This window comes from Scyliorhinus torazame, chromosome 13 (assembly GCF_047496885.1).
Source record: "Scyliorhinus torazame isolate Kashiwa2021f chromosome 13, sScyTor2.1, whole genome shotgun sequence".
Taxonomy (NCBI): domain Eukaryota; kingdom Metazoa; phylum Chordata; class Chondrichthyes; order Carcharhiniformes; family Scyliorhinidae; genus Scyliorhinus; species Scyliorhinus torazame.
This window is the reverse complement of record NC_092719.1, coordinates 11,966,914-12,039,002: the sequence shown is the minus strand read 5'-3', so window position 1 is coordinate 12,039,002 and position 72,089 is coordinate 11,966,914.

Here is a 72,089-nt window from a genome sequence, read left to right as displayed (position 1 = left end):
CACAATCTGCCCTGGCTCGGCTGGTTGCAATCTTCCCGCCTGTGAGACTGAAGATCTCAGGCGGGATTTTCTGGCTCCCCACGAGGTGACGATGTCTCGCCATTGGCCAATGCCAGGATCTTCCGGTCCTGCTGATCACTACAGCGTTTTGGCGTGGCTCACCCGGTCCACCATTGTGGAACTCACCACGGGGGGGGGGGGGGGGGGTGGGGTGGGGGGGATGGAGAGAGAGGGGGGGGGGAGGGATTCACCTTCAGTAGGACCGAAAGATCCCGCCAGCAGGAAGAGCTGAAGAATCCGACCTCATAAGAGCAACACCGGAGAGCGGTGAAAAAAATCTCGGCTAACATTCCCACTGAGGTAGTGATGCAACATCAGACGTGTTGACTTTCAGCTAAGACAGTAAACAGAGGCCCCAGTAGCTCTTCGAGGCTGTTCTAAAAGATATTGTCGCAATATTCAAAGAAGAACAAGGGTGTTGTCGCCACTGCCCTGGTTGAAACTCGGCCAACATCACTGAAATAAGGAACAGTTTAGCCGGTGGTTAGGTCACTGCTGTCTGTGTGGGATCTATCTGCGTGCCAACCAGCTGTTAACTTTCGGACCCCCGAAAGTTTTCAAAGGTTCTCTACAAAATGCAAGTGTCACTTTCTTTTCCCAACTTAATCCTTTACCAAGTACCATTTGGTTATTTGATAGGAGAAAGTGTCACTTAACCTCCGCCAAAGTGACTTGGCCAAGACGGAGGTCCTGAGATCAATTGTAATGAATGCCGCTTGGACGACAAAGTTTATTTTGTTCTGCTGCTTCATATCTGGTGACCGCATAAAACAAATTAATACATAAAATGAAAACCCGCAGGGGCAACTGTTGAAGCACAGGAGGCAACATTGAACATTGCAACCATTCCTTGCGCGGGATTCTCTGACCCTCCGCCGGCTGCCGAATTCTCCGGCTCCGGGGTTTTGGCGAGGGCGGGAAACTCGCCGCGCCAGTCGGCGGCCGCTAGCCGCGCCCCCCCCCCCCCGACGATTCTCCGGCCCACGATGGGCCGAGTGGCCGCCCGTTTTCGGCGAGTCCCGCCGGCGTAAATCACAACAGGTCCTTACCGGCGTGACCTGGCTCCACGGGCTGCCTGCAGAGTCCTCGGAGGGGGGGGGGGGGGGGGGGGAGGGGGGGCGCGGGTTGATCTGGCCCTGGGGGGTGCCCCCACAGTGTCATGGCCCGCGATCGGGGCCCACCGATCCGCGGGCAGGCCTGTGCCTTGGGGGCACTCTTTCCCTCCGCACCAGCCGCTGTCAACCTCCGCCATGGCATTGTGGAGAATAACCCCCCTGCGCATGCGCTGGGATGATGTCAGCACATGCTGGCGTTATCCCAGCACATGCACCAACTAGCGCCGGCCGGCGGAGGCCTTTCGGCGCCGATTGGCGCAGCGCCAAACACTCCAGTCTAGCCCCTGAAGGTGCGGAGGAATCGGCACCTTCGGAGCGGCCCAACGCCGGAGTGGTTCACGCCACTCCTCGGCGCCGGAGTGGCCCCTCCCGCCGGTTCGCGGAGAATCCCGCCCCTTATCTGTATCTGCATTAACACTGTAGATTTTACACAGATGTCGGAATACTCTGGCCCCACGACAGTGGGTTTCCGACGGCAGCGGCAGCCCACCATTGGCCACTGGCAGGGTCATGTGGCCTCGCCGAAATCCATGGTCGTTTGTGTTGCTTGCCTGTTGTGTTGCCAAGGAACCCACCGCGGTGCTGGAAGATCCCGTCAGCGGGAAAGGCCGGACAATTCTGCCCAATATTCCGAAACATTCACGTCATTGTTCCGACAATATTTAAAAGGTTTGGAATTTCGGGATATTTCATTGTTTTCTCAACTCGACCTGTGAAAGAATTAATCAGAAAACACCTGCACCCACCTCCAAAACCTCCCTTGTGCATATGAGGCTCAGGAAACACAGCTCATTAAAATAAAATCTGATCACATCACTCATGTACTCTCACATAGTTCAGCCATTTTACTGTTCAGCTATATTAAAGTAGGACATTTTTGGCACATCATCACTCAACAGCAGCAAGTACACTCTGCCTGTCCTCTCCTCTCTGAACGCTTTTAGTTTTATTTAGCATTGCATTGTTGTGTCCAGGACATGTAGAGTGGAAGAATTCATTGTGGTACTTAAGGGCAGCCCATCCAAAGCAGGGCAGGAGTGGAGCATGAAAATATATAGGGCTGGATTATCCATTTGGGAGACATACGGCTGGATTCTCCATTGACGCCAACGGGGGATCCGTGCAGTTCCACGGCAGGACAATTGGGCCACACCCGCACCGATTCCGCTACTGGTGAGGGGCTAGCACCACTCAATGTTAGGACAGGTTCAATGTGCTGAATGGCTCACTTCTGCTCCTAGTGTCTGTTCTCACGGTCAGATTTTGTGCGGATAAATCATTCACGACAGTGCAATTACTGCAAACTGGACTTGGGCTATCTGACCATTCTGCTGGCACAATCTGGGGAAGATACTCCTATGCTAAGCTTAAGACATCCCTTAGAGATGCACGTTGGCACAATGGTTAGCACTGCCTCAAGGCTCCAGGACCTGAGTTCGATACCGGCCTTGGATGATTGTCTGTTGTGGTGTTCTTTGTGATTCTGTTTTCAGGAAGAATGTTGTACTGTTCACAAAGACCACAGAAGCTAAGTTCATTAACGAAGCTAACTTTTATTATACACTACTTATTAAAGCTCGACCACTTACTCCTATAGTAAACAATAATCTAGTAATCCTAACACTAGTCTCTGCACTCTATCTAAAACTGCACTCTACACTCTCTCACTGCTCCACTCCAGTCTTCTCCAGCCCTCTCCCACAAGCCTGTGAGTCAGTGCTTTATATAATTCTACATCTAGCACCATCCAGAGGTTAATTATGATATGACATTAACTCTTTGTGTTCTGAACACTTTACATAATGTCACATCTGTGTGGAGTTTGTGGATTCTCCCCGTGTCCAAAGATGTGCAGATTATTATTATTATTATCTAGGCAGTGGTGATTGGCAAGATATGCAAGAAATTCAGCATGGTGACAACTTTGCCACTTCTGGGAAGAAATTGGGGGTGCATTGACAGTGGGAGCCTGCTCAAAGCATTTGCGTTCGAAATCTGCATTCACAATCTGCGTTCGCAATCTGCGTTCGCAATCTGCGCCCCTGGGCGATGCTCGAACATATATTCGTACGGCCGCTAATAACAGGGCACATTTCTGGATTCTGGCAGACGTTATTGCTGGAATTGCCTTGACTTCCTTAAGTAGTCCCAGCAACGGCATATGTTCCGTCACGATAGTCAAATGACGTCAGTTAACATACCGGTGGAACTTTTTCATCGTGAACACTACCGCCAACCCTTCCTTTTCAAGCTGAGCAGAATTACAGTCTACCATGGTCAGTGTCCTGGGCACTGTTCTAATCGGCCTCTCTCTACCATCGTCCATGCGACGTGACAACACATCACCCATGCCTTATGGTGCAGCATCGCACGTAACCAACAATGGTTTGGCGGGGTCGTAATGCCTCAACAGGCTGGATGGCGTCAACTGAAATTTTCCCCCAGCAAAATCTTCCTCCTGACGTTTTGTCCATGTTCTCTCCTGGGAGCGAGTATTGTTGCCAGGCCAGGAATAATTTACAAGTCCTAAAAACGGAACGCCATTCAGTTTTCGAAGTGAGAATTCGTCAAATTGTTTGCACCTTCCCGTGTACCAGGAGCAGTCCCTTCTGCTCCAGGCGGTATTCCAAGTCGGCAACCTCCTTGACATTGCAAATACACTTCTCCCTCTTGCAGCGGACGCCCATTTCAGAAAGTCTGCTCAGGTGCTCTCGCTACGTGGCTCCGGTGACCAAGATGTTGTGCAAATAAACTGTTACACGCGGCAGCCCTCGCAGGATGTTCTCCATGACACTTTGAAAAATGGCACAAGCCAACGATACTCCAAATGGCAACTTTGCATACACGTAAAGGCCCCTGTGTCTATCAATGGTCAGATAACATCTGGACTCTAGGTTCAGCTCCAGCTGGAGGTATGTGTGGCTCATGTCGAACTTAGTAAAAGAATGACCCCCAACCAATATCGCCTACAAATCTTCAATTCGTGGTTTTGGGTGTGGGATCCTCCCATCAGGCGGCTAAGTGCCGACGCCGGCGTAAAAATGGGAGTGTTTTACTCCGGCGTCGGCGCCCGTTCCGAGACTCCAGCTGCCGATCCCTCCGTAGGCCCGGCTCCAACTAGCACATGCGCAGTGGCCTTCTTCCCCGTGCCGGCCCCGACACCAAATGGCGCAGGACTACAGGGGCCGGCGCGGAGGAAAGGAGGCCGGGGGACAGAGAGGCCGGCCCGCCGATTGGTGGGCCCCGATCGCGGGCCAGGCCACTACGGAGGCCCCCCCCCCCCCCCGGGTCGGACCCCCCTCCCCGCCCACATGCCGCCCCCAGACACTTCAAGGCCGAGGTCCCGGCGGCTCAGAGGATGTTAGAACTGCGCCAGCATGACTCGGCTTTTTGTTGACTGCCGCTCGGCCCATATGGGCCGGAGAGTCGGCGCATACCCCGACCGGCACCGCACCAACCACGCCGGCCCCGATCTGCGGAGAATCCCGTTCCGCCGGCGATTCACCGACCCAGTGGGGGGGTGGAAAACTCCACCCCGGGTACGTGTCCAAAGGGGAGGACTTTTAGTTGCCGCACAGTGAAACTGTTTTGTCTGGCTTAAGTATGGAGACTACTGGTGCTGCCCAATTGGCGAACCGTATCGGTTGGATGATTCCAAGGCTTTCTAATCGGCCGAGTTCCAAATTGACTTTCGCCAACAATGCATAGGGGACTGAGTGGGCCCAGAAGTATTTAGGCTGTGCTTCAGGGCCTACTTGCATTTTGGCCAGGGCTCCCTCGATCTTACCCAAGCCTGCTTGAAATATCTCAGGGTATTTTCACAACGCCTTGTATAGACTTCCGGTCCCCATTCAAAAGAACTGTTGCCAGTCCAGAAGGAGGGTCATCGCGAGGGTTCCCCTGTATAGATCGCAAGTTTTGCTTCTGTGTCCCACAGACTCAGCCATTGCACCCTGGTCCTAACTTTCTTGAATGTTCATCTCCCGATGATTGAAACTGTGGCTCCCGTGTCGAACTCCATCTCTAGGGGGCGTCCATTCACTTGAACGGTGATCCGAATGGGCGTAACTCTTGGCGCTGTGATTCTGTTCATTTGCAGTCTTCATCCTCGGGTTGATCCACGTGGAAAGTCCAGGCTCTGGGCTGGAGTCTGCCTTGGGGTAGTGGGTGAGTTGGCTGACTGCCCTGGGGTTTGCATTCCCTGCAGTTGCTCTGCCCACAAGTGCCACGCCGTCTGGGGGTCACACAATACCAATTTGGGGGAGGAAGCCTGCCTGTTTTTTGTGGCCCTAGACCCACTGAGCTGGTCTCGGCGGTGGTCTGGTCAGGGTTGAGTCCGGGGGGGGGGGGGGGCAGGGGGCAGGTTGGGGAGGGGGGGTCGCCAAATGCCAGATGATGCACAACCCACACTGTTTACCTCTATCCTTAATGTCCCCGAGAGTTCCCAGATTCCCTTCTCCGTACTTTCCCGTGAAAGTGCTTTGTTAAGGTCCAATATCAGCTCAGCCAGTGACTTCTGCTGGGCGGCCAAGCTGTTCTCTCCGCATACCAGTCGGTCCCGCAGCACCTAGTGAAGGGGCAGGATATGGTCGCAGAATTCAGCCACTTTTCGTAAGCCTGTAAAGAACTCATTAATAGGACCCTGGGGTCCTCTCAGCTGTGTTGAAACAGTGCCGCTGTACTATGACTGATGGCTTGGAGATGTCATGGTTCATACCAGCTCCTTGGAGTCCATCAGCCTTTTCACAACACCGAAAGTGGGGCCCCCAGGTGGTCAGGAGGATCACCATCTGTCGTTTATCTATGATTATTGAGTAAGCTTTAAAGAAATAGCGTATACGCTCTGTGCATTGAGTCCAGTCCAGATTGACCTTCCGACATTCATGTCTGAATCATTTATGTAAACCACAAACGGCAAGAGCCCCAACACTGATCCCCGCGGACCCCACTGGACACAGGCTTCCAGTCAGAGAAACACCCCTCGACCATCACCCTCTGCTTCCTGTCACCCAGCCAATTTTGGATCCAGTTTGCGGTGCGGCCTCTGAACCGTAAGCTTAGGTTTCAAACCCCACTCCAGGACTTGATGCAAAATGATGCCACGTTCATAACATGGACAAACAGTTTGAGTATCAACCTGTAAATCTTTCCAACATATACCAATGGCAGGAGGTGAGAGTGGGAGAGATTTCTAGCCAGCCTTGTGATGGAAAGACTGTTGGAGCCTCTACCATCATTATTCATAGATCCAGACTACTGCGTGCACGTAAAACTGCACGTGGCCACAGCAACTTAGACTTCTTGAGGCGATTGGCTGGATGCCTGGTGTGGATCAAATTTGTGCTGACAGCATGGACCCCTGTTCTGGCTGAAATCTACTCAGGAACTGCCTTCATCATAGAATCATAGAATTTACAGTGCAGAACGAGGCCATTCGGCCCGTCGAGTCTGCACCTGCCCTTGGAAAGAGCACCCTACTTGAGCCTATGCCTCTATTCTGTCCCCGTAACCCCGCCTAACCTTATGGACACAAGGGGGCAATTTAGCGTGGCCAATCCACCCAAACTGCACATCTTCGGAATGTGGAAGGAAACCGGGAGCACCCGGAGGAAATCCACGCAGACACGGGGAGGAAGCGCAAGCTCCACACATACAGTCACCTGAGGCTGGATTTGAACCCGGGTCCCTGGTGCTGTGAGGCTGCAGTGCTAACCACTGTGCCACCTTCATGGAGGTTGTGGCGCTGTGTGGCCAGAGAGCTGAAGAGGAACTAACTGGTCCATGCAGACAGCAAGCACCACCGGGCTAGTCAATCACGGGGGTCACATCACTATTGAACACTCCAAGGTGAAACACCGACACTGATAACTCTGCGTCACAGTAAGAATCAACATCTTCAAGAAAGGAAGGCAGACAACAGGAAGGGTGAAGAAATCATAAGTAAGCCACACAGTAGGTAAAGGAATCCCAGCTTGCTAAACTGCCTGCCCAGCTTCCTGAAAGAGAGAGAGAGAGAGAAAAAAATGAGCAGACTGCTGAAAACTGGGTCACCTTCATTCCAAATAATAAAATGGAAGTGAAAATAACTGCCTCATCACTCTCTGCTGGTACTTGTTCCTGACATAAAACGTATTGCAGGTATTAAACCAAACAGCGCTCCTCCCGTGGAAATGAAACCATTTCTTCAGATTGTCTCTCAATCACCATCGCTGTGTCAAACCATGAATGTAACACTATCATTTTAAAACTCAATGACAAATCAACTGCACTTAGTCAGTTTTTAGTGAAAGAAGCAAAAGGTAAAAACACTTCAAAATCATGTTGGGAATCAAACTCATTTTCTACTTCTATATTTTTGGTGAGGCTGATCATTAAGAACTGCACGCGGCCATTCAGCTCGACGTGCCCACCGCACCCCTCGTCGCTGGGAAACGATTGGGCCGGCATTGAACCGGATTATCCCGCTTGTGTGAACAGCCGGTAAATCCCGCCCCTTAGTTCCACATCTGTTTCGAGGGCCTAACAAACTAAACCATGCAAGACCATTCCAGAGACGGTGGATGTTTAGTCTGCCATTGCGTATATTCAACAGGTTTATTTGGAATCGCCAGTTTTTGGAGCGTTGCTCCTACATCAGGTGAGGGGCTTACCTGAGGAAGGAGCAGCGCTCCGAAAGCTAGTGACATCGAAACAAACCTGTTGGACTTTAAGCTGGTGTGCTAAGACTTCTTACTGCGCTCACCCCAGTCCAACGCCGGCATCTCCTCATCGTGTATATTCAAGCTTGAGACCGAGAGATTTTTGGACCCGAAGGGAATTAAGGGATGTTTGATTGCTGGTGGGGGGTGGAGGGGGCGGGGTGGGGGGGGGGGTGGGGGTGGTCTTGAGGTCAAAGATTAGCCATGATCATATTGAATGGCGGAGCAGGTTCAATGGGGTCATATGGTCTACTCATCGTGCGTTTATTCTATAACCAAGATGTTGAGAATAAAGTCGCACTCTTTCCCAATGTTTCTGGTATCGGGCGTCACTGGGCAAATCACCTCAGGGGCACCAGCCCAATCCTTTTGAAGAACTCTTCTTCGCATCTAAAATGAAAGAGAACCGACAGTGGTCCCGGGACTCTGGACTGAAAGAACAAAATGATGATCGGACTCCGCTGGTAGCACACTCTTGCCTCTGAGTCAGGAGGCTGCGGATTCAAACCTCACCACAGTGTGCGAAGGAAACCTCAAAGGCCAGAAGTTCCGCTGCAACGTGAGGCCTTCAATCATAATCCTGCTTGCCCGATCAGGCGGGTGTTAAAGGTCCCGCGGCACCATGGTGTCATGATATTCAGATAAACATATCATGGTGCAAACACACGCACACACACTGATGGACAGGTAGACGGGCCAATCAACACACATGCAACATCACAGCCAATCACCAGTGAGAGCACACGCACTTTCAAAAGGGGAACACCACAGTTCCCGCTCATTCCAGCAGGAGATAGCTCAGAGCACAGAGCTCACAGTGTGCCACTCAGACATACATCATGTACTGAGTGCCTCTCTAAGATAGTGTTAGGGCAGGGTCCACAGGTTAACGGGTAAAGTACGAACCACAGCCATAAGTTAAAAGATGTTGTTATCAAGAGTAATAAAACAGAGTTGTACCATCTACAACCGTGTTGGTTCGTTTGTATAGCAGAACACCCAACACGACACATGGGAACAAGCACAGGGAGTTTGGGTGCAGGTACTGAATGGACAACCGAGCAACGGCCACCAAGAAGCAGATTCATAAAGCCATCTATGTGCTGCTGGTTGTGGGATCTTGCTGTGCCACACAAGTGTCCTGAGTGTTACAGTGCAAGTCTTTCTTTCCAGTGAGTCTTTCTTACTGTGATGATTGGTAAACACCACAATGCCCAGTACATTGAGAATGTTGTTTACGGGTGTTCTAGACAAATTGTGTTGAATTGCTATGTGAGCGACCCATATCGTTTGCTTAAATGCATCAACCAACCAAAACTAATCGTACAGGGGGAGCGGAACACAGATCCTTGCAGCTTCTTCATGCCTCCTTTATTAGCATCTCCATAAAGGCAAACACACACTCCAACAACGATCTCACAGAATAAAGTCCCTCACCGAAATAGCTTCCAGTAGATGAAATTCTTCAGTGAAGTGCTGCAGTGCATTCAGAGGGTAATATGAATTATGAAGTACTCTGAGATTTCGAAAATATTTTCCCAATTCCATTCTATAATGCGCCTCTACATTAAAGATTCATTGGCTGTATTTTTTTGGAATATTTTATGTAACAGGTGACATGCACATTTTGAAAACTGTAAAAGATACTTGGTTTTGAAGAGGGTTAAAGGGCCTCGTTCATTAATACACAACAGAATTTCAACATTCTCCCAGAATGCTGCGTGGTGTTTTAGTAAGTCACTTAACAATTAAACATTGCAAATAGGCATTCCCTAAGTGGTAGTCATTAGTCGAGAGATTCAACTACACCCAGAAATATATGTGTAACGGGGAAGGGTGCGTAGGGAACATGCTTACAAGCATTGTCCTGGGCATCATGTAAGATTATCTGCAAAATATTGATGGAGTTGAATATTTTTCTATTGATAAAGATACCAAGCTGGATATCGGGGGCGGACGGGGGGACGAAGGAAATGTGGGAGCACCCAAAGGCACCTTGTCATATTTGGAAGCCTAATGCTCTCTTGCCCTGCTTCGCCTTGGCCATTTGGGAATGGGATATCAGAGCTCCTCCTGACATAGAGAGCCTTGGTCACCTGACGAACACACTGGTGGGCAGCAGACTGGGGGAGGCCTCAGAGAGATCTCGAAAGAGATTTACAAGGATGTGGCCAGGGATGAGGGAATTCAGTTGCGTCCAGAGGCCAGAGATGATGGGACGCTAAGAGAAGATTTGAGGAAGCTGTTCAGAGCGTTGAAAGGTTTGATTAGGGTAAACAAAGCGAATATATTCCCGGTGGCAGATGGGTTAGGTGACAGAGGACACAGATTTAAGATGATTGGCAAAAGAACCAGAAAAACATGAGGAAAGATAATTATTTTTATTGATACAGTGAGCTGTTGTGATCTGGAATGTACTGCCTGAGAAGATGGTGGAAGCAGATTCAATAGCAACATTCGAAAGAGATTTGAATAAATACTTGAAAGGAAAACATTCATGGGCATGAGAAAATATCAAGGGAGCTGGACAAGTGGATACCTCTTTCAATCTGTGTCACGGGTGTCACCTACTGGAGGGATCCTGAACCATAAAAGCCGAGGGACATGGTGGCCTTGACGGTGACATAGTTTGATGACAGTCTCGTTGAGTGAACAGGGAGAGCGAAGACATGGCTCCTCCGAGGAGTTCAAAGAAAGTCAGTGCTCCCTGGAGTGGGTGTGGCGTTCTGTGCAATGCTCGCCACATTCCCCTCCCTCTCCTGTCTTACTCTGCCATCCTTGCTGCCCCCTCACCAGCCCCAAGATGCAGTTGGAACAGACTGCGTGGGTTTCCTCCCACAGTCCAAAGATGTGCGGGTTAGGTGGATTGGCCGTGCTAAATTGCCCCTTAGTGTCCAAAAAGGTTGGGTGGGGTTACTGGGTTACGGGGATAGGGTGGAGGAGTGGACTTGGGTGGGGTGCTCTTGCCAAGCACCAGTGCAGACGCAATGGGCCGAATGGCCTCCTTCTGCACTGTAAATTCTATGATTCTATGAGAGGAATGGTTCTGAAAGCAGCCCCAAACATTACAACACCAGTAATAAAAATCAGCTTGCTGGAGTTAAAGAACAGGTTACAAAAACATCCCGAAGTACATAAGCAGCTTGAAATGACAAAACTGCAACTGATGCAATGAAGAATGCAGGAGAGCATGCCAGGAGCAGCACCAGGTGTCAATCTGATAAAGATACAACACAGGACTCCTTACGTGTCAGTGAACGCAGCAAGTGACAGATGGAGCTCAGCCATCCCATGACCAACAGATGACCTGCAGTTCTGCCGCATCTAGTCATGAACAGTGGTGTACAATTAGACAACTAACTGTAGCAGGAGACTCTACAAATATCTCCAGCCTCAGTGATGGGGGAGCTGAGCACATAGAACCATAGAATCCCTGCAGTGCAGAAGGAGGCAATTCGGTCCATCGGGTTTGCACCGACCCTTCAAAAGGCCACCCTATCCAGGCTCAATCCCCCGCCCTATTCCTGCAACCTCATTCTAAGGGGCAATTTAGCATGGCCAAATGACCTAACCTGCACAAATTTGGATGGTGGGAAGAAACTGGAGCACCCGGGGGAAACCTACGCTGACACAGGGAGAACGTGCAGACTCCGTACAGGCAGTGACCCAAGCCAGTAATCGAACCTGGGACCCTGGAGCTGTGAAGCAACTGTGCTAACTGTCATGATATTCAGGTAAACATCATAGAACATACATACTGATGGACAGATCAATGGACCAATCAATACACACACAACACCACAGCCAATCACAGGCAAGAGCATACACACTAGAAAGCGGGGAACACGACACTTCCCGCTCATTCCAGCAGGAGACAGCTCAGGGTACAGAGCTCGCAGCAAGCCACTCAGACATCCACCATGTGCTGAGTGCCACTCCAAGATAGTGTTAGGGATAGGTCCACAGATTCAAGGGTAATGAACGAACCACAGTAACCAGTTTACCACTGTAAATATTGTTAGTAATAAAACTGAGTTGTACCATCCGCAACCGTGTTGGTTCGTCTGTGTAGCAGAGCGCCCAACACGACATAGTACCAGGATTGGAACCCGGTAACTGTGAGACCTACCTCCAAATCCTCAGGAATCCGCCATCCTGTGCCATGGACACCGTCAGCCCGCCGCAGCCGTTACAAATCGCTGGAAACCTCGGCGTCAATTGGAAGCTGTTCAAATAGCACTTCCAGTTCCTCCTGGAAGCCACTGAAAGGGAGAGCACTTCGGACACCAGAAAAATCGCCCTCCTCCTCTCCACGGCAGGGCAACACACCATCCATGTCTACAACTCCCTGGTGTTTGCGGAAGGTGAGGACAAGACCAAGTACAAGACGGTCCTTCTCAAACTCGAGCAAAACTTCAGCGTCGAGGTAAATGAGAGTTTCGAGAGGTATCTCTTCCAGCAGCGCCTGCAGGGCAAGGATGAGCCCTTTCAATCTTTCCTTACATATCTCCGTATCCTCGCGCAGTCCTGCGGTTACGACACCACCTCCGATTCAATGATTCGGGACCAGATTGTTTTTGGGGTCACCTCGGGCGCCCTACGCCAGCAGCTCCTCAAAATAAAAGGCCTCACCCTAGCCTCCGCAATCGAAGCCTGTGTCCTTCATGAAAACCCGACCAGCCGCTACTCCCAATTTCAAGCGGCCGAATCGGCGTGGCAGGGGTCCTACGCGCCCGAATCGGCGTGGCAGGCGTCCTACGAGGCCGAACGGGTCCAGGCAATCCAGTTCCTCCCGGCCCGTGGCCCGGACGAGGGCGGCCATTTCGCACGCTTTCCGTGGCCTCCCGCTTTTGTGCGCGCCAAAAAAGACGTCGCGCAGGGGGACATGATGCGCAGGTGCGCTCGACACAAGACCGAACTGCGCATGCGCGGTGGCGCAACGAACGCCATGACGTCACGACGTGTGGCAACTGCGGAGCCGCACATTTAAAGCGGCAATGTCCGGCAAAAAATTGACAATGCCTCTGCTGTGGCAAGATGGGCCACTACGCTGCCTGCTGTCGAACAGCTCAACCTGCCAACGCTCCCCAATTCCGCCAGCCTCGCAGGGACGTGCGGACCATTCAGCCTCCGTACTACGAGTCGTGCCCAGACGACATCCAAACCAGTGTCACAGACGACCGGGACGCCTTCCGTGTTGCGGTCATTGATAGGAACCGGATGTCTCCAGCCAGGACCCACCAGCCGATGCCAGTGAACAGCGTCAATCCGGGTGATGAATGGTTTGCCACCCTAACGGTCAACCCGAATTCGTCGCCCACCTACTAGGCTGGACTTATGAGCCTGTTTGAACATTGAACTCACTGATGTATCATACCACTGTGTTAATATGTTTCTCTTACTCCTTGTCATTATAGGAGTTTGTTTTGACGTTTAACATTTCCACGTGTTTTGTTTATGGTACAACTTCGTTGCGATGTCGCACCTGACATCGCCCCATGTATATAGTTTAGCCTCATGTACATGCTGTAGAAATTGCACACACACACATTCAGCTGCACTCAGTACACATCTCTATTTATAACCACATAGGCACATGTTTTTGTAAAAAAAAAAAGGGGGGATGTCATGATATTCAGATAAACATCATGGTGCAAACATACATACATACTGATGGACAGATCAACGGACCAATCAATACACACACAACACCACAGCCAATCACAGGCAAGAGCATACACACTATAAAACGGGGAACACGACACTTCCCGCTCATTCCAACAAGAGACAGCTCAGGGCACAGAGCTCACAGCAAGCCACTCAGACATCCACCATGTGCTGAGTGCCACTCCAAGATAGTGTTGGGGATAGGTCCACAGATTCAAGGGTAATGAACGATCCACAGTAACCAGTTTACCATTGTAAATATTGTTAGTAATAAAACTGAGTTGTACCATCCGCAATCGTGTTGGTTCGTCTGTGTAGCAGAGCACCCAACACGGCACTAACCACTATGCTACCATGCTGCCCTTGCTAGACAAGCCCAAAACAATTAGCACTGAAGAGCTATTCGAGGAAACACAAAGCGATCCTCGCAGGTCAACAAAGCTTCCAGGTCCAAAGTAGAACCCCAATTGTTGATGCAGTCACTGAAACAGCTTAACTTGGCAAGTCATGTGGAAGGTCTGGTCTTGTTCATGTACCAAAGTAATGTTCAGCTTTCCATCAATTCTGCAAGGCATGTGACAGAAAGAGCCATTGGCAGCAGTGGCAATGCACTGGATCAAAGGCTGTTACAGTTACAAAGAGCTGTGCACTAACCCAGACAGATTGCACACAATGGGGATACCTTTGAGCAATAAGAACCATCCCATAAGAACATATACATGAGATGAGGTAATTGACAACCAGAAAATGACGCTGATGTGCACGGTGAAACGAACAGCAGGCAACACGTGCGGGATGCTCCGCCCCGCCGCGCTACATTTCTGCCTCACCACGCCGGCGGGATGCTCCGTTATGCCGGCTGGTCAATGGGGTTTCCCATTGTGGGGCAGCCCCACGCCATCGGGAAACCCCCTGCCCGGGCTGCCGGCAAAACGGAGCATGCCGCCAACGGGGAAACCCGCCACATATGTTTCACATTGTCACCTCTGTGGATAATATAAATGTCGTCACACCATCTAAAGTGCTTGCGAAGATTCAAGTGACCTAACCAAAGAAAGTTGGTAACTGTTCATTGTTGGCCAAGATTGACACAGAGGAAAGTGGCAACAGACTAGCTCTGCGAATTCTAAAAGATATGTACCCCGGACATGGAAGGCCATGTGCAAAACCTATTATTGTGAAACTTTCAGCATACCATGGTTCATGAATCCCATGCGTACGATTCCATAGTCCTGGAGTGCAAGGACAACCAATCCTCTGGGTTACCATTATGAGAAGCATTGACATTGCAGTTTTATGATCCTAGGGAGACAACTACCGTGGAGATAGATGCCGCAGAGCAAGGTTGGGGTGCATGCATACTACAATAAGGAAAACTGATTGCTGTTATTTCAAAATCTCTGTCTGTACACAATCCAACTACTACAACATTGAGCAGGAAACATTAGCTCATGTTTAGAATAATTCATTTTCCTATCTATCGATTTGGCAAAGGATTTGTGGTGGAGACCGACCACAAACAACTGATGATGATTTAGTGGAACCCACTGACCAGCGCACAGCCAAGATTGCAAGATCTCTTGGTAAAGATTCCAGGTTAGAACTGTGAGATTAGATACAAGCCAGGAAACTGTCTGATCACATTGTATACAATTAGCAAATTGTCTAACCCAGCAAAAGCATAAGATGTATCCTTAGATCGGAAAGTTAACTTAATTGACATCGAACTTGAAGATGTTCTCCACATTGATCGGGTATATTTTGGGCAATGCGAATGTCTACAGTTGCAAGAAGAAACGGTGAAAGTTTTCACTCTATAAAAACTGTGAAAAGCCTTTACTGAAAGGTGGCTTGATTCAATTCAGCATGCACACGAGACAATTTTGACCTTATCAGGATGAGTTGGCATCTTCTAGGGAGTAATTTTTAAAGTCAGGCAGGTCTTCATTATCAGAATATATTAGACCTGATATTCTTCAATAGCTTCATCACTCCCACATAGGTATACATTGGACAAGAAGACTCACAAGAGGGACAGTCTATTGGCTGGGTTTTAGTTCAGGCAGGCAACAATGATCGGCTCAGCCTTGGAGGGCTGAAGAGCCTGTTCCTGTGCTGTACTGTTCGTTGAAGTCTTTGAAGTCATCCTCAAGTAGTTTGAGGCATGTCAAGAGCATTTGCCAAGTCAAAACAAAGAACCATTGGTTCTACACTAATGTGATGACCAATTCTTGGTCCAAAATTGCTTCTGATCTCTTCCATTTCCATGGCACTGGCTTTGTTATCATTGTTGACTACTTCACCAAGTAGCCCATTCAACATGACTGCCGTGCACACTCTCAGAGCACCATTTTCAATTTATTTGGTGCACCAGAGAGATCATTATGGACAATAGTTCAGAATTTATTGGTAAGCCATTTCAGGATATATATGAGAAGTAGAATGTCGACCACACTACTTCTTCTCCTCATTGCCCGAGGTATAATAGCCAAGCTGAATGAACTATTCACATTGTGAAATCTCTAAATCTCAAGCAAGGTCTACACATTGCAATGTCACACCTGAGAGCTTTTAAATGCAACAACTCCATTACCGGCAGAGCTCATGTTTGGCAGACCAGTGTGTACCAATTTATCTACTCTTGTCCATTCAATCACTCAAACTAGAGAGCAACTTTTAAAACTGCAAGAGAAGATGGCCAACGTTCATGCTAAAAGTACAGGTGCAGAACTGTTGAGTTTAGAGTTGAGACAACAAGTTTGTACCCAGGATCCCACAGAACATAGATGGCAGCCACCTGAGGTGACAAGGGTTTGTTCAGAATCAAGAGCCTATGAACTCATGGCACACAAGGGCCCAATGGTGAGATGTAACCGAGACAAATCAGATCCATCCCAGCTCCTCTATCATCGTGCAGTCCTACTATATCAAGGACAAGATCCCAAATGCAACGAGGAACAATATCCAAGAATGGTAATACCATAGATCACTGTGAGCCATTTAAGAAACATCCAGACAAGGTAACCATTGCAAGATCTGGGCGTACCTGCAGATTACCTTCACACTTTAGAGACTCTTAAATTCCTCAGTTCTATGCAATTGTGTAATGGTAACCAAACGTGAACATGTGTTGTAAACATTTATACTTCTTTGGAAAGGGGTAACTAATCTTTGAAAAGAAAGAGGGATGTGGTAATAGCATTTATTGAGTAGCAGCATGACATCACTAAAAGGGTAATATGTCAAGTGACCAAGTCTTAGTTTCACTTTTGCTTTAGGGTGCAGAGCAGCTACATCTCTTAATGTCTCCAATCTATACAGCAATGTAGGACTGTTCTCATATGTCTAATCTGAATAACTGAACTCACTACAGGTTGACCAAATCCCTTATTAGCAGTTGGTTTCTATATTATTTTAATAACGTGACAAATCCTGGGCAACGTTCAGGCTTGTGCTGATAAGTGGCAAGTAACATTTACACCACACAGGGAAGGCATGCACGCCCCTAGGTCTGTGCGGGACATTACATTCCTCCCCATAAAGTCCGAAGACCCCTTGACGAGCAATGAGAAGGAGAAGGAGTAGCAGGCGGAGGTTGGCGGAGTCTCTTTGGCTCCGGTAAGTCCTCATGGAGCTGATGCGCCAGATCACTCAGCATATACCACGCTGGTGACCACCATCTGCGGGTGGAATGGCGTGGCACTTCAACACAACAGGCTGTCCCTTCACCAGGACAACAACCCAAGTCCTCCACGGTCAGCTCCACCAATTTCGAGGAGAACACCTTCAACTCCCCTGGTAACTGCTCATGTTGCCACCGTATAGCACCAGGTGACGTACCTTGGCTAGCATAGGGCCGGTTTTCATCCAGTCACAAACACACAAGGCAGTGATGGCCAAGAAGTCCATTAAATTCAGGACAGCAATCACTTTGTCCGCCGTAGGAGTTTTTGCGGATTCGATCTGTAGGGGAAGACGGCTCAACGCATCAGCACACACAATCTGGATCCCTGGGCGGTGCACGAAAGATTATTCCTCAGCAGCCACTAACAAAGCCTAGCGCTGGATTCGCGCAGATGCTATTGGCGGGGTTGCCTTGTCTTCATGGAAGAGGCTGAGCAATGGCTTGTGGTCGGTGATGATAAAAAAAGTGGCGGCCACAGATGTATCGATGAAAGTGCCGTGCGCCAAATACGACTGCCAGACTTTCTTTTTCGATCGGGGCGTATTTTCTTTCAGCTGCAGCCAGCGTTTGGGAGGCAACGACGATCAGACGGTCACAGCCGTCATGCATCCAATAGGACAAAACTGCCCCAGTGCCATACAGTGAAGCATTGCAACAGGACGCACAACAGTTTTGAGGAGTCAAAATGTGTCAACACCTTTCAAAGACAACCGCCACTTCATCTTGTTAAATGCCGTGCTCCTGGGCCTTGACCCAACCCAAGACTGGCGCTTTTTGAAAAGTACCTGGAATAGGGGTGGGGGGTGTTGGGGGGGGGGGGGGGGGGGTGTTGGGTGTTGGGGGGTGAGGACGGTAGCCAAATTCGTAGTAAAGCGCCCCCCAAGAAAGAGAGTAGTTCCACAGCGTCTCGTGCAGCGGGGAACATTTTGATTGCACATACCTTCTCAGTGACTGGGTGCAGGCCATCTCGATCCACCCGATATCCTAAATATACCACTTATTTTGAGTGAAACACGCACTTCGCGCAGCGCAGGCAGACCCCATGTTCGTAAAACCGCTTTAACACCGTCTCGAGGTTTTGCAAATGCTCTTGTTCCATGGCCCCTGTGACTACCACCGCAAGGCGCGGCAAACCACGCGGATGTTCTCCATGACACTCTGGAAGACTGCGCGCGCAGAAGAGGCACCGAACGGAAGTCGGCTGCACTCAAAGGGTCCCTTGTACATCCATGAGAATTCATCAAGCTCCAGCTACAGATAAGCGTTGCTCATCTCCAATTTCGTGTAAGTCCAGCCTACAGCCAATGTTGCATTTAAATCCTCGATGCGAGGTTAAGGGTAATGGTCTAATCTCAAAGCCGTGTTCACTGTCAATTTGTAGTCTCCGCAGAGGCGGACTGTCTTATCCGTCTTCATGACGGAACCACTGGCGCCGCCCAATCAGTGAAGCGCACTGGCTGAATAATGGCCAAACATTCCAAATGACAAAGCTCAGTCTCAACCTTCTCCATTAAAGTGTAGGGGACCGGGCGAGCACGAAAATACCGGGGCTGGGCTTCCGGGTCCACCTGGATTTTAGCCTCGGCCCCTTTAATTGTACCCAAACCTGGCTAGAAAACCTCCAGGAATTTGCTCAGTACCGTACACAAACTGCCAGATCCCACCTGGAGGATATGCTGCCAATCCAACTGCAGCTGTTGTAGCCGAACAGACCCAACAGGCTAGAGCCATTTCTTTGCTCAACAATAAGGGGTAGTTGTGTCAACTGATGGCCATAAACCACCGGAGGGAGGGCAGACCCCTCAATATTTAACAATTCCCCTATAGAAGTGTCAGCCAAAGACAAAGACAAATTAGTGGTGCAGAGCACCTTTGATCTTATCCGTGTTTGAGAAGATCAAAGGTGCTCTGCGGCACTACAGAAACGGCCACTCCTTTATCGAGCTACATTTTGAGCAGATGATCATTCACCACACGGGCACTGCAAAACAGTTCAGCTGCATCTCAGCCTCATCCTCGACCTCTTCTTGGTCATCCAGACACAAGGCCCCACCCCAGGGCTGAGGCCTACCTCGACCGGGGTGTCTAGAGTGCTGGCCTTCCGGCTGTTAACGGGCACACCTAGGCCGGTGCCCACAAGTAGCACATGATCAGCCAAGTCAGGGGACGTTGCACACCTTGGCGGCCGGCTCTTCACCCAGAAGCCAAAGTCGCTGCGGCATTCGGTGCGAGCCGTGGGGATACCGCGTGAGGGGTGATGCCCCAAAACATTCGCCTCCATCCATTGTATCCCTTGGAAGCCACACTCCGCCCTTTCTTGGGATAGGGACATTTGCAGCGTCTGCTGAAATGTTAGGGAGACTTCACCTGAAAGCTTTTTCTGAGTTTCCACATTATTGATACTACAGACCAAGCGATCGCGGAGCATATCGGACAAATCAGTTCCATACTCACAAAACTCGGCTACATTCCGTAGGCGAAATACAAACTCGGTGACGGACTCACTGGTGGACCCCCTCCGTATTAAACAGATTTCTTTACATACATAGACACATAGAAGATAGGAGCAGGAGGAGGCCTTTTGGCCCTTCGAGCCTGCTCTGCCATTCATCACCATCATGGCTGATCATCCAACTCAAGAGCCTAATCCTGCTTTCTCCCCATAGCCTTTGATCCCATTCTCCCCAAGTGCTAAATCCAGCCGCCTCTTGAATATATTCAAAGTTTTAGCTTCAACTACTTCCTGTGGTGATGAATTCCACAGGCTCACCACTCTTTGTGTGAAGAAATGTCTCCTTATCTCTGTCCGAAATAGTTTACCCTGAGTCCTCAGACTGTGACACCAGGGGCGAAATTCTCCCCAAACGGCGCGATGTCCGCCGACTGGCGCCCAAAACGGCGCCAATCAGACGGGCATCACGCCGCCCCAAAGGTGCGGAATGCTCCGCATCTTTGGGGGCCGAGCCCCAACATTGAGGGGCCGGCGCCGGAGGGATTTCCGCCCCGCCAGCTGGCGGAAACGGCCTTTGTTGCCCCGCCAGCTGGCGCGGAAATGACATGTCAGGGCGGCGCATGCGCGGGAGCGTCAGCAGCCGCTGACAGTTTCCCGCCCATGCGCAGTGGGGAGAGTCTCTTCCGCCTCTGCCATGGTGGAGACCGTTGCGGAGGCGGAAGGGAAAGAGTGCCCCCCACGGCACAGGTCCGCCCGCGGATCAGTGGGCCCTGATCGCGGGCCAGGCCACCGTGGGGGCACCCCCCCCGGGGTCAGATCGCCCCGCCCCAGGACCCCGGAGCCCGCCCACGCCGCCTTGTCCTGCCGTTAAATAGGTACTCTAATTTACGCCGGCGGGACAGGCAATTTATCGGCGGGAGTTCGGCCCATCCGGCGGGGGGTCGGAGAAAGACGCCCCTGGTTCTGGACACACCCATCATCGGTAACATCTTCCCTGCATCTACCCTGTCTAGTCCTGTTAGAATTTTTAAAGTCTCTATGAGATCCCCCCTCATTCTTCTGAACTCCAGCGAGAACAATCCCAACCTAGTCAATCTCTCCTCATATGGCAGTCCCGCCATCCCTGGAATCAGTCTGGTAAATTTTGAATGATTATCGATGGGGTTGGGTTAAAGCTGCAGGTGTCACGAGCTGGTCGATTGTTTGTGTGTCTGAAGTCGCCGGTTACGTGAGACTCTGGATCACCCCAAACATATGCAGTCCACAGGCTGTCAACAGTTTGAACATCTGGTGCTCATTCTCCGTGATATTGTTGGCCCGGAAGACGTAATGTATCCTTTCTGTGTGCTGGTTCCAGTCTTCAAAACCGGCGTCAAAGGCATTGAACCACCCAGAAGCACGCCGGCGAATCAAACAAATCCAAACCTGGGTCCAGAAAATCGGGGAGGTTAGCTGAGTAGTTGGCTGCATCGACAGCAAACCTGTTTACTCCTCGTCGCCAGATTAATAAGGACACCGAGGAAAAATAAGAAAAAAGTTTTATTTACAAATTATTATATAAAAATACTTCCCGGTAGACCCCTACCGGGTTCCTGCTTGGTCGGTGCCTAACTGGCCGACCTTATGTACTCTGGGTAATAGAGATACCCGCCCCCTCCCCCTAGCGGGGGAGCTCGTACTCCGCAAGGAGCGCGGGAAAGAGAGCACTCCCACCCCCGCAGGTCCCGTGCGGGATATTACAATCTTGTTGTAAATTCACACTGGTGCAAAACCCTTTTGCCAAAATCTGCCCCCCCCCCCCTTCCAGATGCTGGCTGCCCACACACCCACCCGCCAGCCTTTGGACTCGCCAGTAGGGGTTTGGGAGAATTCCGTCACCGGTGTGGTGCTTGAATCTAGAATATTTTGAATTCAAGGGCAGCACGGTGGCGCAGTGGGTTTCGCCCCCACAACCCAAAGATGTGCAGGGTAGGTGGATTGGCCACGCTAAATTGCTCCTTAATTGGAAAAGAAAATGAATTGGGTACTCTAAATTTATTTTAAAAATGAATATTTTGAATTCAGAAGCAAGTATACTATCCGCTCAGCCATGGCTGAGACGGAAGGAAGAATCAGAAAGTTAATAAGCCCCCTGTCAATCTGACGATCTGAGAAAGTCAGTCTCACACGAAAGCAAAATGCTGCAATGCCGCTCACAATTGTCTCTGTCTTTGCATCACCCAGATCAGAGGAATTCAGCTTTGTAAAATCCAGTAAAGAAGACAAAGTTTACCATCCAATCCTGCACATAACCATGCCTTCAGCCTTTTAATTTTATTTAAACACGGGCAGAGGACATTTCCACATCTCTACAGCTCCAAACCAGACAGGTAATGCAAAGGGGAAAGACTGCAGTCAAATCTTCAGCTTCTATTAATTTTCAAGGTCTCGCCCGACTGAAGAAATTAAACATCAACACTGGAAATGTCACGAGATGCCCTATTTCTGCAAAGAGAATTTTCATTAGCACATCCCATATCTCTAACTGGGTGATTGTACCCAGCATGGTGCTGTCAGAATATGGTGTCTTGTTTCCTTGGAATATACAGCAAGCCCAAAGCTGTGCACCAGTAACAAAGCAATGCTTCACAACAAAGTCAATGCGATGCCGTCACGCAATGCATTAAAGATATGATCGAAGGGCATGCTGCTAAAAACCCCCTTGTGTTTGTATTAGCTCTGCAAAGCACAGCTTCTCACTTTAGACTTATTCTGAATGGGAGAGGGACCATGTTGCAGCTGGAGCGGTGGTCAAAGGATTGCCTTGTCCAGTGCCAAAGGAGCCACTCAGCCCGATGAGCCTGTGCTAACTCTTCAAAGGAGCTATGCAGTTAGTCTCAAAGCCCTCTGTTCTCACCGGAACCCTGCTAATCTTTTATTCGTTTCAAGTATTCATCCTTTTCGAAAGTGACCATTGAACCTGTTCCGTTGCACCTTCAGGTAGCGCAGTCCAAACAAAGGGGATTGGAGTACAAGAATAAGGAGATCTTGCTGCAGTTCTGCTGGTGTTTGGTGAGATCACACTTGTACACAGTTTCGGCCTCCATATTTAAGGAAGAAAATACTTACATTGGAAGCAGTACAGTGACGATTCACTCGATTGGTTTCTGATTTAAGCTTCATGTCCAGTAGGTCTCATGAAGAGGTTTTGAGTCCTGTATGGTTGAACAGCAAGCGTTTATTGATAACGCATAACTATGTAAATAAATGCAAATGGAGCCACATTCCCAGAGAACCACATTTAACCTGCGGCAAGATTGAGAAGGCGAGGCCTTCATGAATAACCACGATTTATTTTTATTAGATGTGGGCATCACTGGCTGGGCCAGAAATTATTACTCATTCCTAACTGCTGCCCATTTCAGAGGGCATTTGCAAGCCAACCACATTGCTGTGGATCTGAAATGACATGTGGACCAGACCAGATAAGGATGGTGTATTTACTTCTCTGAAGGGCATTAGTGAACCAGGTGGGTTTTTGTGACAATCGACATTGCTTTCATGGTCATCATTAGACTCTAAATTCCAGGTTTGTTTATTGAATTCAATTTCACTATCTACCATGGTGGGATTTGAACCCAGGTCTCTGGAGTATAGCCCTGGGTCTCTGTATTAATCATCTAGTGACAATACCACTGTGCCACCACCTGCCCCTAAACAGGAGTACAGGAATTAAAACCATGCAGTTGACGTCATTCCACATTATGAACCAGCTGTCCAGCCAACTGAGCTAACTGACCTCTCACAATGTAAATATACATACATAGAGCCTCGCCCAAGCTATGAGTTAACACCGTGCTTGCTTCTGCACAGGTCTCTGTCCAGTCAACAACTGACCCTAGTCTCAGGTCATGGGTGGGATTCTCCGAGCCTGCGCCGGGTCGGAGAATCGGCGGGGGCGCGGGAAATTCCAGTCAGGCTGCTCTGACACCGGGACGCGATTCTCTGGCGATTAGAGAATCAGCGGCAATCGCGCCCGCACGGTTACCACGGCGCCGGTCAGGGGCCGCTGCAATAGATCCCCGCGGCGATTCTCCGTGGGCGACGGGCCGAACTCCTGCCGAGTTCCGCCGGCGGGGTTCCAACTTGGTACCACCAGCGGGAGGTTGGGCCTGCGGCCGTGGAGGACATCCTGGTGGGGGGGCAGGGGGATATGACTCCGGGGGGGGGGGGGGCACCATGGTGTCCAGGTCAGCGATTGGGGACTTCCAATCGGCGGGCAACCGCAATCTGGAGGGGGCCTACCTTCTTCCGCGCAGCCCGCTGTAAGGTCCCCGACATGTTGCTCCGCGCCGGCGCTGAGACGGCTGTCACGCGCATGCAGGGACCCGCACCGGCTGTGCAGGGCTGCCTTTCACCGCCAGAGCAGCGCACAGCACTCCGGCACCGTGTTAGCCCTCTGAAGACTGGTGAATTGATGGGCTAGGAGGCCCATTGATGCCGGCATACACCACTCCGGTGTTTACGCCGGCGTCGACACTTGGCCGGGATTTTGGAGAATCCCAGCCCACATGTCTACATCACACTGTGGGCACAACGGTTTCCCAATCCACATTAACCCTGCTATGGCAAGTCCCTTTGGTCAAACGGTTGTCTAATGATGAGAGGCTGAGTAAAATGGATTTATATTCTCTGGGGTTTCGAAGAATGAGAGGAGATCGCATGAAAATAAAAAAGATTATGAAAGGGTTTGATGAGTTAGACCACTAAGGTGTTTTTTCCTGGCTGGAGAACCTACAACATGAACCGTCAAGTGTGAGGGAATGTACTTTGGAAGGTCCAATGCATGTAGGAATTACACAATAAATGGTAGAACTCTTGCGAGCATTGACAGGCAGAGAGATCTGGGCATGTCCACCGATCACTGAAAGTGGCAACACATGTGGACAAGGTGGTCAAGAAGGCACATGGCATGCTGACCTTCATCGGTCGGGGCATTGAATTTAAAAATTGGCAAGTCATGTTGCAGCTGTGCAGGACCTTAGTTAGGCCTCAATTGGAATATTGTGCACAATTCTGGTCGCCACACTACCAGAAGGATGTGGATCCTTTGGAGAGGGTGCAGAAGCGGTTTACTAGGATGTTGCCTGGTTTGGAGGGCATTAGCTATGACGAGAGGTTATATAAACTCGGTCTGTTCTCACTGGAACGACAGAGGTTGATAGGCAACCTGATAGAGGTCTGCAAGATTATGAGTGGCATGGGCAGAGTGGATAGTCAGATGCTATTTCCTAGGGTAGGAGAGTCAGGTACTAGGGGACATAGGTTTATATTGCGTGGGGAAATGTTTAGAACAGATGTGCGAGGCAGAATTTTTACACAGGTGGTGGTAAATATATGGAACGCGCTGCCTGTTGAAATTGTGGGAGCTGGTACGATAGCGGCATTTAAGGGGCATCTAGACAAATATATGAATAGGGTGGGAATGGAAGGATATGGACTCTGTAATGCAGACAGTTTTAGTTTAGGCCGGTACCATAGTCGGCGCAGACTTGGAGGGCCGAAAGGCCTGTTCCTGTGCTGTATTATTCTTTGTTCTTTGGGGGGGGGGGACGACAATCTCAGGAGAAGCGACCAATCAGTTAAGACCGAGATGGGGAGAAATGTCTTCACCGATAGGGTAATGAGTGTTTGGAATTCTGTAGCCCAGAGTGTTATGGATGCTCCATTGCTGAATATATTTAAGGCTGAGATAAATAGTTTTTTGATCTTTCAGGGAATCGAGGGATATAGGAAGCAGGAAGGGAAGTAGAGTTGAGGCTGAAGGTTAGCCACAATCGTATTGAATGGTGGAGCAGGCTCAATGTGCTGCATGGTCTTCTCCTGTTCCGATTTCTTGTGTTCTTATTATAATAAGGTGCTGTGTAAAATATTTATCCTCATTTCCCACCACCCCTCCCCGCCCCACTCTAATCCCACTCCTGGTTTATATGGCATTTATCATAAACCAGTGTTGCTTGATTAATGACAAACCTGCCAGTGGAAACAATGGTCTCCTTCTTTTGTCGTTCAAAATGCTTGATCATCTCAAACATTTCTGCACTGTTCAATGGTTTGATAAATCTGTGTCTGATTATATGAGTCTGGTAACGGATCGATGTTCATTGTTCTTCACTCATTAGATCTGGGTGTGGGTTCAGCAAAGTAAACATACAGCACAGAAGCTTCTAGAAACTGGCCTGTAGGCTTGAATGCAGAAATTTAGTAATTTCAGAGATGTTCTTCCAAATAAGCCTCTTGTACACTGAGAAGCTAGTGTAACTCAATATCATTCTGAGATATTAAAAATATACAATAATCATCATGAAAGCTTTTTGTAACCTCTGCTGGAAAGGGGACTAATCTCAGCTGCTCACAGTCTTGCCACATAACTGAAGGTTGGACTGGAGACGTTAATATACACTGGGATTTGGTAATTACATTTCCATAGCAATGCTCACCAGGAAACGTGTCGGTGGGACGTACAAGTCAGAGGAGCAAAAGAGATTGTCGAACCAGAGAGAAAATGTAAAAGAACATGAGGGTGTGGAGTGCGTGTGAAAAAGAACTCAAAGGAACATAATTCTATGGGCAGCACGGTGGCTCAGTGGTTAGCACTGCAGTCTCACGGCGCCGAGGTCCCATGTTCAATCCCGGCTCTGGGTCACTGTCCGTGTGGAGTTTGCACATTCTCCTTGTGTTTGCGTGGGTTTCGCCCCCACAACCCAAAGATTAGGGAACTTCAAGTGGCTATTGGATAGGTACATGGATTACGGTAGAATGATATAGCGTAGATTAATTTGTTCTTAAGGGCAGCACAGTAGCATTGTGGATAGCACAATTGCTTCACAGCTCCAGGGTCCCCGGTTCGATTCCCGGCTTGGGACACTGTCTGTGCTGAGTCTGCACATCCTCCCCATGTGTGCGTGGGTTTCCTCCGGGTGCTCCGGTTTCCTCCCACAGTCCAAAGATGTGCGGGTTAGGTGGATTGGCCATGCTAAATTGCCCATAGTGTCCAAAATTTCCCTTAGTGTTGGGTGGGGTTACTGGGTTATGGGGATAGGGTGGAGGTGTGGGCCTTGGGTAGGGTGCTCTTTCCAAGAGCCAGTGCAGACTCGATGGGCTGAATGGCCTCCTTCTGCACTGTAAATTCTATGTGCAAGGTAGGTGGATTGAACATGCTAAATTGCCCCTTAATTGGAAAAAATTAATTAGGTACTCTAAATTTATTTTTAAAATGGAACATTATTCTTGGCAGGACCTTCAATAGGGAAGGTAAGAGATGATGAAAGAGACTTTCAGAGGACGAGGACAAAGTGAGAGAAGTGTATTCGACTAGTCGGAGGCCATGTGTTTTTTAGATCTTGTTATGCCGTTCAATCAGGTGGAACTCCTCTGTTTCTTCACTCTACCTACGCGCTTTGGTCTCATAACCATCCTTAACAAAGATCTATTGCCCACCAAAAAATCTCTTTCAACTTTGCAATTTTCATGTAACTCCCATACGCAGCAGCCTTGTTGGGGAGTGGGTTCCAGACTTCCATTGACCTTTGTGTGGTGAAACGCTTGCCGATATCATCCCTGAATAGTCTCGCATTAATTTCATAGTTATTTCCCTTATTGCAGTCACAAGGGAAATGGAGATGATGGGGGTAGAATCCAGAGTGAGGTAAGTGGTGGACTATTGTCAGAGGAAATTGGTAAGGTAGGGTGTAGCAAGGAGCTGGGTAAAATTCAAAGGTGAACACCATTATATTCTTAAACCAATGCAAAGAGAAAAAGTATGGAGGTGCCACAGACTTGGATTTCTTCAAAACACAATGCAAAGTTTTTGTGATGAATGTAGAAATTGTTAGATATTATATTTTATATTTTGTTGCAGTGATGTTGTGAAAAAGCCTGGTATAAAATATATACAGGCAGTGTTTCTACTAAAGCTAATTAAAGAGTCGTAAAAGGTGAGGTAATCATTCATTCCAACCACTCACTTGGTTACAGATACAGGGCCAATCGAATCTTGTTTATTTTGAATGGTTCGCTGGAGTGTAGATAATTTACGAGCTGTTGTATTTATTCTTAGCCATGCAGGTCATGGGACTTAGTGGGATACAGATGATGTAATTACTGGGAGGAGCCAGGTCGGTCTGTAGTTTTGCAGTCTTTTGTAAGATTTTAAGTTGAACAGCAGTTTGTCATAGGATTTGAGTCTGAAAAGAAAGACGTGTACTAGAACTGTTCTTGAAAGGGTCTCTCTCTAAAAGTATCTGCACAGATAAGCAAGTAACCTGTTTTTTAAAACCTTTATTAATAAGTGGTATTTGAATTGGGTTTACATAATTGGAATTAGTTGCAGGTGTAGATAATAAGTTCAATCTTTTCCTTTCATTTAAGAGCTGTTGAACCGATAATTGTAAAGCTATTTCTTTGATGCTAACGTGGTTAATTCTGTGTTTAAAATAAAGTTTGTTTTAATACAAAATATATCTATTGGTCAGAGTCATCGCTCCTGGGGTGAAGTATCCTTTACTCACAGTTTTACAAATTGGAAAACTGTTTGGGTTTCTCATCTGTGTCCTAACAAATGTTGGGGTCTGGTCCAGTATCTTAACAGTTTATTCAGGGGATGTTGCTCATATAAGTCTAAGAGAAGAACTAAAATCCGCATAAACAGTCTGCTGATATCACGACAGATCACGTGATGGTCCACCAGCAGGGATGTATTACTTAAATACATAACAAGCTTTTGACAAGGTGCCACATAAAAGATTGCTGCATAAGATGAAGATGCATGGCATTAAGGGTAAAGTAGTAGCATGGATAGAGGATTGGTTAATTAATAGAAAGCAAAGAGTGGGGATTAATGGGTGTTTCTCTGGTTGGCAATCGGTAGCTAGTGGTGTCCCTCAGGGATCAGTGTTGGGCCCACAACTGGTCACAATTTACATAGATGATTTGGAGTTGGGGACCAAGGGCAATGTGTCCAAGTTTGCAGAAGACACTAAGATGAGTGGTAAAGCAAAAAGTGCAGCGGATACCGGAAGTCTGCAGAGGGATTTGGACAGGCTAAGTGAATGGGCTAGGGTCTGGCAGATGGAATACAATGTTGACAAATGTGAGGTTATCCATTTTGGTCGGAATAATAGCAAAAGGGATTATTATTTAAATGATAAAATATTAAAACATGCTGCTGCGCAGAGAGACCTGGGTGTGCTGGTCCATGAGTCGCAAAAAGTTGGTTTACAGGTGCAACAGGTGATTAAGAAGGCAAATGGAGTTTTGTCCTTTATTGCTAGAGGGATGGCGTTTAAGACTAGGGAGATTATGCTGCAATTGTATAAGGTGGTAGTGAGGCCACACCTGGAGTATTGTGTGCAGTTTTGGTCTCCTTACCTGAGAAAGGACGTACTGGTGCTGGAGGGTGTGCAGAGGAGATTCACAAAGTTAATCCCAGTGCTGAAGGGGTTGGATTACGAGGAGAGGTTGAGTAGACTGGGACTGTACTCGTTGGAATTTAGAAGGATGAGGGGGGATCTTATAGAAACATATAAAATTATGAAGGGAATAGATAGGATAGATGCAGGCAGGTTGTTTCCACTGGCGGGTGAAAGCAGAACTAGGGGGCATAGCCTCAAAATAAGGGGAAGTAGATTTAGGACTGATCTTAGGAGGAACTTCTTCACCCAAAGGGTTGTGAATCTATGGAATTCCTTGCCCAGTGAAGCAGTTGAGGCTCCTTCATTAAATGTTTTCAAGATAAAGATAGATAGTTTTTTGAAGAATAGAGGGATTAAGGGTTATGGTGTTTGGGCTGGAAAGTAGAGCTGAGTCCACAAAAGATCAGCCATGATCTCATTGAATGGCAGAGCAGGCTCGAGGGGCCAGATGGCCGACTCTGCTCCTAGTTCTTATAACATCCCTCCCCTTTACTTCTTTAGTCCAAACAACAACTTTCCTTAACATTTGAACAACAGACCCAATTAAACATTAGATACATTCCTTTGCACTTTTTTTTAACATGTATACAATTTCATACGTCTCTCAGGTGGACATCTAATTCCTTTGGGTAGTACTCGGCGTTCTGGAATCTGGCTACCCAAAACCTTTGAAGCGCCTTCTTTCTCTTCTGTTTGTAATATTTCTTGTGAAGTTACTTCAGTGTCTGACTCCATTGGTGTTGATGATTTCTCAGAAACAGAATCTGAATTTGTCTCTGTTCAGAAGTATCACTACTCAGATTTTCCGATGGAAATTCTTCCTGGGAAGTTTCAGCGATTTCACTTTGTGAAGCTCGTTCGTCAGTATAATGTTGCCAAACTCTCTCATCATTTGTCTGTAGGGTGTGTGATATTGAACCAGCTTTTGGCAAAACATTTAGAATCCGGCCTCAAGAATATTCAGACCCTAGCCGTGGTCGCCCGTTTTCAGTTTTCTCGTCGACAGTTTGGAGCGGCACGGTGACGCACTGGTAAGCAGCTGAAGACCCGGGTTTGATCCCGGCCCCGGGTCACTGTCCGTATGGAGTTTGCGCATTCTCCCCATGTTTGCGTGGGCCTCACTCCCACAACCCAAAAATATATGCAGCTAGGTGGATTGGCCAGGGCAAATTGCCCCCTTAATTGGAAAATAAAATAAAAATAATTGGGTATTCTAAATTTATAGGGTGGCACGGTAACACAGTGGTTAGCGCTGTTGCTTCACAGCTCCAGGATCCCAGGTTTGATTCTCGACTTGGGTCATTGCCTGTGCGGAGTCTGCACGTTGAAAATGAAAGAATGAAATGAAAATGAAAATCGCTTATTGTCACAAGTAGGCTTCAAATGAAGTTACTATGAAAAGCCCCTAGTCGCCACTTTCTGGGGCCTGTTCGGGGAGGCTGGTACGGGAATTGAACCATGCTGCTGGCCTGCCTTAGTCTGTTTTAAAAGCCAGCTCTTTAGCCCTGTGCTAAACCAACACCTTCTCCCCGTGTCTGCGTGGGTTTCCTCCGGGTGCTCCGGTTTCCTCCCACAGTCCAAAGATGTGCAGATTAGGTGGACTGGCCATGCTAAATTGCCCTTTGTGTCCAAAAAAAAGGTCTGGTGGGGTTACTGGGTTGCGGGGATAGGTATGGGCTTAAGTAGGCTGCTCTTTCCAAGGGGCGGTGCAGACTCGATGGGCCGAAAGGCCTACTTCTGCACTGTAAATTCTATGTTTCAAGTTTTAGTGCCTCGCCAGTTTTCTCTTGCCTCAATCCCCATTGCCAGTTTTCTCCCTTCGTACGAGTTCCAGGTCTCTCAGTCTTCAACAAGTGCATCCACTTCCGCAGCGCAAAGAACCTGCGGAATTTTACTTTGAGAGGGGAAAGAGGAAGGGAGGGGAGGATGAGATTGTGGACAGAACTTTGATTTCTTAACAAATTGGAAATTGTGAAGAATGGAGGTGTGAATTCACTGAGGAAAGTGTTGAGCCTCGAGGTGATAGAAATATTGTAGTGTATCCCCCATTTTAAGTCTTTGGGTATTCATTGCCAGCTCTTATCTCTTATTAGAACGTAACAAAACACAAGAAATTGGAGTTCTCGAAATGCAGCCCTTCGAGCCTGCTCTACAATTCAGCAACACTGTAGCTCATCTTCTACCTCAACTCCACATTCCTGCCTGATTCCAAAGTCATTGATTCCCTTAGTACCGAAAAATCTATCTATCTCCGTCATCAATATGCTCAATGTCTGAGCATCCATTGGTCTCTGGAGTCAAGAATGTTTTTTATCTGGAGTCAAGAATTCCAAAGATTCACAAACCTGTGTGTGAAGAACTTCCACTCATCTCACTCTCTTCTCCTGAGTCTATGAGCCGTAGTTAAGACACCCCAGTCTGAAGAAACATGTGCTTAGCATCGATCCTAGCAAAACCTTTGTGAATTGTACATGTTTCATTGGGAGCACCTCTCATGTTTTGAAATAAAGTAGAATTTAGGTTGATCCTACATGTTCTGCCAGCCTTTGCAACAATGCCAATCCATTATCTAAATGTAAGGTACTTTACTGTCAGTCACTATTTGCCGATGACTGTTCTCTCATAGAATCCAGTCATGCAGAAGGAGGCCATTCGGCCTATTGAGTCTGCATCGGCCCTCTGAAAGAGCACTCTGCCTAGGCCCGCTCCCCCCAACCCCACCTAACCTTTAGACAATAAGGGACAATTTTAGCATGGCTATTCCACCTAACCTGCACATCCTTGGACTGTGGGAGAAAACGGAGCATCCGGACGGAACCCACATGGAAACGCGGAGAACGTGCAAACTCCCCACAGTCACCCAAGTTCGGAATTGAACCCTGCCGCTGTGAGGGGGGGGGGGGCAATCTCAGGAATTGGTTTTATTTCCCTCGGGCAGCATAGAACACAGGCAGCAAAGGATAAAAGGCAAGCTAAATTGCCTTGGCTATTCCAACACCATGGAAAGTCAGACAGGCCTACAATCCGACTCCGCAGCCACACGAGAATGTACAGCAGATGACACACAACAGGCGGTTCAAGGACTCCTTGAAGGCGAATCCCATTTGGACACATGGAACGGCCACTTTCTGGTAATGAAGGAAAACCGACGACTTCACTGAAGGGTTACTGAGACATAATGCAGGATGACACACCATCTACAGCACGACTGAAGGGCCAAATGAAAAATGAATGAAAATCGCTTATTGTCACAAGGAGGCTTCAATGAAGTTACTGTGAAAAGCCCCTTAGTCGCCGCATTCCAGCGCCTGTTCAGGGAGACAGTTACGCGAATTGAACCATGCTGCTGGCCTGCCTTGGTCTGCTTTCAAAGCCAGCGATTTAGCCCTGTGCTAAACAGCCCCGGTTTATGGCCTTGTCTTACTGCTGAATCCATTCAGAGGTAGTGACGTTAGAGGAAACTCTCAACACATTGTGCCTTTTGAGTTTAAAATATTGAATCACTGGCATTAAGTAAAAGCCAAGAGCTTTTGTATCAATTTTCATCTATTTCCTAAGAATTGGGCCACATTTTGTAAGTGCAATAGCATCAAACATCAATTAATTACACTCTACATGAGACAAGACAGTTCTAATCATCACCAAATTATTTTATGTTTGTCAAAAATAAGTATTCATTTAAGCCACTCTATAAATCTGAAACTTAAAGCCTTTGACACTTTAATGTGGTTTAATCAATTGACTTGCAATCAGTTGGAATATAATTCAGTGGTTACTGGACTGTTGAAAAAAGAGATGTCGAGGGAGCACAATAATAAGGTTTCATTCAAGCTGCGTTAGTCCCAAGTAAACTCTGTCATGACAGCTGCTTTGGAAAACTCAACCATTTGGCTTCAAGAAATCAAAGGGAAAAAAAAAAATCTCTATTATCGCAAAAGAACCACTGCTTACTGCACCATTCAATTTGACTGATGTGAACCAAGTCCACACAAAGTTGCTAAAGGAAACAAGTTTTATTCTGATAAACAATTGTATACACTACAGGGAATATCCCTGCCGTGTCTCACACCGTCGGCACCCAAACCGGCTCGACTTTATACAAGAGTTGATGACAAATGGCTTAGCACTCTCCGCACCGTAACTGGGGAGCTCGTATTCAGCGTGGTTAACGGGGAGTCTAATTGGTGCCACTCCGTAAGTCACGTGCCGGTTACGACAGAGCCCTTCTACATCACCAAAAGTCTGACCTGCCCCGCAGCCCCAGAGTATTTACATTCTGTATCTTGTGTTGCCCTGTTATGTATTTTCTTTTTCTTTTTCTTTTCAGGTATTAAATGATCAGTTTGAGCCGCTCGCGGAAAAATATTTGTCACTGTACCTCGGTACACGTGACAATAAACAAATCCAATCCAAACAAATCCAATTTGAAGACCTTTGATGAGCTGGTAGCATTTGTGGTGGACCATTACGACCCTGAACCGTCGGTGATTGTACAAAGGTGCAGGTTCAAAATGACTGGGCAAACCCCGGGGGAGTCGATCACAGAATTCTTGACGCTCCTACGCAAGCTGGCTGAACATGGCGATTATGGGCCATCCATTCCAGAGATGCTGGGGACCACCTCGTGATCAGCATAAGCAACATAGCTACCCAACATAAGTTGATGGCTGAACCTTCCTTTACCTGAAAAAGGCCACATCCCTCTCCCATGACAATGCAGAGAGGAGCGTCCAGGAACTCCAGGACTCTCTGGGTATGGAGGTGAATAGCGTTGAGCACCCCCATTCTAGTGAGCAACACACCCTAAGAGTAGAGCCTGTGGGTTCAAGCCGAGGCCTGAGCAGCGTTGGGACCAGACCCATTGGCTCAGGGGCTCTATAGCCTGGTGAGACATCTCCCATGAGCCCCTGGAGGAGGACTCAGAGCAATGCTGCAGCTGTGGCTGGAGGAACCATGGGGACCCGAAACGGCAACAACCGCAGCTCCCTGATCGGTGCCCACCCAGAGCCAGGTCTTTACACCTGGCACAACCCTAAAGAGGATGAGTGCATGCAGTTAAACTACATTTCCACACCAAGGATAGCCCGCATCAAAATCACCGTCCATGTTAATGGCCACCCGCTAGAAATGGAAATTGACACGGGGCTGCTGTCTCGGTCATAGGGCAACAAACATTCTGGAAAGTCTGTACAGGGATCCAACGCCTGGACCTGAGGGACAACAAGGCACATTGCACAGTATACAGGGGAGAACCGTTGCCGATCGTGGGGACGACGACCAGTTGCCCACGGGCATCTATCCGTTCGTTTGCTGCTGAAAATAATGCGAGGACCCGGACCCAGTCTGTTGGTCTATGCCTGTCTGAGAGGCTCCACCTGAACTGGCAGCAGACTTTCAAGATGGGTCCTGGAGGATTGTACGAGGTCCTAGGGAAATACCGGAATGTTTTCCAGGATGACTGTGGGAAAATAAAGGGAGCCATGGCCAAAATCTAGGTAGACCCAGAAGTCCAACCAAAACATTTTAGCGCCCACCTGGTTCCCTATGCTTTGTTGCTGAAGGTGGACGATAAGCTCAGCCAGCTGGGAAGCCTGGGAATTATTCGTCCTGGGCAGTTTGTGGAGTGGGCAGCGCCTGTAGTCCAGGTGGGCTGAAGCTGGGTAAAACCGCCCGCCTGTGTGGCGATTACAAATTGACGATGAACAAGGTCACTTGGTTGGGCGGGTACCTGATGCCGCGCATGGAGGATCTCTATGCAAGGGCAGCACGGTAGCACAAGTGGATAGCACTGTGGCTTCACAGTGCCCGGGTCCCAGGTTCGGTTCCCTACTGGGTCACTGTCTGTGCCGAGTCTGCACGTTCTCCCCGTGACTGCGTGGGTTTCCTCCGGGTGCTCCGGTTTCCTCCCACAGTCCCAAGACGTGCAGGTTAGGTGGATTGGCCATGCTAAATTGCCCTTAGTGACCAAAGAGGTTAGGAGGGGTTATTGGGTTACGGGGATAGGGTGGAAGTGAGGGCTTAAGTGGGTCGGTGCACGCTCGATGGGCCGAATGGCCTCCTTCTGCACTGTGTGTTCTATATTCTATGCAAAGTTGACTGGCGGTCACACTTTCTCCAAATTAGACATGAGTCACATATAACTCCAGCTGAAGCTGGATGCAGCATCCAGGAGATCTGTGACCATTAATACCCACAGGGGTCTGTATGAATACCCCAGGCTTCCATTCGGAGTATCGTCCCTCTGTGTCATTTTTCAGAGAGTCATGGAGAGATTCTCGAAGGAATTCTAAAGGTGGCAGTTTACTTGGATAATGCCCTTATCACCAGAGCTACCGAAAAGGAACACCTGGATAATTTAGAGGATGTCCTCCGCCGTTTCTCTGGGGCAGGCGATGGCCTAAAAAGGGGGAAATGTGCATTTCGGTCGAAAGAGGTCACATACCTGGGGTACCGGGTCGACAAGGACCTGATGGAGGAGGTACGAGCCATCAAACAGATCCCCGCTGGTAAGAATCCAACCAAACTATGGTCGCCCCTCAGATGCGTAAATTATTACGGCAAATTCATCCCGAACATGGCAACCATACTGGCACCGCTACATGCACTCCTATAAAAATACAACTGGTCACGGAGGGTGCCCCAAGAAGAGGTGTTTGCCAGGGTAAAGCGACAGCTGTCGTCCTCCAAATGCTAACACACTATGCCCCTTCCAGACCACTCCTGATCACGTGTGATGCCTCCCCATATGGCATGGGAGAGGTATTGCCCCACCGGATGGACAATGGGTCAGAGAGGCCAAGAGCCTATGCACCGCGGACCTTGGCCGATGCAGAGCGTAACTACCTCAGATCGAAAAGGAAGGGCTGGCCACAATCTTTGTGGTCAAAGGGTTTCACCGGTACGTTTATGGACGGCACATTGCAATCATAACAAACTGTTGCTCGGCCTGTTTACGGGGACAAGGCAATTCTACCGATAGCATCGGCCTGGATACAGCGTTGGGCGCTATTATTGGCAGCATCTGAAAATGTGTTTGAGTGACGCCTGGGCACGCAAATCACGTACACAATTACCTTGAACCAATTCTCATTGCCAACACCCCTCCCTGTCCCGCCAGTAGCAGAGAAAGTCATATTGGCACTGAATGTAATGACACCTTGCTGGTCACAACCTCGCAGATTCGTGAGTGGGCACAAAAGGACCCGACCTTAGCAAAGTTACGCCGCATTGTCCTGCATGGGGGGACAGCAGGGAAGCCTGCCCTGAGGAGGTGCAGGTTTTTGCGACGGAGAAACAAGAGCTGAGTGTAGAGGATGGCATTCTCCTGTGGGAATCCCGTGTCCCTTGACACAGCCGGGAGTGTCCAAAACGAAGATACTCGCCAGAAGTTACATCTGGTGGCCGGGACTTGATGGCGACATTGAGTGGTTGGTCCTGCCGTGCACCGCTTGTCAGGGGCATCGAAAGCTCCCACCAGCGGCGTCTCTCCACACCTGGGAGTGACCAGATCGGCCCTGGATACGGTTACATGCCAATTCCGCTGGGCCTTTTGAAGGGTCAATGTTCCTGCCACTCGTTAACGTCCACTCAAAATGGTTGAAGGTTTACTGGATGCCATCCACCAGTCCGAGAGCCCCCGTTGAGAAGTTGCGCTATTTGTTTAGTATCCATGGCATCCTTGAGGCGCTCGTTAATGATAACGGCACCCCTTTTACTAGCAAGGAATTCTCACACTGAAGTCAAATGGTGTCAAACATGTTTGGACCACACCACTCTTCAAACGGCCTGGCTGAATGTGGGGTGCAGACCTTTCAAAGAGGCATAAAGAAACAAGCCACAGGATCCATGGAGACAAAATTGGCGTGGTTGCTGTTTAGTTATCAGGCCATGCCGAATGTCAAGACCCCGGGGCGGCTCCGGCTGGATTGTTGGTGGGCCGAAGGCTTAGCCTGACGTTCCCTTACTGGGCAGCACGGTAGCATTGTGGTTAGCACAATTGCTTCACAGATCCAGGGTCCCAGGCTTGATTCCCGGCTTGGGTCACTGTCTGTGCGGAGTCTGCACATTCTCCCTGTGTGTGCGTGGGTTTCCTCCGGGTGCTCCGGTTTCCTCCCACAGTCCAAAGATGTGCAGGTTAGGTGAATTGGCCATGCGAAATTGCCCTTAGTGTCCAAAATTGCCCTTAGCGTTGGGTGGGGTTACTGGGTTATGGGGATAGGATGGAGGTGTGGACCTTGGGTAGGGTGCTCTTTCCAAGAGCCGGTGCAGGCTCGATGGGCCGAATGGCCTCCTTCTGCACTGTAAATTCTATGATCTATGATCTAATATTGTCAGGAAGGTAGAGAGAAGACGGGATCTCCAGAAAGAATACCATAACCACTGAAAGCAGGACGGAATGTTCCGGCCAGGGGGCATGGTATATATCCGGAATTTGGGAGATGGTGTCCGGTGGTACCAGCGACTGTAGTGGAGAAGACTGGACCAGTCTTCTACACGGTAAAAACCAAGGAGCGGATGGTACGAAAGCACATGGACCACCTTATAGATAGGGATCCCGCAGCAGGATTGGTCTGTCAGATGAATTAACCTTCCATCCCTTCTGCCCGTCATCCAGGGGCCAAGGGCCAACATTCCCCAAGTGGCAGGATGCAGAGATGAGCGAGACAGAGGATTCAGGGTCAGACATGGAGACAGGAGCATCCATAATCTCAGACAACAGTTTAACCAGGGAGAGACAGCTACAGAGACCCGGGTTCGATTCCGGCCTCGGGCGACTGCCTGTTTGTTTGTACTTCCTCCCCGTGTGTGCGTGGGCTTCCTCCGGGTGCTCCGGTTTCCTCCCACAGTCCAAAGATGTGCAGGTTAGGTGGAATGGCTGTGATAAATTGCCCCTTAGTGTCCAAAAGGTTAGGTGGGGTTACGGGTGGAGGCATGGACTTAAGTACGGTGCGCTTTCCAAGGTACGGCGCAGACTCGATGGACTGAATGGCGTGGGGTTGAAATTGTAGACGGATTTCCTATCTAAACTGAATAGAGTCGCCTGAAATGTTAACCTTACTTTTGACAGCAATAGAGCAAGCCCCAAGCTGTACTGTGGTGCTGTGGCTTCGATGGTTGAAGTGCCTGTCTTGTAAACGAGAGAACCTGAGTTCGACTCTCAACAGTTCTTTCATGCATTTAGGTCACAGCAAAGGCCTTGACAAGAAAAAATGCTTCCAGTTTTGTGGTGAAAGCAGAAAACGTTTTGTTCTTTAGAGTTCTGGCCAAAGTTGGTATCGTGACCGGTGTTGGGGACCATGGGCCTCCACGTTTAATCTTTCCCTGGAGAAGTGGAACATCGCTGTTGCTGGTACATTCATCCAGTCTATGAGGGTCTTTAGAAGGATTGTTCTAAGTCTAATTCGATCTCTTTTATCATCTATCATTCCCATCAGCGTCATACTTTCTAAATCATGATTTCTTATTGTGTAAGAATAATAATAACTTATTGTCGCAAGTAGGCTTCAATTAAGTTACTGTGAAAAGCCCCTAGTCGCCACATTCCGGCGCCTGTTCGGGGAGGCCGGTGCGGGAATTGAACCCGCGCTGCTGCCCTTGTTCTGCATTACAAGTCAGCTGTTTAGCCCACTGTGCTAAACCAGCCCCGAAATTGTGCCCAGGAAATTCCAACTGTGGCTCCCTGATCTTGATCAGAAGAGTTGTTTTGGTCTCAGATTTTACTTGCACCTTTTTGTCGGTAGAACGTGTGACATCTCCAAGAAAGCTTCATTACTCGCCTCATAAACTACAACTCTGCAGCCTCAATTCTTCCCTGCATTGCTTTAGTGATTGTCCAACACTCGCTTCCGTGTGTCAAAACTGGTGCAACAATATTAACAATACATGTAACAATAAATACAGAGCAAACAAATTAAAAGCCGTGGATAAAATGGCTGCTATATCTCTGGGGGCTGGTTTAGCACAGTGGGCTAAATCGCTGGCTTGTAATGCAGAACAAGAGCAGCAGCGCAGGTTCAATTCTCGTACCAGCCTCCCCGAACAGGCGTTGGAATGTGGCGACTAGGGGCTTTTCACAGTAACTTCATTGAAGCCTCCTTGTGACAATAATCTGTTATTATTACCTTCATTCCATGGAGGGGTAGCTCCAGCAAAAGCAAAACAAATCGATTTGTTGGCTGATGCGAGGATATCCAAACCTGTAATTCTCTTTAACCTTGGGCCCATCAATTCTCACGCTGTTCCTTTCTCGTGAGTCTGCGCATGCACAGTGCAGACGTGCCACTCCATCCTGGCCTCTTGACCCTCCAGAGCCTTGCGGGATGACCGTGGGTGGACTCTGACCAATGAAGGAAAAGAGAAGATTTGCATTTCTATTGCCCAGTTTACGCCCAGAGGACAACGTCCTTCACAGCCAATGAACTACGTTTGAAATGTATTCACTGTCGTAATGTAGGAGAGGTCACAGCCAATTTGCAAATAGCAACCTGCCACACATGGCAATGTGTTACTGATTGAAGGATAAATGTTGGCCCTCACGTGGGGAAGGAATGCCCTGCTCTTCACAGAAGCAATGGCCGTGAGATACTTTATGTCCATCCATGCGAGCAGACACATACCCTGTTTAACATCTCACCCAAAAGACAGCACCTCCGACACTGGAGCACTCTCTCAATACTGAGTGTCACTTCAAACTTGTTTTGCACAGTAGTCCTGGAACGGAGTAAAAACAGAAAATGCTGGAAAAACACAACAGGTCTGGCAGCATCTAAGAGGAGAGAAAAACAGAGTTAATTTTACAAGTCCGTATCAGTCTTCTTCAGAGTCCTGGAATGGAATTTGACACCCTAACCTTAAGACTCAGAGGTAAAGGCTGAGCTACAGCCTGTCATGATATGCACAGATGCAGATAATGATATACAGACAGGCACAGACAGGCAGCTAATGAACACAGAGAACAGGACATGACCAATGAGCAGGCAGGACACTCGGGTGGTATCTCACTATAAAAGTCACGAGGCACTCACACACCACCTCTTTCCACTGATGAACATCTACAGAGTGAGTCAGGGTGTATGCACAGTATCACACCTCCAGCACGTGGCTAAGAGCTAGTCTGGTTCAGTCAGACAGAGTAACCACACTTAGGTTAGCAGAGAGTCGAACTCATAGAGAACTGTGCTAACTGTGCTCCTGATTCAATAAATCAGATTGAACTAACTTCAAGGTCTGGAGCATCTTTTGGTTAAAGCTGCATCCAGTTGCAGCCTGTGTTATCCCAGAGTACATAACACAACACAGCCCACACAAATGTGCGGACAGTCTTCCCACATTGTTAAAAAATTTACCTTGATCAATTTCCTCGACCGATAAAATTTTTTTGTTTTTTTGTAAAATATTTTTATTCTCCATTTTCACATTTTCTTCAAAATTTACACCCCACCAACAAACAGTAAACGGCAACGAATACAATGTCAATCACCTGATCAACAACAATGATCCCATCCTCCCACCAACCCCCAACAACGGCCCGTCTGACAATATAAGCATCAAATAAAACAAACCCCCCCAAGGAGAAAAAAAAGGAATCAGGAATCGCCCCTGGTCACCATTGACATAAATTGTCCACCCCCCCAACCCCCCCACTAATATTCAACGCCATTCAATCCCCGAAAGAGCACCGTGAATGACACCCATGAATTGTAGACACCCCCAACTCCCCCCTCCCAGACTCCTCCCCTTCACTTCCTCTTGTAAACTCCTCCCCCAAGCCTTGGTTCCTTCCCCCAACTTTTCACCCCGGCTAGACGCACCGAGAACTGTTCGACCAGGCTCCGATGGCCGCAGCCCCTCCCCCCACCTCACTCCCCTTCACTGGCCGGCTTAAACCGGCCAACGTGGAGGCCCCCGCCCGGGTCTCCTTCCCCCTTGCCCAGTCCCAGGAAAACCAAGAAATCCCCTTTAGCACACAACCTGAGCATACACACCCGAGCCCCAAAGAACCACCATTGCAAATGAAAGTCCCAACTCTTCCCTTGTCCAAATATATACAGCGTCGACTCATTTAGTACATACACCAACAGGCAGTGAAAAAATAAAGTTACATGAGGCTACATCGGTACACGACCCACTCTCAGTCCCATTTCTCAATTCTGCCACAGTCCTTCTGCCTTCACAAACTCCTCCGCCGCTTCCGCTTTCCCAAAATAAAAGTCCTTGGATTTGTAGGTCACCCTCAATTTAGCTGGTTATACTATGCTGCACTGCACCTTGCTGACGTACAGTGCCTTCTTCACCCGGCTGAAGGCAGCCCGCCTCCTCGCCAGCTCCACCGTAAAGTCCTGGTATAGGTGTATACCAGCTTCAGCCCACTGCACCTCCCGCTTCTGCTTTGCCCAGCACAGGACTTTCTCCTCCACGCTATACCTACGGAAACACAGAGTTACTACTCTTGGCGGCTCACTCGCTTTTGGTATAGGCCTCTACGACCGATGAGTCCGATCCAGCTCATATCGGGAGGGATCGTCCCCCTCCCCCAATAGCTCCGCCAACATTGTGGCAAAATACTCCGTCGGCCTCGGGCCTTCCAACCCTTCGGGCAGACCCACGAACCTCAGATTCGGTCGCCTGGATCTGTTTTCCAGGTCTTCCATTTTGGCTCGCAGACCCTTGTTGGTCTCTATCACCCTCCGCAAGTCCTTCCCCATCAAGGTGAGTTGATCACTGTGCTGCGATAATGTCTCTTCCACTTCCTTCTGTGTCTCACCTTGCTCCCGCACCTCCGCCGCTGGGCTCGATACCATCGCCCTCACCGGGGTAATTGCCTCCTCCACCAGCACTTTCAGTACCACCCCCATCTCCTTCTTCATCGCTTCCATACGTTTTGTGAACTGTTTTTCAAGTTCTACGGCCATCAGCTTGGTAATTTCTTCTGCCGTGAGCAATGCGGCCTCCCCTGGTGCTCCAGCCTCCGCTTTCCTTCCAGTTCCCGCGCTGACTTTTCCACTCCCCGGCGGACTTTCATTAACCCCCTTTTTCACGGCCGATTTTTTTCCCCAACTTGGACATTTCTCCTCACTGTGCCTTTTTACAGCCTTTTCAGCCTCCGTTGCCACGGGAGGGCACGGGAGCAATAGGTCAGAAGGTGGGAGCATTGCGGGCGAACTAGGAAATAGGGACAGTATGGCTCTGAGGCAGAGCAGACAGGGTGAAGTTGCTGAGCACAGCGGGTCTGGTGGCCTGAAGTGCATATGTTTTAATGCATGAAGTATTACGGGTAAGGCAGATGAACTTAGAGCTTGGATTAGTACTTGGAACTATGATGTTGTTGCCATTACAGAGACCTGGTTGAGGGAAGGGCAGGATTGGCAGCTCAACGTTCCAGGATTTAGATATTTCAGGTGGGATAGAGGGTGATGAAAAAGGGGTGGCGGAGTTGCACTACTGGTTAGGGAGAATATCACAGCTGTACTACGGGAGGACACCTCAGAGGGCAGTGAGGCTATATGGGTAGAGATCAGGAATAAGAAGGGTGCAGTCACAATGTTGGGGGTTTACTACAGGCCTCCCAACAGCCAGTGGGAGATAGAGGAGCAGATAGGTAGACAGATTTTGGAAAAGAGTAAAAACAGCAGGGTTGTGGTGATGGGAGACTTCACCTTCCCCAATATTGACTGGTACTCACTGAGTGCCAGGGGCTTAGACGGGGCAGAGTTTGTAAGGAGCATCCAGGAGGGCTTCTTAAAACAATATGGAGACAGTCCAACTAGGGAAGGGGCTGCACTGGATCTGGTATTGGGGAATGAGCCCAGCCAGGTGGTAGAAGTTTCAGTAGGGGAGCATTTCGGGAACAGTGACCACAATTCAGTAAGTTTTAAAGTGCTGGTGGACAAGGATAAGAGTGGTCCTAGGGTGACTGTACTAAATTGGGGGAAGACTAATTCTAATAATATTCGGCGGGAACTGAAGAACCTAGATTGGGGGTGGATGTTTGAGGGTAAATCAACATCTGACATGTGGGAGGCTTTCAAGTGTCAGTTGAAAGGAATTCAGGACCGGCATGTTCCTGTGAGGAAGAAGGATAAATACGGCAATTTTCGGGAACCTTGGATAACGAGAGATATTGTAGGCCCCGTCAAAAAGAAAAAGGAGGCATTTGTCAGGGCTAAAAGGCTGGTAACAGACGAAGCCTGTGTGGAATATAAGAAAGTAGGAAGGAACTTAAGCAAGGAGTCAGGAGTGCTAGAAGGGGTCACGAAAAGTCATTGGCAAATAGGGTTAAGGAAAATCCCAAGGCTTTTTACACGTACATAAAAAGCAAGAGGGTAGCCAAAGATAGGGTTGGCCCACTGAAGGATAGGCAAGGGAATCTATGTGTGGAGCCAGAGGAAATGGGCGAGGTACTAAATGAATACTTTGCATCAGTATTCACCAAAGAGAAGGAATTGGCAGATGTTGAATCTGGAGAAGGGTGTGTAGATAGCCTGGGTCACATTGAGATCCAAAAAGACGAGGTGTTGGGCGCCTTGAAAAATATTAAGGTAGATAAGTCCCCAGGACCTGATGGGATCTACCCCAGAATACTGAAGGAGGCTAGAGAGGAAATTGCTGAGGCCTTGACAGAAATCTTTGGATCCTCACTGCCTTCAGGTGATGTCCCGGAGGACTGGAGAATAGCCAATGTTGTTCCTCTGTTTAAGAAGGGTAGCAAGAAAAATCCAGGGAACTACAGGCCGGTGAGCCTTACGTCAGTGGTAGGGAAATTACTGGAGAGAATTCTTCGAGACAGGATCTGCTCCCATTTGGAAGCAAATGGATGTATTAGTGAGAGGCAGCATGGTTTTGTGAAGGGGAGGTCGTGTCTCACTAACTTGATAGAGTTTTTCCAAGGAGGTCACAAAGATGATTGATGCAGGTAGGGCAGTGGAGGTTGTCTATACGGACTTCAGTAAGGCCTTTGACAAGGTCCCTCATGGTAGACTAGTACAAAAGCTGAAGTCACACTGGATCAGGGGTGAGCTGGCAAGGTGGATACAGAACTGGCTAGGTCATAGAAGGCAGAGAGTAGCAATGGAAGGATGCTTTTCTAATTGGAGGGCTGTGACTAGTGGTGTTCCGCAGGGATCAGTGCTGGGACCTTTGCTCTTTGTAGTATATCTCAATGATTTGGAGGAAAATGTAACTGGTCTGATTAGTAAGTTTGCAGACGACACAAAGGTTGGTGGAATTGCGGATAGCGATGAGGACTGTCAGAGGATACAGCAGGATTTAGATTGTTTGGAGACTTGGGCGGAGGGATGGCAGATGGAGTTTAATCCGGACAAATGTGAGGTAATGCATTTTGGAAGGTCTAATGCAGGTAGGGAATACACAGTGAATGGTAGAACCCTCAAGAGTATTGAAAGTCAGAGAGATCTATGTGTACAGGTCCACAGGTCACTGAAAGGGGCAACACAGGTGGCGAAGGTAGTCAAGAAGGCATACGGCATGCTTGCCTTCATTGGCTGGGGCATTGAGTATAAGAATTGGCAAGTCATGTTGCAGCTGTATAAAAACCTTAGTTAGGCCACACTTGGAGTATAGTGTTCAATTCTGGTCGCCACACTACCTGAAGGGGCTGGTTTAGCACAGGGCTAAATCGTTGGCTTTGAAAGCAGACTAAGGCAGGCCAGCTGCACGGTTCAATTCCCGTACCAGCCTCCCTGAACAGGCACCGGAATGTGGTGACTAGGGGCTTTTCATAGTCACTTCATTTGAAGCCTACTTGTGACAATAAGCGATTTTCATTTCAGAAGGATGTGGAGGCTTTTGAGAGGGTGCAGAAGAGATTTACCAGAATGTTGCCTGGTATGGAGGGCATTAGCTATGAGGAGCAGTTGAATAAACTCGGTTTGTTCTCACTGGAACGACAGAGGTTGAGTGGCGACCTGATAGTGGTCTACAAAATTATGAGGGGCACAGACAGAGTGGATAGTCAGAGGCTTTTCCCTAGGGTAGAGGGGTCAATTACTAGGGGGCATAGGTTTAAGGTGCGAGGGGCAAGGTTTAGAGTAGATGTACGAGGCACATTTTTTACACAGAGGGTAGTGGGTGCCTGGAACTCGCTGTCGGAGGAGGTGGTGGAAGCAGGGACGATAGGGACATTTAAGGGGCATCTTGACAAATACATGAATAGGATGGGAATAGAGGGATACGGACCCAGGAAGTGTAGAAGATTGTAGTTTAGTCGGGCAGCATGGTCAGCACGGGCTTGGAGGGCCGAAGGGCCTGTTCCTGTGCTGTACTTTTCTTTGTTCGTTGTTCTTTGCCCCTGGGACTGGGCGTTAAAACCCCAAAATATCTATTCCCGAACGGGAGCCCTCCAGTGTGCGGCTGCCTCCTGCCCGCCGTCACCGGAAGTCTCCTTGGCCGATAAAAATGGGTGACGTTCCCATTCTTTCAGATTTCAGATATATATAATTTCGCAGCTGAAAAGGAGACATCAAGAAGTACAGCAGTTAGCAATAGAACAGGCTAGGGCAGGCTGAAAGATAATGGCAAACCAGGCCATGCTACGAATGGAAGAGCTAAATATAATGATGAGTCAATCAATGCTTGAAAGGGTATAATGAATATTTATAATATGGGGTATCCATTTATATTCACTCATATGGAGTGCACTTATTTAGCGTTGTAAGCATTAGATAGATTGGACATTTAGCAGCATTTTGTAGCTCAGTGCCTTTTACATAGTAAAACACACTGAAGTGTTTCACAGGAGCATTATCAGACAGAATTTGACACCAGGCCACCTCAGGAGCTAATTGGACAGGTGACCAAAAGATTGGTCAAGGACATCGTTTTCAGAGAGTGTCCTAAAATTGGGAGGGAGAAGTAGAAATGCAAATAGGTACAGAGGCAAATCTTTTGGTCCTGTCCACTGCAGAAATCATTGCAGGTGGGATGGACAATTTCACGGACCATTGAAAGGTCCATTCGTCTCGGGTGGGAATTCCCAGTGTCAACTGCCCCGGAACTGGAACTTACACCCATAATAATAATCTTTATTAGTGTCACAAGTAGGCTTACATTAACACTGCAATGAAGTTACTGTGAAAAGCCCCTCGTCGCCACAGTCCGGCGCCTGTTTGGGTACACTGAGAGAGAATTCAGAATGTCCAATTCACCTAACAAGCACGTCTTTCAGGACTTGTGGGAGGAAATTGGTGCACCCGGAGGAAACCCACGCAGACACGGGGAGAACATGTAGACTCCGCATAGTGACCCAAGCCTGGAATCGAACTGGGACCCTGGAGCAGTGAAGCAACAGCGCTAACCACTGTGCTACCGTGCCGCCATACTGAGGGAATCCTGGAGCATGGGCTCCAGGTAGCTGAAGACTTGAAGCAGGTTTCTCTGGTTCCCCAGGCACGTGTTTCTCGGTGGCGCGTTGTTCGCTGGTTGCGTAGTTCCCTAGTCCCGTCGCTTGCCAATGGGATTTCCCATTGAAGCCACCCCAAGCTGTTGGGAAACCTGCAGACGGGGTGTGCCACCGATGCAAAAAGTGAATCCCTATGGCCAGAGAATTCTGGCTGTAGTCACCAACGGCGGAGTAATAACAATTGGGGATTTACTGGAGACCAGAATTGGAAGAGCACAGAGATCTCGGAGGGATGTAGGGCTGTTAATCAATTTCAACCTTACTCTCTCGATTTTCCCACTCAAATTGTATCATTACAGTGTCCGTGAAACATCACACAAATAAATTGCTTCCCAAACCTTCCCTCTGGAAAAAATGCAAATGGATCGCCTGGGACGATTATAACCAGCCAATGAATATTTATAAGGTACCACTGAAGTGTCAGAAATATCCAAGGGATAAAACTGTCCACTTAACGAGTACCGACAAGTTTGGATGATGAATGAGCTCTCGTGGCTTTATTTCAACACAATTGTTTTCCAACCAGCCTGCCGTTCGTTGGTCTTCTGAAAGGGAGTTGCATGTCAAGTTTGCAAGAATGAAATACTTTTTCTTAATAAGCTGTCAAATCAGTGCCTGTAGATGAGGGTAAGAACCTGGTCAAACAAATACACTTGATTAATAAGGGGATCAGGGGTTATGGGGAGAAGGCAGGGGAATGGGGGTGAGAAAAATATCAGCCATGATTGAATGGCGGAGCAGACTCGATGGGCCGAGTGGCATAATTCTGCTCCTATGTTTTATGGTCTTACGTTTCAATATCCTGTCTAAAATTGAACAATTTGGAAACTTTCAAAGACACGTTGAAAATGAAAGGGGCAAGGGGGGGCTAGATTGAGGTAAATTATTGAGGCAACACTGGTGGAGAAGGTAGTCAAGAAGGCATACGGCATGCTTGCCTTCATTGGCCGGGGCATTGAGTATTAAAATTGGCAAGCCATGTTGCAGCTGTATAGAACCTTAGTTAGGCCACACTTGGAGTATTGTGTTCAATTCTGGTCGCCACACTACCAGAAGGATGTGGAGGCTTTAGAGAGGGTGCAGAAGAGATTTACCAGAATGTTGCCTGGTATGGAGGGCATTAGCTATGAGGAGAGGTTGAATAAACTCGGTTTGTTCTCACTAGACGACGGAGGTTGAGGGGCGACCTGATAGAGGTCTACAAAATTATGAGGGGCATCGACAGGATGGATAGTTAGAGACTTTTTCCCAGGGTAGAGGGGTCAATTACTAGGGGGCATAGGTTTAAGATGTGAGGGACAAGGTTTGGAGGTGATGCACGAGGCAGGTTTTTTACACAGAGGGCAGTGGGTGCCTGGAACTCGCTGCCGGAGGAGGTGGTGGAAGCAGGGACGATAGTGACGTTTAAGGGGCATCTTGACAAATACATGAATAGGATGGGAATAGAGGGATACGGACCCCAGAAGTGTGGAAGATTTTAGTTTAGTCGGGCTGCATGGTTGGCCCAGGCCTGGAGGGCCGAAGGGCCTGTTCCTGTGCTGTACTTTTCTTTGTTAATTGTTCTTTATGAATTTGCATCGTCTTTAGAGGAGTTCTGGAATAAAAAGCTTTAGTGTAGATTTTCAATCATGGTCAGATTACGTAGTGACTCAGTGAGTTAATTTTTAACTGTTAGGAGAGGTCAAACAGTGCCCCTTATTCTGCCTTTCCCAGTTTCTATAATGCCTGTCTGTCACAACTCTAAGATGATCTTTCTAGCCACATAACACTTGCACAAAAAACAAAATAGTCTATCAGATAATGGAGAAATGCGGTGGAAAAAGACAAGACATCATGGAGACAAAGTGTTCTCCCTCTCACTCACTCAAGCCTCTTCCCCGAGTCATCTTCAATGTCCTCCAGCGCATTCATTTTCATTTCCTCCGAATCTGGATTCCTCCATTTACAAATCATGATCTCGTTAAATTACGACTAATAACAAATTCTTCAGCAAATATCTGCACACGTCAGTTCGGATGCTGCTGGCCTCCAGGCCTTGATGTTTCACTGCCTGCTCGTAAAGGCAATTTTAAAACATGCATTGCAGGATTCACATACTTTTCTAACAGGTTAATTAATTTGGTGCAAATTTAACTGCTTACTTTATACTAGGCACTTCGGATTAAAATCCCACCCATGTTGTGATGTGATGTGCACATACCTTTAAGGGTGCGTATCTTAAGCTACTGTAAATCATCACTACCTCGACGGGATATGATATATTAGTCCCGTGACTTCAAAACAGTCTGTGAGTAGCAGTGGTCAAGGTCAGACATGTGTCTCCCAGCATTTCAGTGAACATTACCTGTGTTTGGTCTTATCTTTAAACAAAGAGCCCGTATTACTGTATCATCAATCCTCCTGTATGATTGGTACATTTGCCTGGAAGAAAAGAAGAAGGCAACAACACGTGCACAATTTTCACTGGCAGAGTTTAAACCATAGGCAGACCAAAACGTTTTACGGATGGGAACGAATATCCCTACATTTTAATTATGAAAAGATGGGATAGGATTGATAGAAACAGACTGTCTCCAGTTATTGAGCTTCAGGAAAAACAGATATATTAATATGTTTGAATGTGAAACAAAAAAAAAAAGAGATTTGCATTTCTATAGCGCCTTTCAAAGCCACCAGCCACCTCAAAGTGCTTTACAACCAATGAAGTACTTTTGAAATGTAGTCACTGTTGTAATGTAGGAATGGTGACAGCCAATTATTGTACAACTGGATTCCACACACAGGAATGCAATGATGACCAGATTACTTTTTTGTTTTGTGATGTTAACTGAGGGATAATTATTGGCCAGGACACCAGGGAGAAATCGGTTGCACTTTGACAAGTGTCATGGGATCTTTCCCTTCCCCCCCGAGAGGGAAGGCAGGGCCCCGGTTTAATGCCACGTCTGAAAAGCAGCCCCTTTAACAGAGCAGCTCTCCCTCAATGCTTCTCTGGAGTGTCAGCCTTGATTTTTGAGTTCTTGCCCTGGACTGGGATGAAATGAAATGAAAATCGCTTATTGTCACAAGTAGGCTTCAAATGAAGTTACTGTGAAAAGCCTGTTCGGGGAGGCTGGTACGGGAATTGAACGGTGCTGCTAGCCTGCCTTGGTCTGCTTTCAAAGCCAGCGATTTAGCCCTGGGCTAAACCAGCCCCAGTTTAGATTTGAAACAAAGGAAAAACCTATAAAATAACGTACCTTTTTGCATTAGGTACTTGCTGCTTTTGTTACTTTAAGATTTGTAAGTTGGCTAAATGAGCTATGGTTTCCTTTCTGTTGCACTCGACTGGGGATTGTTTATTGTTCTGGTATTATTGTCGGTCAAACCTCCCTCATTAAGAGAGTAGCATTGTCAGAACTATCTCCCATGGCAAGGAATGACACACAGGTAATTTTTTCCCAGGTGAAATATCCGTCAAGGTGATCATTACCAGGAATATCTTCAAATCATGTCCATGGTCCTCAATGTAGACATCCGTTGACAATGCTCTTCTGTCAAAAGAACCGTCCTAAAAGGACTCCAAATGAATGAGTCATAAAAATCAGCAGCAAACTGTTTGGTCAGCATTGCAGATGACGTTCAGATTAATGGGATTGTAATTTATATCCACAAGATAACTATGCTTTTGGCCAGTGAGTGCTGTATGCATCCAACTAAATTACTAGAGATAAGGTGAAGGATTCTGGAGAACTGAAGGAAGAATTAATAAGATGACAGAATAGACAAAGAAATGGCAGATGCAGTTCGATTTCAGTAAATATGAGGTGTGACATTTCGGTAAAAAATAATTATACTCTGAATGGAGGACAAGGTTGTGTGACCGAGAAATGACGGTTAATTTAATAAAAACACAGGGGCCGGAATTCTCCGACCCTGCGCCGGATCGAAGAATCCCCAGGGTGAGGCGCGAATCCTGCCCCGAAGCCGGCTGCCCTATTCTCCGGCGCCATTTTACGTGGGCCGGCGGGATTCCCGCCACGCCGATTGGGGACCGTTGACAGCGCCCCCCCCCCCCCCCCCCCCCACAGTGATTCTCTGGGCCCCGATGGGCCGAGTGGCCGTAAAGTTTTGCCCAGTCCCGCCGGCGTGAATTACTCACCTCACACACGGCAGGACCTGGCAGGTATGTGTGTGGGGGCGGTACTGGGGGGGTGGTGGCGGGGGGATCCGATCCCGGGGGGGGGGTCCCCACAGTGGCCTGACCCGCGATCGGGGCCTACCGATCTGCGGGCGGGCTGGTTCCATTGGGGGCCTTCTTTCCTCCGCGCCGGGCCCCTGTAGTGCTCCGCCATATTGCCCGGGGGCCGGCGCGGGGAAGGGAACCCCCACGCATGCGCAGGAATACGACGGCCGTTAGGCACCGGCTGGAGCTGCGGGGATGACTCCTGCGGCAACCTAGCCCCCAAGAAAGGTGAGAATTCCTTACTATCGGGGGCTGTTGTCACTGGAGTCGTTGGCGCCGGTTGTTCCGTCGGCGTGGGGACATAGCCCGATTTTTAGAGACTCCTGCCCAGGGGGTCCACACAGAGTAAAGTAAAGAACTTTGATTTATTTACAAATATGGTATATACACTTCCCGGTCGATCCTTACTGAGTCTCTCCTGGTTGGTGCCTTATTGGTTGACCTACTATACAGTGCTAAAAGTAGTTCCACCGCCCGTCAGCGGGGGAGCTTGTACTCCACGAGAACCACAAGGGAGATAATCATTCGCACCTCGTGAGTCCCGTGCGGGATATTACAGTGGACTTGGCAGCCGAGGTTCACAAGACATTTAAAGCAGCACCTCAAGTTGATAAGGCCATAAACAAACTAATGGTAACCTGTATTCATGGAAAGAGATGCATAATGTGGAATTGCATCTATATAAAACTTTAAGAACAGAGACGTATGTGTTAGCTTGGACTCCACACTCGAGGAAGAATGTCGCGGTCATAGCGAGGCGACAGAGCTTATTTGAAAATAAGGACAAAATTCATGGGGTTATTTAAAATACGATGGGACACAGTATTTGTTTCCACTTTGACTAGTCACCCGACACAAAATTAAATGTAAAGGATTTCTCTCTCTACAGATGCTGCCAGAACTGCTGAATTATTTCAGCATCATCTGTTCTTGTATTGGGCGGGATTCTCTAATAATGGGTCTATGTCCCCACGTTGGCGGGAAAGCCGGCGCCAACGACTCCGGCATCAACGGCCCCCGAAAGTAAGGAATTCTCACCTTTCTCTGGGGCTAGGTTGCCGCCAGAGTCATCCCCGCAGTTCCAGCTGGCGCTAAAGGGCCGGCGCGAATCCGCGCATGCACGGAACGACCGGCGTGATTTCATGCATGCGTGGACCGGCCAGCGTATTTCCGTGCAAGCGCGGGGGTTCCCTTCTCTGTGCCAGCCCCTGGGCAATATGGCGGAACCCTACAGCGGCCCGGTGCGGAGGAAAGAAGGCCCCCCACGGAACCAGCCCTCCCGCAGATCGGTAGGCCCCAATCGTGGGCCAGGCCACCATGGGCGACCCCCCCCACCCCTGGGGTCGGATCCCCCCCCAACCCTCCAGGACACCCCCGCACACTTACCTGCCAGATCCCGCCATGGATGAGGTGAGTAATTCACTCTGGCGGGACTGGGCAAAACTTTACGGTCACTCGGCCCATCGGGGACCCGGAGAATCGCCGGGAGGGGCCGCTGTCAATGGCCCCCGACCAGCGTGGCGGGAATCCCGCCGACCCCTGAAAAACGGCGCTGGGGAATAGGGCAGCCGGCGTCGGGGCGGTGGGGCGGGATTTGCGCCTCCCCCCAGAGATTCTTCGATCCGGCAGGTGGGGGGGAGGGGGGGGATCGGAGAATCCCAGCCAAAGGGCGAAAGAACGGGCCAAGACAGAGTCCAGCTATCAGCAGAGGCCGGAGATGGGGAGGGAGGGTGGGAGGGGGAGGGGGGGGCAATGGGAAGGGTACAAGTGAAATTGCATATAGGACAGTCTCATTCTGCAAAAACTATGTCGTCTTTGGTACATCTAATTGTTATATTGCTAAACCTGGAAAATTCTCATTAAAATATTTATTAAAAAAGTATAAAGGGTTTGTGGTGCGAGCAATTTTTCAACATGAAGGACACATGGAATCGGATTCAAGCAGAGACTAAAGAGTAATTTCGAAAGGTGTTTAAAGTCAAGAAGAATGAAGCAACTTGAAAACGGCTTGACCACACAGGGCTGAGCGATGCAGCTTCCCGCAGGATGAACATCAGTATCTGAACTGAACAGATTTGTTCTCTGTTCTGGTTCTCGGTTTACGTGTCACTGAGAAATGGAAAATACACGGCCTTGTGAATGAAACTGGATGCTGCTAACTGAGCCTGAGCATGGTTCGAAATCCTGCTCCTCAGGCCCAAAGTGAGCACTGTATAGCAAAGAGATACCTCTGAAGTAACAAAACTAGTGTGGGGGTCACTGCCTGAGTGACAGTGATTAGTTTTGCTTCAGCGGTGACTCAACAAACAGCGCATGGCAACCTATATTTATGCAGCACCTTTAACGTAATTAAACGTCCCGCGGAATTTCGCAGGAGCATGGCCAAACTCAATCGGACACTGAGCCGCATAAGGAGATATTGGGTCAGATGACCAAAGCTTGTGTCGAAATTTTCCGGCCTGTTCCGCCAGGGGGATCCCCCAGTCCAACCGGTGGCAGCCCCCTGCGGCGCATTCCCTGGTGGCGGAGGCTGCGAGGCACGCAAAGCCCTGTATACATCGGCGAGACAGGAGGATCCCACAACTGGCCAGTGGCAGGCTGCCTCTGCTGCCTCTGCCACTGGACGATATGCTGCTAGGCGGAGGATGGGGAGTGGGGGTGAAAAATCCCTTCCTTGACCAAAGAGGCAGGTTTTAAGGAGCGTCTTAAAGGGGGAAAAGTCGATAGAGAGGCCAGGAGATGTAGGGAGGGAATTCCTGAGCTTGGGGCTGAAGAAATTGAAGGCACAACAACCAAGGTCTGACCATCAAATGGAGGAATTGAATTAGTGATGCACAAGAGGCCAGAATTAGAGGAGCGCAGAGATCTCAGAAGGTTGTCGGACTGAAGGAGATTACAGAGATAGGGAGGGGAGGCGAGCCCATGGAGTGATTTGCAAACAAGGCTGACAATTTTAAAACCAAGATGTTGTTTGACCGGGAACCAACGTAACACAACGAACACGGGGTGATAGGGGAATGGGGCCGGCTGCGTGTTAGGGTATGGGCAGCAGAGCTTCAGATGCCCTCAGGTTTACAGAGGGTAGAATGTGCGAGACCAGTCAGGAGTGCGTTGGAATAGTCGCGCCGAGAGGTAACTGAGGCATGACGGAGGGTTTTGCGAACAGGTGGGCTGAGACACTTGGGGTTAATGGGGGCTGCCAGGTATTGGAGCTATCTTACCCACTTTAGACAAATCGCCCTTTTACGCCCTAATTGATTTCCAATCAATGTGCAACATTTCATCGAAAACACAGTGACATCAATATTGCACAGTCCTGGTAATAACTGCATGACTATATGTGGTATAATCTGCATAGTTTTAATGGAGAGATATTTGATGGTAATGCTACCTCACATGGAAGACATAGCAGATTGACAATAAAATGTTACACAAATTAGGGCCTGGTGAGATAACAAGCGCAAATTACAATGACAATTATGACTTTGAATAGATATTTTCAGGACCAGTGGCATCAGATTGCCGAGTGGAATGGTCCAGGGTCAGCGTTGGTACCCTGCTCTTTCTAATTTACATTAATGACTTAGATTCAGAATGTCACTGCAAATTGGTCAATTTGCAGATGCTGGTAAACAGAAAGTCCAGAGATCTTCCGGACAAATTGGATGAAATATGTAGGTGGGAACAACAGTGTAGGCGAACTAGGACATAGACACATGCAAAGTACAAAGAGGCATCACAAGAATTCTGCTGCTGGTGTCAGAGGAGCTAGTAGTGAATGTGGAGGAAGATTTAAGGATATCAGGTCGTCCTTAACGTAGAACATACAGTGCAGAAGGAGGCCATTCAGCCCATCGAGTCTGCACCGACCAACTTAAGCCCTCACTTCCACCCTATCCCCATAACCCCTCCTAACCTTTTTGGTCACTAAGGGAAATTTATCATGGCCAATCCACCTAACCTGCACATCTTTGGACTGTGGGAGGAAACCGGAGCACCCGGAGGAAACCCATGCACACACGGGGAGAACGTGCAAACTCCGCCTAAACAGTGACCCAGCGGGGAATCGAACCTGGGACCCTGGAGCTGTGAAGCCACAGGGCTATCCACTTGCGCTACTTGAATTCTCCACCAGCTTGACTCACACTTAGCACAAAGGAAGATTGTTGTTCAAAGTCATCAGGACATCACTGCAGGAGTTCCTCAGGATAATGTCCTCGGCCTGCTAACTGCAGCTGCTTCATCACTGACTTGCTCTCCATCATCAAGTCAGAAAAGTGGGGAATATTCACAAATGACTGCAGAATGGTCTGCTCCATTTGCACCTGCTCAGATAATGAAAAAGTCCGTGCTGGTGAGGAGCAAGACCTGGACAACATTCAGGCCTGGGCTGTGAATGGCGAGTTAACATTGGCGCCACACAAATGTGGGGCATTGACCATCTCCAAAAAACAAATAGAATCTAATCCTCTCCCATTGACATTCACAGCATCAAACGAAGAAAAGACAATGTGGAGTTGCTGTCAGGATTTTTCTCTTCACATAGAGTGTGTAATGCATCACAACATGTAATGTATAAATAACTAGCCATTAACGTGCTCAATCTTCGTGCTCAATCTTTATGCTCCACATGAGCATCCTCACAACCATCTTCATCTAAATCCATCATGTCAGCATATCCTTTTGTTCCTCTCTTGCGTGTTTATCTAGCTTCCCCTTAAATCCATTCTTACCATTCCTCACAACTGCTCTTTGTGGGAGTCAGATGTTCTAACCACTCTCTGGATAAAGAAACTTCTCAATTCCCTATCGGATTTATCGGAGGTTCTCCTGGATTTGTGCACCCTAGGTTGGGTCTCCTGGTCCCCCCCCCCCCCCCCCAGCACATCTTCGCCACATCTAATCCATCAATCCCCTTTGTAACTCACTGACGTCGGAGCAGGTCAATGGAAAGAAAAACTCTGGAATCATTCAGGTCTGCAGTTCGAGTGCATCTAGAAAGTGCAAAACAGTTTTGCTATTGTGTAATTTCAGAGTCGGTGGCAACCTCAAGTCAGATCATTCCCTGCGGAAGATGTTTAGGTTGTGTTCTCCTTGCGCAGTGTATTTCTGGTGCACCATACTCACAGTGCTCACAGTTAGTTCTGGCTGAGAAAAATACACCATAAATTCAAAAGTGAATGTAAAGGTTCAATCCAGAATCTACCTAATGCTGAGTACACATATGCTAACTGAGCACAGGTATCCTAATAATATTCATAAGTTTGGTTCCCGTGACACTGGAACATGAACCATATAATCCTATAATGGTTACAGCACAGAAGGAGGGCATTCGGCCCCACGTGTCCATACTAGCTCTCTGCAGAACCAACTCGGCCAGTGTCAATCCACCACCCTATCCTTGTAGTCCTGTGAATTTTTGCTCTTTTGCTGATTATCCAATTGCCGTTTAAAAGGCCTGGTTGAATCTTCCTTCATCACACACTCAGGCATCGCATTCCACCTTCTAACAGCTCACGGCAGCATGGTAGCACAAGTGGTTAGCACTGTCAATTCCCCGCTGGGTCACTGTCTGTGCGGAGTCTGCACGTTCTCCCCGTGTCTGCGTGGGTTTCCTCCGGGTGCTCCGGTTTCCTCCCACAGTCCAAAGACGTGCAGGTTAGGTGGATTGGCCATGATAAATTTCCCTTAGTGACCAAAAAGGTTAGATGGGGTTATTGGGTTCCAGAGATAGGATGGAAGTGAGGGCTTAAGTGGGTCGGTGCAGACTCGATAGGCAGAATGGCCTCCTTCTGCACTGTATGTTCTATGTTCACTGAGTAAAAATGTTTTTCCTCATGTAACTTTGGTTCTTCTGCCATTCACCTTCTATTAATGTTGTCTAGTTCTCAATGCTTCTGAGAAAGGAAACGTTTTCTCTTTTTATTGTTCATAGGTTGTGGATGTCATCAGCTAGATCAGTACTTGTTGCCCATCACTAATTGCCCTTGAGGTGGTGGTGGTGAGTCATGTTCTTGAACCACCACAGGCCATGTGGCGAAGTAAGAGCAACAGTGCCGTGAGGAAGGGTTTTCCAGGTTTTTGACCCAGCGGCAGTATAGCAACGGGGACACGGTTCCGACTCCGGATGGTGTGCGGCTTGGAGAAGAACTTGCAGGTGGCGGTGTTCCCATGTGTCTGCTGCCCTTGTTCTTCGAGGTGGTAGAGGTTGAGAGTTTGGCAGATGCTGCTGAAGGGGGCTTGGCAAATTGCTGCAGCGCATCTTGTAGATGGTGCACAGGGCTGGTAGCGGAGGGAGAAAAGGTTTAAGGTAATTGATGGCGTTTCAATCAAGTGGATTCCTTGTCCTGGATGACATTGAACTTCTTGAGTGCTGTTAGAGCTGTACCCATTCAAGAGTCCAGCCCCTCGTGACTTTGAACACTTCTATCTTAATTTCTATTTTTCTGGGCCGAACAAAGGCCAGCTTATCCAATCTATTCATGGAAGTGAAGTCCCTCAACCTGGAATGGTTCTCGTACAATATTGTCTTGTTGGTCCCTTGTGTGATTCCAGTCAGAAAAATAGCTTGGAAATTTAATTTAAGGGGTGTTTTTCATCACAGGTACTGGTTTGAGACTGGGAATTGTTCGGGCCAAGATGTCAACTAATGGCATCTCTTTGGTAACATGTCAATAGTTGAATTTTAAGATGGTAATTTTATTCAAAACCCCGCCAAGGCGAAGGGACAGATTCAAGTCGGAAATGTGTGTTAGACCCCTGCCGGATTTTTACCTCTGCTGAAGTGAGTGTAGATTAAAAACAGGTGGGGAGTAAAATGAGTGTTCGTTGCAAACCTGCCTTGATCTTATGGGGCAGTTTAGGTTAAAGTTTTCCCTTATTTCTTGAAAAGTCACGTTCCAAACCAGTAAAAGAAAGTATCTGCATTTATCTTTCAGAACCTCAACACATCCCAAACTCTTTACAGCGAATAGACTACTCTTCTTTTTGATGTGTAATTGCTGTCATAATGTACGAAACACGGCAATCAATTTTTGCACAGCAAGCCCCCACAAATAGAATATGATAACGGCCTTTAATAATCCTGTAAACTACTGGTTGAGAGATAAATGTAGGCCGGATCACTGGAGAGAAATTCTTCAGATCTTGCAATGGGGTCCTTGATGCCCACCTGTTACAGCAGTGCCGATGTTAATCAGGCAATGCCCACTTAGGGTCCATGGATGAAGTGAAAATTCCCCTGCCCAGGAAGAACTATATCCCAGAAGATAGACTCGAAGCGACTGCAGCCAGACGGTCAAAACATTTCAATTGATTAGGGCAGACGTGGGAGGTCTAAGTAGCCCTTGTACGCTTTGCCCATCTGCTTTGAATTCACAGTGGGCTTACATTAGATACATACGGAGCTATAGAAGTCTCCCTGCTCCAGGCACTGAATCCTGATTTGCGATGCAACTTCAGTACAGTGGGAGTGCATTTCAAGAAGTTTCCTCATGGAGCCACGTTGACTGCGTACGCTCAAGGGGAGTGACCTTTGCATTATTCATTTAATATCAGTGCAAAGATTCACCGATGAAAAAAACAGTTTGACACAAACTTCAGCAACGGCAAGGGACCCAAAGGTGGAAGCTCGCAGCGATTGTTCCCAACCACCTCCATCAGGATGGACCATGACTGTGATAGATTTCCCCACATCCGCATCCCCGCCCTCTCCCCCTTCTTTGCAGACATTAAGATCGGCCCACCTCGAGATTATGAGCCATTTGCAAAGGAGCTAAATTGGGTCTCACCTGACGAATGTCAACCTTTACGATGCCTGCTTTTCTTTTCTGTGTGCCCAGGAGGAGGAGAAAACGGAGTGCAAATACGGAGAGCAATTAGTCACAGGAAACCCAAATCTGTCATAAAGACAGGCAATCAATAAATGAGGTAAAAGCTGCAGTCAGGCGGCTAATGTGAACGATGCCCACACAAGGGGAATATAATGCACCTTCGCTGACTTCGATAAAATTAAAAACTCTCTGTATCAAATCAAACAATAACCAACATCATACAGTCAGTATTACAGGAAAGGGGAAGTGCTCCAGTTACATATTTTAAAAAAAACCTTCTAGAGGTCACTAAATAATGCAAATGATGCAGCTCTTCCTGCTGATCGGTTACATTTCAGTCTGGGTACAGGCTGTAAACAGACACATCAGCCACTTGTCACACACCTTTGGGATGGATAGGGAAATGAATCAGTCCCTATAGCAACTGTCCAACCTGCAATAGCAGTGTTGCACTCTTTTGGCTGACATTTAACAGGTTGTATATGTGTAGCAACCAAATTAACAGTCTACCACTCCCCTTGACCCCAGTGAACAAGGCATCAAGGTCATATATGTGGTAGAAAAACAACTGCTTGGACTAACATTTTTGTCACATTTGACAGTGGGGATTTGGGAATGCAAGCTTCACTCCACAGACCCGAGTGCATACTCTAAGCCAGTCATTTTCAAACTCAGGGTCACGACCCACAGGTGGGTCACGGGCAGGTGACAGGAGGGCTGCGGAGCGATCAGTCGCGGTGTTCCGATCAAGGGAAGAAGCGTCCAACATCCGCGACCGGCTTTTAAAAATGCCAGCTGCGATCGGCTTTCAAGAATGCCGGCTGTCCCAGCTGGGTCTAGCAGTGCACAGGGCCAGAACCCGGCGAGGCAGGCCTCCTCCGCTTGACATCAGCGTGTTGTCCCAGGACCGGATTTCATTTTAAATCGATTGAGTTCTTCCCACCAGAAATGGTGGCAGAGAGCTGGTTAGGTGCCCCATACACTGATGTCACTTGGTCCGTGCTCTGGCCGTGAAATCACTGAGGAGCGATTCCTCCATTTTGGACCTGCCAGCAAACAAGCAACAGGACTGTGTGAAGAACTAAAGATGCATTGTTTTGGAATAAAGAAAGAGAGGGCCAGAGATACAAACAAGCCAGGGTCTCATAATTGAATCCGCTGGAACGAGCTTATCAGGATAGTCCACGGCAGGACAAAGCAGTGCTGGTGTGAGCTCTGTCAGAGCTCCTGGGCCTCTGGTGAACAAAGAAACTGAAATTGGGAACAAAGCAATATAAAGGTGATTTCTTGAGGTATGGCTTTGTTAATTGTGCCAACGCCAATCAGGATGCGGAGCCGATCTGTGTTGTAAGCTGGGAAGTACTGGCAAATGAAAGTTTAAAACCCGCAAATCTTCAAAGGAATTTGAAGACTAAGCATGGCGGGTTTGAGGACAAGCCCCTTGACTTCTTCCAAAGGTTGCAACGAGAACTTAAATCGACAGCTGAAGTCCTTAGCAGAATTATAACATTGAATGACAAAGCAAGTGAGGTCGTGAGGACCAAGCAGGCTCACCTGTCGCATTAAAGGTAAGCAATAATGGTGTGTCATGATGGTCAGCCAGCATGAATAGTGAAGGTCGTCCGGCGTGGGTCACAAAGGTTGTCCGGCCTGGGCCCCAAAAGTCGGCCGGTTGGTAAAAGTGGGTCCGGGGAAAACAAGTTTGAAAAACACTGTTGTAAGCTGATGACCCAGTGCAGTACACAATGGGTGCAGCAGTGTCAGAGGTGCTGTCTTTGGTGCGAGACATCGAATCAAGATTCTGTCTGCCCTCTCAGGTGGACAGGGAAAATCACTTTCTCAGGAAGAACATGAGAGATCTTCCCTTGTCATGGTCAACTATTCTCCCTCAACCAAGCTGATCAGAACATATTACCTGGTCAATTATCTCATTAAGGTTTGTTGGTGTCATGTTTGCTGGGTGAAAATTCATTGCCAGGGTTTGCTCCAAAAGTACTTCATTGGCAAATTAAAATATTTTGGAATTAGGTCCTTAAAGGAATTAAATAAATGAAATCTGGATGCATAATACGGGATGATTCTCCACCACGGCCGCTGGTTACGGAGCTCCTGATGTGGCGGCGAATCCAACGGCATTAGAAAAACAAGGTTGACCCGGTTCCAATGCTCTGGTCCCCTGATGGCGCCAGTATCGAGGTTCCTGCCCCACGCCAGCAACAAGATGTAAATAGGACAACTTGACCCATTTTACATTTATTAATGGGCATGGCACCAAGGGCGGAATTCTCTGAGCCACCCCCCGCCGGTCGGAGAATCGGCGCGGTGCCGCGTGTATCGCGCCACGCCGCCCCGATGCTGGGATGGAATTCTCTGCAATCGGCGCCATTGGCACCGGCGTGGTCAGCGCGACACCGGTCGGGGTATGTGCCGACTCACCGGCACGGGCTGGCAAGGGCCGGCGCGCCGATTCTCCGGGCCGGATGAGCTGAGTGGCTGTCAACAAAAAGCCGAGTCCCACCAGCGCCGTTCTAACATCCTCTGAACCGGCGGGAACTCACCATTGAAGGGTCCAGGTGTAGCCTGTGGGGGGGGGGGGGGGAGGAAGGCGGGGTCCGACCCCGGGGGGGGTCCTCCGTAGTGGCCTGGCCCGCAATCAGGGCCCACCGATCGGAATGCCGACCTCTCTGCCTCCCGGCCTCCTTTCCTCCGCGCTGGCTGCCATGGGGAAGAAGGCCACTGTGCATGCGCTAGTTGGCGCAGGCCCAATTGCGCATGCTCGGACCCCGCGGTGCCGGGTTCAGGCCGGATCAGCAGCTGGGGCAGCGGAGGCAGCTGCAGTGCCGTCCTAGTCCCCTGTGGGCTACAGAATGGGGTCCCGGAGCGGGCACCAATGCCGGAGTAAAACACTCCCGTTTTTACTCCGGCGTCGGCACTTAGCCGCCCATTGGGAGAATCCCACCCCAGATTCTTCAAACCTGCATGATTCATCGGTCCTTTTAGACCTTGTGGTGGGCCAAGGGGGTAAGTCTTGAAGCGGGATGCCCCAAAGTCCATCGGGTTGCCCCCTCACCACCATCAAATTCTGCCCACCCCAGCCCCACCAGACCCTTCCAGTCCAGAGACCTCCCAAAAAAGGCAGTTAAGTGCTCTCCCTTCCTCTTTTTTGCTGCATAAAGGACTTAACTGCTTTTGATGCAGTCCAAAAGCTCTCAATTTAAGCCAGATCTTTATAAACATTGTGGATAGTTACAAAGCAGGGTACTTAAGATCCATTCAGTGCGAAGGGAATTTAAATTAAACAAACCAGGTTGTGAGCAAGCTGTCAATCACAGCCTAGTAAAACCAATTTCTCATTGGATGAAAGCCTTCTTGCAGATCAAAGACCTGAGGGGATTTAAACTCAGGTGTGATGTGGTTTTCTCTTTCCAGGAGGTTGAAGATGCTGCTTTCTCTGCCTGAACCAGCAGGTTTAGGGCACAGGTGAGTTTTAAAGCAATGATTTTTCCACTGTCTCTGACTGGACTGATCTCTCTTACGGGAGTCTCTGGTGGGGGTCTCTGTAATGGGGGTCACTCTTATGGGGGATCTCGGGTGGGGTGGTCCCTTTATGGGGAGTATCTGGCAGGGGTCTTTGCAATCGGGGTCTCTGGTGAGTCTTAGGAAGGTTTCTAGTGCATGAACCCTCTTATGTGAGGGTCTCTGATGGGGGTCTGTGTAATGGGGTCTTTGGAGGGATTTCACTTATGGGAGATCTTGGTGGGGGTTTCTGTAATGGGGGGTCCTGGGTGGGGTCTATATTATGGGAGGTTTCTGATGGGGGTCTCTCTTATGGGGTGGTCTCTAGTGGGGGTCTCTGTAATGTGAGGTTTCTGGTTGGGGTATCGTTTTGGGGGGTATTTCTGGTGGGGGACTGTAATGGGGGGCTTTGGTGGGAGGGGAGGGTCACCCTCCTGCTGTGCAAGCTGGCAAATGCCATGTTGGGGGTTCAGAATTGCATTGTGGGGGAGGGAGGGCTGCCTGACTCCAGTATCGAGCCGCCCGCTCAAAATGGCTGCGCGATAGTGGGAATTGCGAGGGATTGGGAATCCCCTCTGGATTCCCGTTCCCTGTGCGACGCAAGTCAGACGTGATTCATCTCCATGGGAGAACATAGTCTCCCAGATGGAGAATTCAGCTCGACATGTACAACCTTTAGATCTAGTATTTGGTATGCAGTCTGCTCTGCAGGTAGCAGATGAAGTAAAAGGTGGAGAAATGTGAAGTGATTCATTTTAAAAGGCAGATCATAGACAATCTAAAATAAGGTACAACTTCAGGTGGGTGCAGGAGGAGAACAACCTGGATACATATGTGCATAAGTCACTGAAGGTGAAGGACAAGTTGAGAGGGTGGTTTGTAAACACTACAGTTGGCTTTATCAATAGTAGCATGGAGTACAAAAGTGAGGAGGTTATGTTGAACTTGTATAAGACACTAGTTCATCCTCAGCTGATGTATTGCATCCTGTTCTGGGCATCACACTTTAGAAAGGATGGAAAGGCATTGGAGAGGGCCCAGAAAAGATTCAGTCGAATGGTCCAAGGCTGAGGAACCTCCGTCGCGACAATAGATTAGAAAAGTTGGGACCGGTTTCCTTGGAGAAAAGAAGTTTGAGAGGAGACTCGATCGAGGTATTCAAAATCATGAGGGGTCTGGACAGAGTGGATAGGGAGACACGATGTGGGATTCTCCGAAATGGAGGCGGAGTGTCCGCGATGTCGTGAACACCGTCGCGTTTCACAACGGCGCGGGCACTACCGATTCTGTCCCCCACAGGGGGCCAGCACGGCGCTGGAGCGGTTCACGCCGCTCCAGCCTCCATTCCCGGTGCTAACTGGGTGCCACACCAACCCGCGCATGTGCGGGGGACTTCCTTAACGCGCCGGCCCCGGCGCACCATGGTGAGGGGGTTCAGGGGCCGGCTGGGTAACAAAATAGGGGCTGGAGAGGCCAGCTCGTCACGGATTTAAAATCACTGGCAGGAGAAGCAAATGCGACACAAGGAAAAATCTTTTTCACACAGCAAGTGGCTGTGTGCCCTGCCTGAAATATTGGGGAGGCAGGTTCAACCAAAGCACTCAGAAGGGAATTGGACAATTATCTGAAAGGGAAGAATGTGCAGGGTTACAGTGATGGGGGGTTGGTAGCACAGTGGTTAGCGCTGTCGCTTCACAGCGCCAGGATCCCAGGTTCGATTCCTGGCTTGGATCAATGTCTGTGCGGAGTCTGCACGTTCTCCCCGTGTCTGCGTGGGTTTCTTCCGGGTACTCCGGTTCCCTCCCACAAGGCCTGAAAGACCTGCTTGTTAGGTGAATTGGACATTCTGAATTCTCCCTCTGTGTACCCGAACAGGCGCCGGAATGTGGCGACAAGGGCTTTTCACAGTGACTTCATTGCAGCGTTAATGTAAGCCTACTTGTGACAATAAATATTATTATTAAGTGAATTGTTCGTTTGGAGAACCAGTGCAGACGCAATGGGCCAAATGGCCTCCTTTTGCACTGTAATAATTCTCTGATTCTGTGGCAATGGGGGGACCAAGCGCTGACTGGGAGGTAGCTTTGCAGAAAAGCTTCATTCAGCCGGCGGGTAGTTTAATTCCTCACATTGCTGTGAAGCTGCCGTCTCTGTACTCAGCCTCCCCCCCAGTACCAATGAAGCTCAACATAAACTGGGGGAACAACAGCTCATATTTTGATTGGGCATTTTACCGATTTCCGGACTCAGCATTGACAATTCAGACCCCAATTGCTGCCTCCAATGAGTTTCCATTTTCTCCCCCCTCCCAATGCACGGGTTTTAATCTTGTTTTGTGCTTGTTTTTTGCTTTCAGACCTGTTGCTAACTTTTGGTTGGTTCAATTGGCTCTGTTTAATAACCTTTGCTCTAGAGTCGCCAGGTATCTTTATGATACCGCCACGAGGTTCAAGTTCAAGTAATGATCAATAACTCAACACACCAATTAGTAAGATTCAAATCAAAGCACATTTATTATACACAGTAAATCACTACTCATGCATAAACTGTACTTTCTAGGCTATTTCTATCACTAACAGGCCTATACTTAGCTTCGGACTGGCCCACCAGGTCAGGGGAACAAATGGCCTTTCATTCAGGTCCTGAGTCTGCAGGATTCAAAGCTGGTATGGACTGGTAGCTAGGAGCGCCTATCTCGTAGCGAGCGTTGACTTGAGACTTACTTGCTTGGAGGCCGCTGGACAGTTCACTCTCAGGGGTTGCTTCGCGTTGCTGAGTGACCCTGTCAAGAAGAACGATTTGAACTTGGGGGCTTTACTTTATAGTCCCCAGGGGCTTCCCGCCCTTTGGGGCGGACCCCGTACCTGGTTCCAAGTGATTTCGGCGGCAGCGGTGCGCAGGGGCCTTCTTGGAGGTGAGTAGTGAATTTAAAAGCACTTACCTTTGCAGGAGCAGCCCTTTGGATTTCGGCGGGAACCGGAAGTTCGACCTCTGGCAAGTGCCCCCCCCCCCCCCCCCCCCAATAAATTCTGGTGGAGAGGAAACCCGAGACACTACACGTGTAGTGTCTCCCACCCGCCCTCCTCCTCTAACCTAATAATAAGACCCATTGGTGTAAGGTAAGTGCCATATTATATTATTATATTATTAGCATTGTGCAGGTCAAGGATCGGAGGTGGAGGAGCAGTCTCTGTCAGCGAGGGAACCTGAGAACATCTCAGAAGGTAAGCAAGTGATTTTTACTTTTATACCTGTTTTTCAAATTGTGTGTGTCGGGGGGAAACTGAAGTGACATCACAGAAAAGCTGTGACCTGAGTGGCTGGTTGGGATTCTAACCTAAATTTTTTTGAGTATTTGGGATCTAATTAAACATAATAACTTAATTATAATTTAGAGGATATCTAAGCCAGAGATCGGAGAATATTATAGTTAGCTATCGCATTTTTATTAGAAATCTAGTGCTAGGAAACAGATAGTTGACAGTAACTTTGAAATTTAAAAAAGTATTAAAAAAAAAAAAAAAAGACAAATTTTAATTTTAATTAATTGACGCAATGTCAGTTAGAGGGGTGCTGTGCTCTGACTGTGAGATGTGGCAGGTCCGGGAGGCTTCCAGTGTCCCGGATGGCTTCATCTGCAGAAAGTGCACCCAACTGCAGCTCCTCACAGACCGCATGGTTCGGTTGGAGCAGCAATTGGATGCACTTAGGAGCATGCAGGTGGCGGAAAGCGTCATAGATCGCAGTTATGTAAGTGTGGTCACACCCAAGGTGCAGGCAGAGAAATGGGTGACCACCAGAAAGGGCAGGCAGTCAGTGCAGGAATCCCCTGTGGTTGTCCCCCTCTCGAACAGATATACCCCTTTGGATACTGTGGGGGGGGATAGCCTATCAGGGGAAAACAGCAGCAGCCAGAGCAGTGGCACCACGGCTGGCTCTGATGTTCAGAAGGGAGGGTCAAAGCGCAGAAGAGTAATAGTTATAGGGGACTCTATAGTCAGGGGCACAGATAGGCGCTTCTGTGGACGTGAAAGAGACTCCAGGATGGTATGTTGCCTCCCTGGTGCCAGGGTCCAGGATGTCTCCGAACGGGTAGAGGGAATCCTGAAGGGGGAGGGCAAACAGGCAGAGGTCGTTGTACATATTGGTACTAACGACATAGGCAGGAAGGGGCATGAGGTCCTGCAGCAGGAGTTCAGGGAGCTAGGCAGAAAGTTAAAAGACAGGACCTCGAGGGTTGTAATCTCGGGATTACTCCCTGTGCCACGTGCCAGTGAGGCTAGAAATAGGAAGATAGAGCAGACAAACACGTGGCTAAACAGCTGGTGTAGGAGGGAGGGTTTCTGTTATCTGGACCACTGGGAGCTCTTCCGGGGCAGGTGTGACCTGTATAAGATGGACGGGTTGCATCTAAACCGGAGAGGCATAAATATCCTGGCCGCGAGGTTTGCTAGTGTCACACGGGAGGGTTTAAACTAGTATGGCAGGGGGGTGGGCACGGGAGCAATAGGTCAGAAGGTGAGAGCATTGAGGGAGAACTAGGGAATAGGGACAGTGTGGCTCTGAGGCAGCGCAGACGGGGAGAAGTTGCTGAACACAGGGGGTCTGGTGGCCTGAAGTGCATATGTTTTAATGCAAGGAGCATTAAGGGTAAGGCAGACGAACTTAGAGCTTGGATTACTACTTGGAACTATGATGTTGTTGCCATTACAGAGACCTGGTTGAGGGAAGGGCAGGATTGGCAGCTAAACGTTCCAGGATTTAGATGTTTCAGGCGGGATAGAGGGGGATGTAAAAGGGGAGGCGGAGTTGCGCTACTTGTTCAGGAGAGTATCACAGCTATACAGCGAGAGGACACCTCAGAGGGCAGTGAGGCTATATGGGTAGAGATCAGGAATAAGAAGGGTGCAGTCACAATGTTGGGGGTATACTACAGGCCTCCCAACAGCCAGCGGGAGATAGAGGAGCAGATAGGTAGACAGATTTTGGAAAAGAGTAAAAACAACAGGGTTGTGGTGATGGGAGACTTCAACTTCCCCAATATTGACTGGGACTCACTTAGTGCCAGGGGCTTAGACGGGGCAGAGTTTGTAAGGAGCATCCAGGAGGGCTTCTTAAAACAATATGTAAACAGTCCAACTAGGGAAGGGGCGGTACTGGACCTGGTATTGGGGAATGAGCCCGGCCAGGTGGTAGATGTTTCAGTAGGGGAGCATTTCGGTAACAGTGACCACAATTCAGTAAGTTTTAAAGTACTGGTGGACAAGGATAAGAGTGGTCCGAGGATGAATGTGCTAAATTGGGGGAAGGCTAATTATAACAATATTAGGCGGGAACTGAAGAACATAGATTGGGGGCGGATGTTTGAGGGCAAATCAACATCTGACATGTGGGAGGCTTTCAAGTGTCAGTTGAAAGGAATACAGGACAGGCATGTTCCTGTGAGGAAGAAAGATAAATACGGCAATTTTCGGGAACCTTGGATGACGAGTGATATTGTAGGCCTCGTCAAAAAGAAAAAGGAGGCATTTGTCAGGGCTAAAAGGCTGGGAACAGACGAAGCCTGTGTGGCATATAAGGAAAGTAGGAAGGAACTTAAGCAAGGAGTCAGGAGGGCTAGAAGGGGTCATGAAAAGGCATTGGCAAATAGGGTTAAGGAAAATCCCAAGGCTTTTTACACTTACATAAAAAGTAAGAGGGTAGCCAGGGAAAGGGTTGGCCCACTGAAGGATAGGCAAGGGAATCTATGTGTGGAGCCAGAGGAAATGGGCGAGGTACTAAATGAATACTTTGCATCAGTATTCACCAAAGAGAAGGAATTGGTAGATGTTGAGTCTGGAGAAGGGGGTGTAGATAGCCTGGGTCACATTGTGATCCAAAAAGACGAGGTGTTGGGTGTCTTAAAAAATATTAAGGTAGATAAGTCCCCAGGGCCGGATGGGATCTACCCCAGAATACTGAAGGAGGCTGGAGAGGAAATTGCTGAGGCCTTGACAGAAATCTTTGGATCCTCGCTGTCTTCAGGGGATGTCCCGGAGGACTGGAGAATAGCCAATGTTGTTCCTCTGTTTAAGAAGGGTGGCAGGGATAATCCCGGGAACTACAGGCCGGTGAGCCTTACTTCAGTGGTAGGGAAATTACTGGAGAGAATTCTTCGAGACAGGATCTACTCCCATTTGGAAGCAAATGGACGTATTAGTGAGAGGCAGCACGGTTTTGTGAAGGGGAGGTCGTGTCTCACTAACTTGATCGAGTTTTTCGAGGAGGTCACTAAGATGATTGATGCAGGTAGGGCAGTAGATGTTGTCTATATGGACTTCAGTAAGGCCTTTGACAAGGTCCCTCATGGTAGACTAGTACAAAAGGTGAAGTCACACGGGATCAGGGGTGAACTGGCAAGGTGGATACAGAACTGGCTAGGCCATAGAAGGCAGAGGGTAGCAATGGAGGGATGCTTTTCTAATTGGAGGGCTGTGACCAGTGGTGTTCCACAGGGATCAGTGCTGGGACCTTTGCTCTTTGTAGTATATATAAATGATTTGGAGGAAAATGTAACTGGTCTGATTAGTAAGTTTGCAGACGACACAAAGGTTGGTGGAATTGCGGATAGCGATGAGGACTGTCTGAGGATACAGCAGGATTTAGATTGTCTGGAGACTTGGGCGGAGAGATGGCAGATGGAGTTTAACCTGGACAAATGTGAGGTAATGCATTTTGGAAGGGCTAATGCAGGTAGGGAATATACAGTGAATGGTAGAACCCTCAAGAGTATTGAAAGTCAAAGAGATCTAGGAGTACAGGTCCACAGATCACTGAAAGGGGCTACACAGGTGGAGAAGGTAGTCAAGAAGGCATACGGCATGCTTGCCTTCATTGGCCGGGGCATTGAGTATAAGAATTGGCAAGTCATGTTGCAGCTGTATAGAACCTTAGTTAGGCCACACTTGGAGTATAGTGTTCAATTCTGGTCGCCACACTACCAGAAGGATGTGGAGGCTTTAGAGAGGGTGCAGAAGAGATTTACCAGAATGTTGCCTGGTATGGAGGGCATAAGCTATGAGGAGCGATTGAATAAACTCGGTTTGTTCTCACTGGAACGAAGGAGGTTGAGGGGCGACCTGATAGAGGTATACAAAATTATGAGGGGCATAGACAGAGTGGATAGTCAGAGGCTTTTCCCCAGGGTAGAGGGGTCAATTACTAGGGGGCATAGGTTTAAGGTGAGAGGGGCAAAGTTTAGAGTAGATGTACGAGGCAAGTTTTTTACGCAGAGGGTAGTGGGTGCCTGGAACTCACTACCGGAGGAGGTAGTGGAGGCAGGGACGATAGGGACATTTAAGGGGCATCTTGACAAATATATGAATAGGATGGGAATAGAAGGATACGGACCCAGGAAGTGTAGAAGATTGTAGTTTAGTCGGGCAGTATGGTCGGCACGGGCTTGGAGGGCCGAAGGGCCTGTTCCTGTGCTGTACATTTCTTTGTTCTTTGTTCTTTGTTGATTGGACTTTGTTCCAATCACTTGATTCGATTTCTCCAATGCTGGAGCGGTTCACTGATCGTTGGGCGGTCTTTAAGTGTCCGTGAACCTCTTTTGTGTTGGCCGAGGAGTCTGGCTTGGCTTTGTTTACTTTAAAATGTTTAGATTGTTCCCAGGGATTGCTCATTACTATGTAGATGGCTGCTACATTACTATGCAGATGGCTGCTTGTATCGATGCTATCTGGGTTTCTGCAGAGTCTAATACATAGTGAACTTGCACCTGCTAGTTTTTGCCTGTGTTGGCTGAATTTCCCTTCAGCCTTTGCTGTTCTCCATTTTAAGTCGGGAAGTGGCCAACTCAGGTGGCTACACACCCTCCTTGTGATCCTGACGCGAAGCATGAAGGATCACATAACTGCGTTGTCTTCATTCCCTGACCCAGCAAGCACTCTTCTATGGCCTCTACACTGACCATAACTATGCAAGAAAATTTAAACTACCATCCTAAGTGGCACTATGTCAAAACAGGGACATGCATTACAAAATAAGAAAAACGGTACATCTAACTGTCCTCACTAAACTACGCTCACTCAAACATTCAATCATACTAACTTCCTTAATGATACAAACAAAATCATAGCAGCATTATTCACATTTTTCCTGGCTTGGCAGTCAAGCTCAGGATTGTACAATTGCTCATGAAACACATTTCTTTATTCACAAAAAAAGAACGCAAACGAATGTCCTTTATTATAGATCGTGGGGGTCGGGGATCTGGTCATAACCGAAAATAGGGGATCTTATTCTATATACCGGGGTGCGAGCGCGGTAGGCTCTCCTTCACCATTTCCTCAGGCGAATAGTCTGCACGATGCAGCAGAGTATCGCCAATACTAGTAGGGATTCTATTAAGTAGAACAGGGAGTACCAGGTTAGAAACCTGTCACACCAAGATGGTGTGGTGTCGCTTGTGACTGGGCTCTGGGTGCTATGGGGAAGTGAATCATTAACGGCTGGGGGGGGGGGTTGGGGTCAGGGGGTTCGCGTTCGCGCGCAACCAAATGTTCATTAGGGTGATGAGCAACACGGAGGATGTCCTCATGGTTCTTTTTCTTTCTCTTCTCTTCGCTTCGCTGGAGCTTCTGGGGTTCTGTGGGATCAAGCATAGTGTCTGTTACTATCTTGGTTTAATATCTCGTCTGTTAGTATGTTTGTCCTTCAGTGCCAATTCTCCCTTTACAATTTGTCACCATGTGTGACTCCCTCATTTAAAAAAAAAAACGAATATTCAGGACAAGACACACTTAAAAATACTGAAACGGTGCGAGCCGTCTCGCAGGCTGTGCGATTTACCATCCAAATGTTTGAGGATGTAAATAGCAGAGGGTTGGCAACCTAAGGGTCGCCTGAAAACAAAAACAAAACTTTTTGAACGGAAATTGCCGAAATGAGGTGCGTATGGGCCGCGACGGGTAAGATTTGGATGGAATCCCCGGGTAGGACGGCGACCAATGCCGTGTGTTCTCTACCTGAGCGTAGCTGACCAGAGGGGGGTTCCCAGGCAGGGCGGGTCCCAATGCCGTTTCTCCACTGCCTGAGCAACCGACAAGCACGGGCAAAAATGTAGTCATCGTGGGGGGGTTGCCGTATTGGTTCTACCTTCGAACCAGAAGAGCAGTTACGAACGGGGGTCTGGCAAGCTCTCAGAGGTTTCGGCCGATGAGTGTGCTGGCACGTTCTCAAAGGTTTCTGCCGACAAATAAGGCGTGGGGCCGTGGAAAAAAAAAATTCCGGTCTTACAAACAATATTTAACAATACCACTACAAACAACATTAAACAACATGCTGCAGGTTCCATCAGAAAGGACACATTTTTCTCCCAAGCGGTTCCTTTTTAAAACATCATCTGGACACCTCAGTTATCGGTTGCGAACAGGGTCGCAAAGGGGTTCTCGTTTTGGGAGGCAGACTCAAAGTCGTCATCTTCTCCCAGATGCCATACTCTGGAATGTATCAGGGCTGATAGGGCTGCATGGTGCGATTTGGGGTCCATCTCGTCGTTCCGGACAAGCCTGTATGAGTTGTCGCGGTGCCAAAAGGTGGTGTCTAGTTCTGTGGGGATGGAGTCGGGGTCGTAATCATAGGGCGGTGGTCTTTGGTGGGGTTTATTGAGGAATGTGATGAGGAAAGGATCACTCGAATCGTGGTCGGATTCGCTGGGTGTGGGGCCTCATGTATGGGGATAGTAGGGAGGCGTGCTGTGGCTATTGTCTGTGTCACAGTCGCTGTCTCTGCTGCTGCAGTCTGTGGGCGTTCCGGGGCGGAGTGTATAGTTCGGGGGTGGAGCTGGGGTTGAGTCCGTGGCTGGGCTGGACGTGTTGGGGGAGCGTAGGGTTACGTTGGCTGTGGGCGGGGCGTGGTCTGCTGCTTCGAGCATGACGTGGTGTGTGTGGTTCAACTGTGGTCCATATGCCTTAAGCTGGTTAATA